Raw genomic sequence first — 72,089 nt, forward strand, 5'->3', positions numbered from 1 at the left:
TATATATATATATATATATATATATATATATATATATATATATATATATATATACATACACATATACAAAAAAAGGCATGCTCTGAATGGAGAATGTACAGGATGTTTAATAAGATGAACTGTAGTTTTAATGCAATTACAAGCTAAATAGATCAGACTGGATTCATCGATGCTGAAGTTCCTTTAAAATTAAAACTTGAAGCGATTTCTCACTTTAGAAAAGGCAATACAAATCACAACGGAGGTGGAATTAGTAAAACAGTAAAATGCTAATTTAAATATGGAAGATAATGTATATGAGATAACTCAAAGACAATAACAAGTTTAAAAAGAGATATAATCCTGGTTAAATCAACCAAATGCACAACAAACAGAATGAATACAATTTTACAAATGCACGAGGTATAATTATTACTATGCCAAGTCAGACAATGTGTGGCAGTAGGTAGAATATGCAAGTAAGAGATTTAAAAGCTGGGACATTTTACTGTTGTTTGTAAATAACAGTTAGATACTTTGCCTCTGAAAATAGTTTTCAGAAAACATTTTCCTGGGTTCAGTTTCTACTATGTCTGATATTAAAGCATCCACAGTTGTACAAGTCTGAGCCAGAAATGTATAGCACTGCAGCCAAATTCAAGTGCATTAGTAGATTTGTAGCTATGCCTTAGTGGAAGGTGTCTGAGTTCTGGGTTTATATGCTGGGTGGTCCATACAAAATACAAACATAATCTGCTTGGCACAGCTGTGACATGTGAGATTGCCTTAACTGTTAGAATAAGAAAAAAATTACAGAAATCCTGTGTTAGTCCATTAATATAAAACCCAAAGACACTGGAATATAGCCATGATGTAATATCTTGTATAGAACCAACACAAGTTTTGCAATTATTTGAGCTTTCCAGATGGCATAACCCTTCATCTAGAGTTAATAACATCATGCCTTTGTTCTTGTGTATTTTTGTTTTGTGTTGGCATACAAGAAGTCAATGTGAATGAGTCTGGTGAAATTGGTCTGTTTAATTGTAAACTAGTAAAGATTAAATTAAAAGTGAATGCTGTTCCATACGCCTTGACCAAACACAAGAGTGTCAGTGTTTATGCTGTCTAAAGTAGAGGCAAAACTTACAAGAATGCAAAGCACTGGTGTAATAAAAAGTGGAAAGTATGTAAGTTTTGTATACCAATTGCCCTAGTAATAAAGAAAAAAAAGTAGTGTATATGTGTTTATTCAAAAAGATGTAATGATACAGTAATGTGAGATATGTATACATGAACATCTATTTGATGTGTAAATGATGCTACCATAGAGTCTGTCCCTTTCTGCAGTATCTACACATGGTGGTAAAACATTGATATATAAGAGGTGAGAGACTGCCAACAGTACAAACATACTCAACACCTTCAAGCAGTTTCCCTACATCTGTCTTATGGAAAACGATTATGTAGCAATAACAGTGTGAATGTATCATGCTGCATCTGTGATGGCACAAACAAACAGTCATAAATCATAATGTTTACATAGCATTACATGCATCCAAAAACAGTCTCAACACACCTGGACACACTAACTCATCACTCTAACAGTCTCCTATTAGGCTTAAATGACAGACTTGCTTGAAATTTATTGAGTGGCAACCTGCCTACTTAGTACATGCAGCATATGGTGGCTGATGCTTTTGATACCGTCATGGACTGTCTGCTACTATCACCTCTCCCTCTTTCATTTTTTCAGACTTTTGCCAAAGAAGTTCATCATAATAATGGTGGCATTTTTGTTTATTAATTTTGTTAACCAGCAAAGCCCACTGGCTAAAGCTAGCCTTTTTTTCATGGACAGTATAGGAACGCTAACTGCTTAAGTGACTTGCTTAGAGCCACAGAATGGACAAATGCAGGCAGTGTGACCCAAACCCTGGATTACAGGAAGTAGTTCATTAACACCTCATAGCCTTAATCCTGTGCCAGATGGTGGGATGAATTGTGAACAATTTCCTCTTTGTTTAAGTGACTTACTCCAGTGTAATCCTGCTTTAAAGATGGCGGTAAACTAGATTAAGTCACTTACACTAAGAGGAAGTCTTTTGGAATCTGGCCATGTGTGCGCTAAATGACATGCATTGTTTAACAGGTTTTGCAGTGTCAAATTTCTCTGTCATCCTAGCTGCCAGCCCCCACCCCCCCGACATTTGTGTTTGTAAATTGTCCAACACAGCACTGTAGCAGCCTTTCCTTAAAATCTGTATCTGAACTGTAAAGGAGAATTAAGTGAAATTTCAACACTCCAATGTAGACAGATTTATTGCAATGTTATATTTCTCTGTACATTATCATCCATGTCTGGTTTAGTCTCTAAGAACTCTACCACAGCTTTCATAGGATGATAATAGGCTATTGGCCCAGAGGCCCTTATAAGCCTAGCCAAGAATTTTGCCCATGCTCCCACAAGGTAAGCACTTGTTTCTCCTGGACAGCAGGGACACAGGTGGGATCCCAGGGGTATATTTTCTTTTTCCCATCCAGTTTTCCAGGTTCCTCTTAAAGAGGGCTAGAGAGGTACTTTGCTTGACATGGAGAGGGAGTCTATTCTATAGATGGGGAAGTCACCAGGACACAAATTTATCTTGTCAACAAGTTCTATTAATTTAACAGACCAGGCTGAGGTCTTGCATGCTGGTTGCGTGAGTGGAGTTTGACTTATAGATATGCAGCAATTCCATCAAGGCTGGGTCAGAGATGGCCTTGTGTGCCAGACACAGGTCACCTCTGAGCAGTCTGCATGAGACTATTTTTCATTTTCATTCTTCTTTGCCACTGGTCATGAAATTACCACCATTTTTTCCCGTTCATCTCCCACATTATTTCACAATAATTTTTTTATTTTACATTTGTTGACCGGGCTAGTCTAGCTGGATCAAAGTCCATTTTCAGTAGAGGCCCGGGGAGAAAAGCTCCACAGATAAAAGCAAGGTAATAGAAAAACATGTACAATACATTTATGAGACAGGCAATGAGCAAAAATACAATGATATTAGTCCAGGTCTGGTTATACAAATCTAAGAAAAAATAAATAATACCAACTACGTAATAAGTACGGCATTGACTACTTTCAGTAGGGAGGGAGGGAGTATTATGTAGTTCAAATGTAATGCATACTTATAAAATCATTAATTGTAAAAAATTTTTTTTTTTTTTTTTTTTTTTTTTCATATTTGAGAATGGTAGTAACAATGTAATCATTAAGTCATTTGTGATCAGAGAGAAACATTGCAGAGTTGATTAAAGAAATATGAAAGTAGAAAGATGAGAGCAGGTTAGTCTGGATTGGTGCAAGAGCATAGCCAGAAATTGTTTAGATGTAAAAGAAGTTGTTTTTTAAAGAGAGGAAGAGTGGGTAGAGAGGAGATGTGTGAGGGGAGGTTATTCCATATTTTACCAACTGAGTTTGAGAAAAGGCAGTTTCCTGCAGAATTTGTAATTCTAGTAGTGTTGACTTGTAACTTTTCGGAGGAGAGTAGTTGTTTCAGGTTGTTGTAAGGAGTCAAGAGGTTGCTAAGAGCTGGTGTTTTTGATGGTTGATAAACAGTTTTATGTGCTATTAAAAGTTGTTGATAGATAAGCTTGTTAGGAAGTTCCAACCAGTGTAATTCTTTTAGGTTTAGACAGTGGTGGGTTCTATACTTAGATGCTGTGGCAAATCGAGCTATATTGTGGTAAGATGTAGTTAGTTTCCTAAGGTTACCTTTAGAGAGATTAGTGTAAATAGGGGAAGCATACAGAAGGGTAGAGATAAGATGGGATTGTGCTAAGGTGGTCCGTGCTTTGGGTGTAAGGAAGGGTTTGATTCTATACAGTGAGCCAATCTTGTTATTCACTGCTTTTATTGTGTTATTGATGTGATAATCAAAGTTAAGATTATTATCAATAGTAACACCTAGCAGTTTTGTAGTAGAGTCAGGGGAAATGTGGGAATTATCACTTGCAGTAATAGTGAAGTTTAGTTGAGTAGATTTGTGGGTAGGTGAGAATAGTAATAGTTTAGTTTTCTTGGGGTTCAGGAGAAGACATCTTTTTGAGAACCATTGTTCAACGGTTGAAAAGGTTGATTGGGTCAGAGACTGGAGTTCTATTTGAGAGGAAGCCGTACAAATTATGGTAGAATCGTCTGCATATTGTATGCAGGTAGTGTTTTGGATAGATGATTGGAGATCATTAATAAAGATAGAAAATAAAAGTGGGCCTAGTATAGATCCTTGAGGTACTCCTAGAGAGATAGGTAGTAGAGCGGCTAGAGAATTTTTCCAGAGTACTGCTTGTTGTCGGTTTTCAAGATAGGATGAAAACCAGGATGAAAACCAGGTTATAAAAATTGTCTCGACCTAGGTGACCTGGATTAGATGCACCAGTTTCTATAGCTCTTAATGTTAGTCATCACCCACAGTTTCATAGCCTCAAATTATCATGCTACACTCATTAAAGTGTACACATTAAAAGCTAAAGGGATTTTTTTCAATGAGTTAGTTTCTGAATAAATGTTTATGTGAAGAACAGAGAAGAATTAGACTGTGATGATACATTCTCGAACAAGTAATAGTACACAATAGTAATAAAGTGGCAATGCCTTTAAATATTTAGTCAAAGTATATACAGTCTCAAGCCACTCTCTTTGCTTACTATATCTCTGCCTTGTAAGGAAAGATAAACCTCTCTTTAGAATTATGAAGTATGGATGCACTCACAACTAACACATCCAGCACAGTAGACTGACCCTGTCAATGCAAATATATCTTCAACATGTAGAAATTAACCTGTCATGCAAAACCCTAATCTCCCAAAGAATTGCTTCACAATTTAACTCACTTTTTATAAATACAGTAACTTTCCTCCTACAAAACAGAGCTAGTACACATCTAGCTATCCTACCCAATCACTGATGCCACAAAACACTTTCACACTCACTCCATTCCCTACATCTACAATTAAAAAATACCTGCATTCTCTTAAGACAGCAACCTCTGCCCCTGACCAGTTTCCATCTGAATACCTCAAACTTTCTGCAGATATCCTTGCATGTTCTGCCTTAATTCTAATAAACCCATCTACCCAAGAAAATGATGTCCCCACCTTATGGAAAAAATCGTATTACCAGCCTCCCATAAAGGTGGCTCATCAGCGATAGATGTAATGCCATTCTCTCACTATTTTCTAAAATCTTGGAAAGATATATTCACTCTTAGCTTACTATATTACTTCTCATAACGTCTTAACACCATCACAGGATGATTTCAGACCAAAGTGCAACCACCGTCCTTCTCGCTTTCAAGCTATAATAAATCACAATAGAAATGTGGGTCTTCTAACCTCAGCCTTTTTCCTGGATCTATCCAAGGCATTCAACACAATCATCAAACTTGCTTAACTATACTATCTTCCTATGGGCTGTCACCCTCTTCACTTAATTGGTTTCTTAGTTTCCTCACTAATAGGTCCCGAGCAGTGAAATGCCAAGGTGATTTCTCTTCTTTTCTTCCCGTTTTTCACAAGGCTCCATAATACGGCCAATAATGTTTATCTTATTTATGAATAACCTAAACACAGCAGCCAAAGAGTCCACCATACTACAATACACAGACAAGTCCACTCTAATTGCACCAAGCACTGACACAGAAATCCTTCTACTCCATAAAGGCTTGGTTCAACAGCTCACAGCTCCACCTGAATAATAAAAAAAAAAAAAAATAAACTACTACTGTTCGCCTCTAACTCTCTATCCTCCCAAAAACTACCTTTAACTGTCATCCAACAAGAGCGATATAGAAGTGACACCCCACACCCAAGTCATTGGTGTGATTATAGACTACCACCTGAAAGTAGACACACCAAACGTTTGGTTGCCTCTATAGAGTAAAGCACTACCTTACTGAATCTGCTAGACAAAATGTAACCACTTCTTCTCTGCTCTATTATACGCTGCTCATAGCCTAACTAATCTCAACTCCTTCCTGTTGCCCAAACTAGAACAATGCCACAATAAAGCAGTTAAATTCTGAACCAACTAACAATATATATCACATCTCTGCACAGCCCTGAAAAATATCCTCACTCTGTCATTCAACCTTACAGTACCGAGAGACCTCTGTGCTTTACTAACAAATAATTACTCTTCATAGCTAGACCTAACAACACAGGTACCTGCCTGTATTTAGACTCCACTGCTAATATCTGGAATACCATTCCACTCCACTTAAAAACATTCCCCAACTGAAGGAACACATAATCGATAAATGGCTCTGTACCTTCACCTCCCTTGTCAAACTGGTACTAATGTAGCGATATGATTTTGTGTAATAATATGGTGCACAAAATGTACTATTATCACAACTATACCCTCCTCTATCTCTCATCTCATTTCCTTTATCTTCCTTGCACCTCCTCTCCTTCCTTTCGTTGATCTGTGCTAACTCTTTATCTTATCTTCCAATGTCCTCGATTTTGAACAAGTCTTTATAGTAACAAATAATCTTACATAAAAAAAAAATCTGACAATCTGTGCATACTAATATTTCTCTGCTCATACCTTCCTAAATTAAAAAATAAATCATATACTACCCATGTAACTGTTTTTTTTTAATCAAAACTGCTTGTAAATGATGTAACTGATGTCAAGCATATCTTAATAATGGAACTATTGCTCATGAATGAAACTGACCTTATGATAAAACAATGCTAATGATGTCCATGATTTCTGTAATGGAGCTTTTTTCTGAGGGCCTCCAGTGAAAAAGGGCACTTCTCAATCAGACTTTCCTGGTATATAAATGCCAATCAATAAATACATGAATGCTTTGATGTGGTTATCTAGAAAAATAGCAAAACTTGAGAGAAACATCACTAGCAGTACATGTTTAACAAGAAAGATTGCACAGTGACTTTGACTGTGTGACTCTTTTACAATCCATAAAATACAGCTGTACTTTGACATCGCACCCCCCACTCATAACTCTATCAGCTCATGAAGTGGAAATGTAAAGAGTGGAAGGAAAATGAATAGTCATATTCAGCATGAGATTAGAAACTACTCACATTTTATCTGACTATGGCATCATCTTCTGTTTACACCATGTAGGATATTGGTTCATCAGATATTTTGTACTGCAACATCTGTTATGCCCAGCTATACTTCTCTTCTAACTGTAAGCATATTTGAAAGATATATAGCAGTTGAACAGAATATAATTTATCATACAACTTTGTGTATGAAGCGTTAGCTCATTGTACGCTTGGAGTCATACGAAATAGTTTAGATACAAGTTTTGACTCTAACACTGGCACATTAGTTCTTTGTTGTCTTCTAAACAATGGGCTAATTCCTGTAGCACTATATGGGTTAACTCTGAAAAACAGAAGAGCACTGTGGCAATCAAATCGACTTAACATCTTTTTAACTGTTTGACCTGCCCTTTCAGCTTCAGCATTTGATTGAGAATGAGTAAAACCACAGTCATCAGCAAACAGTTGAATTTAGGTTGATATAAATTGTGTACCATTGTTTGTAACCAGTTCAGTGGGCATTCCATATCTTGTGAACATGGTATTAAACCTGGCTATTGTAGCTGGTACATGTATTATTACTATGCCATTAGAACAAAAGTCAATAACTGTGAGGCAGGTTTTTCCTTCAACCTCTCGAAAATCAGCAGCTGTCTTTTGCAAGAGATCATGTGCTAACAGTGTTAGTATTAATGGCTTCTCCCTATGAGATAGTTTATTTAAGATATGAAACTGGCACTTTATCACAAGATTTGCAGTGTTCTGGTTGATGCTTGTCCTCCATACTGCCATTTTAGCAATTTCCTTGCATTTCTTGAGACCTTGATGCATTTTGGGTATTTGACATAGTACTTCAGAACAGTGTGATGCAGGTGCTACTATACTGCCTTGATCTAGCAATAATCCTCTGATAGCTGTATTCAGATTGTGCAGTACTTGTACGGATTATGTTATGTTCATATCCAGTGATTTGGACATAATGAATAACAGTAACACATTTCATTTTTTTAGCATGTTTTAGCTTTTCTAGTCTCTTGTTAGCCACAGGTAAGTTTGTTGTTATTCTCTGCATATAGACGGTAACATGTCTTTTAGTATCTGACAGTCGGTGGTTATGTATAGGATTTGTGGATAATATGTCTGCTACAACTAACTGTTTTCCTACAACATGTGTCACTCTGGCATTAGACCTTCTCAGTTTCATCAACAGTCTTTGACATCTGGGTGGCACTTTGTCTAGATGATAAGAATTAATTAGCAGAACCAATAGTTCGTGGTCAGTCTGTTATTGGAAATCTTTGCACACTAACATATCTGGAGAATCTCTATAACAGATGCACACATGTAAGGTACTCTTTTTTTTTTTCATTCTGTGATGATCTGCCAACATTCTGAAGCAACACGATGTAACAATTTTTTTATCTGTTTGACGTAATCCTGTACATAGTCTTTGGCTACATGCATCAGTGATCCCGATTACTGGCTTAGTGCCATCATATCATGCTGAAATTGGAGCCGTTAACATTTCGTTCACTCAGCATAAAACTTGGGTTAGAGCATTTCTCTATGACCAGGGTGTGTATGTCTTCAACAGGTCAGTTAATGCATGTAATGCAGTTACGAGATCTGTTGTGAAATTGTCCTAGCAGTTAATTATGCCTGGGACTTGTTATAAAAGATGGATTGTGTACAATGGCTTTTGCTCTGACCTTGCTGGCATGTGTTCTGATTTCATTAGCACTTGTGATTGAATTGGACATTCCAAAACTGTATTTGTTCTCTTTAAATTTCAAGCCAAAATGTTTAATGTTTCGGGATGCTACCCTGAATCATGCATCTTTTCACATTTCAATCATTTTATACTGAATGATTTCAGGAGCTGAGGTTATACCACACTGTCTCTTTGCTAAAAAAAAAAAAAAAAAAAAAAATCACATTGGAGTAATGAAGGTTGTTTGCTTTCAGCTTTATCCATTTAAAGTTTCTAAAATGGAAAGCGCTTTAGAAGGCATAGCACCAAAACCAATAAATGCTAATGTAGGTAGAATGCCACTTTCTCCAACAACAGATTATATGTAGAAAGAGAGTGCTGTAGATATGTATATATGCTTTAGTGTGTATGGATGTACCTGTAGTTACCTAGTTACAGTATGGGGTGTTGAGGCTTGCTGACCACTTTGGAAGTGCAGGGAACTTATTATTTTCAAAAATGCATGTTAAAGTATTAGCAGGTGTGTCTTTTTATGTGAAATTATATTCGGTTAAACCTAGTTGATAATCAGATCCTCAAATGAATCTGCACTGATGAATCATAGAGGAAGCCAGTTTTCAAGTATAAAAATGCATCTTGTACTCACTTTGTGAGTAGAATAGTGCTGAATGTTTGGCACAGTGTGGGACCAAAAAGTGAGTTGTTAAAAAAAAAAGCATAAAGCTTCCGATTTAGAATGGAAACCTAAAGACAACTATGGAAAAAAATAAAAATGCTGTACATAGTACAAGTACTGTAGTAGCATTAGATGGCAAGTTGTTAAAATGACAGCATCCTTTAGTGAATTTCTTCTGTATGTATCAAGAAACTAATAGAAGGAGGAGCTGGTAACAGTTGTTTGCTAGGGATCACAAAATGCATACAGCCGTATGTGATGACCCCATTAACAACGTTTCAGTCTTACATACTGTGTCACTTATAATAGCAAGTGAATCTTTGGAGCTCTGCTTTCATGGTCCTGGTTGTCATGGAAATGCTCTGCAAGAACCCCACTGTTGTGTTTAAGTAGCTGTATTATATTTTATATATACTTTTACCTGTATATTGACTGTTTGCTGAATCAGAAGTCGATCCATAAGAAAGAAGCAGAGAGAAAAACTACAGCCTTACCAAACACATACTACTCCATCGCTGAGAACCAGAGCATTTGGATTGTGCATATTGACGAATTATTCAACATCTGTTTCATACTGTTTACCTGTTATTTTTAAACTAAATGATAACGTATTCTACTTCCATCTATTTTCTACATTTCTCTAAACTATTTGCAGTGTATTCCTTCCATTTAGATATCATTATGTTCTGTGCATACATTTTAATTTTAAATGGTATAAAGACTGCTGATATTAGCTTTATAAAGAAAGTGCCTTTAGTGTATACTACATGTATAATTCCTCAGTGTCCTTCAAGTCGAAAGAGTCCAGGTTGCACATATATATAATACAAAGAGCATTTTTTGTCTTCTTTCCCTGTTAGCCAAGTGATTGAAGAAGGAGGTCTTTCACCAGGTGTTGCCATTTCAGCATCAGTTAAAGAAATTCATACTTCTGACTCTATCATGACTGTCCTAACTTGCTAAATAGATGATCTTTTTTTTTAATTAATTCGTTTTGGTTTTTTTTTTAGAAACATACTGTCTCTAGATCTGTCCAGTGGTTTTGATGCTATGTAGCAATTTAGATATTGCAGACTTTTTATACTTTTAGTTTCTCCAGAGACAGCAGCATTCTTTATGATGAAGCTAATATATATAGTGACCTAGCGCTGAATGATGAAACATCCCAGATCTGTCTTATTTCAAGCTGAAAAATCAGTTGTTTTCTGAATTTATATCTCCCTACAAATATGCTTGTTTGTTGGGTTAGAAACAAACTTTCAGTCTGCATGCTGTTTCGAATAAACACACAAAAAAATAAAATGTGAATCCAAGGGTTCTCTTACAACATGCAGACAATGGAACAGCCTACAACAAAGCCATAAAAATATGCAAGAGAAGTTAATGTTCAAGAACGGAGTAAAGAGACATTTTCATGATTATCGGAATCACACATTCTTATTTTTTTCGAAATACAAATCAGATAACTACAGTTTTTAATCCTAAATTTTATTTCTTAAAGAAGCAAAGCATGTCTAAAATGTTAATACCTCTCAGATTTAATACAGTTTCTTGTGTGTATGTGTGTGTGTGTGTCTGCCTGTGTGCTTTTATCAATGTACTATGAATGTCTGCAGAGGTCACATGCTTGCTCTGTTATTTGTATAACTGGAACCTGATCATTATTATATAGTACATGTAAACTCATAATGTATATTGTTAAATGTGTTAAAATTCTTTTACTTTTTTTCTCTAAGTTCCATTTGGCCATCATGTTTGCCATTCTCATTTCCCCCTGGAGGTGAGAGCACTGTCTGTCTGTCTGTCTGTAGTGTATGCATTTTCAGACATACAAGATTAGTGTTGGGAGTGGTACAGGCAACCATTACTGGGAATTGGAGTTTTACCTTATGCCCTCACTATTCCCACTGTACAGGCCCATGATGTCACCAAGAGGTACTGTGCAATGGGTATAAATGATGAGCATGTCTCCTGCCTTCATGACAGGGATCCCAACAGTGGTCCTACCACAAGACCACATGCCTATGGAGACTGTCAGTCTACCCCAGAGATTCTACACCAGGTATTCCAGTCCCTCCATGCAGAGAAAAAGGTCAACAGGGTCCACATCATCATTTCCTCTGTCTCTCTCCTGGCCAACTCTTCCAGTACTTGAGCTGTTATATACACTTACATTGTTAAAGATGTAGTCCAGGTGTTTCCTTCTGCACCAACTGAGCTGGCTAATAATTGTATTACTGCTAATATGAACAGTAATTCTTCGCAGGTACCACTGAGTGTGTGTCTTCTCAATTGAGTGATTTCAGTTAAATATAAATAAAGCAATGAATTAATTAATAATGGTGATTTATGGCCAATAAATGGACTCCAGTAAACAGCAATATTTTAGAAATCAGTTTCTGCATATTGTGAAAATTCCAATCATTTGTATAAAAAGATAATTCATATTTCAGTGTTCATTAAGCAAAATTCTGTACATCATGTATACTAAAAAAACACATCTAAATAGATTAAACTGCAGTATTTTTCAAATGCAGATTTAGAGGGGGCGGCCACGGTGGTGCAGCGGTTAGCGTTGTCACCACATAGCAAGAGGTTCTCCGGTTTGATCCTCGGCTGAGCTGCCTTCTGTGCAGAATCTGCATGTCCTCCCTGTGGTTGCGTGGGTTTCCTCCGGGTGCTCTGGTTTCCTTCCACATCTCAAAGACATGCTGTAGGTGGACTGGACACTCCAAATTGGCCCTAGGTGTGACTGTCTGCCTTCAGTAGAAGGTTGGGTGTCGGGCTGGCAACTCGACACCATAAATCTCCACTGCCAATCATGAGCAGACATGTGATCCGCTGTGGCAACCCCTAACTGGGAAAAAGCTGAAGGAAGAAGAAGATTTAGATCCAAATAGCAGTGTATCAGCAAACTGCAAATGTTCATAACAGCAAGCACAAATAAAGTAACATTTTACACCAAGTGTAAAATGATTGAACTTCAAAAAAATGAAAACTATTTTTTTCAGGAGTGAAGCCCCTCTGCATCCAGCATATGGGGGACTGCCCCCCCCACTCCCTACTAACTCTGAGATCCATAAAAGTAAGGAAGGGGAAAACTCCGTTACCCCACTGCAATGTGATCCAGTACAAAAGGCTGCCAGTAGAAACTCAGTGTAACAGAATCTTCTCTCACATGAGCATTCACTGTTTTTTACAGTAGTACAAGGCATTTGCTCATTGTTTTTGTGTGTGTGTGTGTGTGTGTGTGTGTGTGTGTGTGTGTGTGTGTGTGTGTGTGTTTAAATAAATTCCTTGAACAATTTATATAGATGGGAAAAAGAAAATTTACTCCAGAACTACCCTGTATAGTATCAATAGGCATAGGCTGCTAGCCAGCTCCTAAATGCTTTATTGAATGCATGGGTCTCATCAAATCATCTGTGATATGATCCCAGTTATTCTTATTAAGGGTAATATAGAATTATCAGTCATGGAATGAGTAAGGCCATTCTATAAGTAAATGTGATAGCTTATTCTGGGCACAAAAAGGGAAAAATGTCTTAGATTAATATTGCCTGCAAGGGAAGCTAGCCTAGTACTTGAACCTAGAGATGTACATTTTTGTCAGATACATGACATAGTGTAGAATATTAGATCTGTGCAGCAGTGTTAAGTGAATGGGAAAGGAGAGTTTCATGCACTTATACATTTATTACCACTGCAAAAGGATGGTACACGAATTGGTCCTTTTTCCCCCGCTGTTGTTTGATCTTGGAGTTAGTGATATCATTGTGGTGATATGGGGGTACAGTGATGCTTGTCCACCCAAAAAAAAAAAAAGATATATTTGTTGTGAATTTGTCAGGTTCAGCAAATGGCATCCTTTGCACTAGTCCTCAGTGTTGTACTAAATCAGTGGGAGGAATGAGTGATGGAGGTTTAAAGATTAATTAATTCAGAAGACGTTATTGAAATTATTGATCGCCTTTTTCCTCTGATTATAAGAACTGTCTTATTCTATAATCCTGGAATGGAAAGTGCTGTGATGTATCTAACATCTCTGTTTTTCTGTAAAGTATTTTATTGGCCTTGTTTTAAGCTCTGTGCTTTTATAGTATGGCCAGATTAATCTTATTTTGTACTGATGAGCTAAGAAAAAGGGAGAAACAAGGCATGTCTACAGCAAGAGGGATTTGGCTTATTGGCCTGAATGCATCAATATAGACATGAAAATAAAAGGTATATGCATTCAGAAGCCACAAAGCAGAAACACTGGTATGGCTTTATGAGGACATTTTCATATATCCCATGGACCTCCAATACAGGAGGGGGTTTAAGGTATTATATTGTGAAGACTATAACTTTGCTATGTCTTTCTTGTAATTTTTGCTAAATTATTTGTTTATGATACCATTCTTTCCTTTGGTTTGGATTTTGTTTGGGATAATTTGCAAACTTTTAGGATGTGTGTTTCTATAAAGAATGGTCAAAATATCCACTTATTCAGTAAAAATGAACTCAGAAAAAGGGCAAAACATGTCATGTGGTTTAGGTTTATTGACCTGAATGTAACGGTAAAGGCTTAAAAAAGTTAAACTTAAAAGTCATGGCATTTAAAAGTCGGGTAGCTGAAACACTGCTTAGTTCTAAAGGGATTGTATGTTATTTCCCATAGGCCTCCACTACAGAATGTTTAAAGTATTACACCGTGAAGGCAGTAGTTTTCCTGGGTCTTTCTTGTATTTATTTTTAGTATTAGGTTCCACATTCTGGTGTTAGCTGTACCAGCAGTGTGTTACCATCATAGCTTTTAACATAGAATCACACAAGAAATGCCCTTATAGACCAGGAAAAGGTCACCTTTATGTAACCCTTAAGTAGCAAAAAATGACAACTTTGGGATCCTTTTAGAATACTTCATGTTTTCCAGGTCTGTTTTTTTCTAGAAAGAATTGATAGTACCGGTGATGCAGCACATCAGTTTATTACAGGTCAGATTAGTTAATAATTGGGTGCAATCATTTCTTTTGAGTGACTAGACTTTTCTTATTAAAAGGAAGTCCAGCAGCACTTAGGTTTAGAAAAACATGTCTGAACTCTGTTTCAGAGTGGGTTGTTAAGTTAAGGTAAAGATGAAAGAGTTATGACCCTTGTCTGTAAGAAAATGGTCATGTGAAAACTGACATTATTCCATCTGAAAAAGACTTCAGCAGATCATCAAGGGAAAAGAAAAATAACTAATCCAGATAACAAATAAGCAGGTTGTTACAAAAATGAGTATCATAGTGGACATTCCAAAGCATTATTTCTTTAAGTAATTAACTTATTTATTTTGTTAACCAGGTTAGTGAACTGGTCATCCACAACCAAGGCTAATTTGTAAAATACAATGCAACAGGACATTGCAATAGTGCATAAGCAATGTACACTACTTGTATAGATTCCCATTCATAGCTTGTTAAAAATATAACAGTATACAGTTGTGTACCCTACAGTTTAACTTGTGTACTAGCATATACAGGGAAACATGATATAATATATACTGACTGTCTTTAGGTGCTTACTGAAACAATGCTTTTCAGCAGGGATGCACCAGATAGTTACATGCTTCACACAGTATGACATGCAGACAGATCAAACTCAAACTGCATTGTGACTGCTATTTAACAAATGAAGAAGACTTCATTTAGCAGTGACTATCAGCTATAAGAAGTATTCACAAAGAGTTTTAGCTTGGCAGCAGACAACCAGAAGGTGAAGTAGGAGACGGTCTTTAAGATATACACTATGCTAATATAGTTTTAGGGCTGGTTTTTAAGAAAGCATTAAACTAATAGAGCTTTATAAAGAAAATTAAGTTCACAGGTAGGAAAGTATTACAATGAGCAGTCATATGAAATGAGTTAGAGGCTATCTCTCTCATTATTGTCAGTGGGCTCATAAGTAAACTGAAAACAAAACACACACACACCCACACACACAGTTGCCACCTTTCGTCATGGCTAAAACTGGAGTAAAGTCTCACCCCTCGCATCACCAGTAACCCTGCCTGCCCACCCCATCTCCCACCCACATTCCACCCATTTTGTGACATCACAGTGACATCACCCAGCAGGGAACGCCTTCTTTTTTCCATTCCTCCTGCCTGCTTTCGGCTGATTTACTATGCTTTTTTCTGTAAAAATGCATAGTAAATCAGTCTATTTACAAACTATCAGACTACTAACAACACTGATTGTATGAATCTATAGTGACATATTTTTAGCAGCTAAGAAATTAATAGCAGACTTTCAGTGTAATAATTTCTGTGCATAACTCTACCTCCAAATGTAGGATATATATCACAAAAAGGGCAACTGACTAGAGGGAAAAAGCTGCACTGTGATTTGGTTTTACAAGTCAGAAATATCTGTCTACTCTCAGGCTTGGGGGGATAGAAAATCTAAAGTTTTTCCTGTACATTCTCAGAACTCCTGCCTGGCTACACCCTTGCTGTGTAACCATATTTTATAAGTTTTCCTAAAACTATATTAGCATAATTACACACAGGTCTACAAGCAACATAATGATTTTAAATGAATATGTGGTGCTAACATCAACTACACAGAATCAGATAACCTACATGCCCACTCTTCAGGGGGCAAATGAAATACCCAACAAGGCTTTACCAATACTTTTTGCCAACAATTTAAGTCACTAATTTTGCTGCAGTGAGTAGTGACATTTACTTTAAGTATACATATGTTATGCATTTCCGTGGCATACAGTATTGGGAATAATGAGCTTTAAACGATAAATGCTCAACTGCCCTCTCGCCCCCAGCAAAACTATTAAAATGTGCACTATCCACATCTTCTATGGAAACAGATCTCTCCGTATCTGAAGGAAGCTTCTATGACCTTTGCAAATCAAGATGCACCCACTTATTTACAAGCACTTGAAGCAATCCATCCATGCTTAATGATTCTGCTCTCTACAAATCTAAAAGTTAAAAAAGCCAAAATCATACAAAACATTTCAACTGCGAAATGCTTTAAACAAATATGTGAAAAAGTCACATCCACTTCTATTCTTGCACTCAGAAATAAAGATAAAACATTTGTAAAGGAAATCTGACAATACTGCGACTTATCGAAATTACAAAAGAACCAAAAGCTCCACAGTAGGCGATACTCACCTTTCATACACAACACAAGGGAAAACTTTTCAACTTTCAAGCAGTTTGATTCCAGAATACAACATTAACAACACATGCGAAATACAGCATGTTAGAAAGTATCATGACATTTTTAAATAGTAGCTAAAGTTATAAAATCGACAGGTCCTACTACTTTACAGAAAAAAAAGTGTGCAACTACCTTATCAGTTGATAAAATAATGGACCCCTGTGTGCATTTTGTGATGAGGTGAAGGAAAAAAAAAAAGCCGGACCCCATTCTACTGTTCTATTGCCCAAAAAGGATGTCACTTTCAAGAATAATTTCCTTCATCGTAATTTATTCACATACTTTATGAGTGGCATAAAAATGCATAGATTCTCAGTCTGTGATTAAATGGTAAAACCAATGAATCTACAAATTAAGATGTGAATCTATCTTTTTCGTTCTCTTTACTACCTCCTACTGTATTTAATTTACCAAGCATCAGCAGAAAAAGTTTCTACAATGCATGGAGAAAAACATAAAATAAGAAGTGCTTACAGTAAAGAGATGCTTCATGAAATCCCATTAGGATTACAACATGCGATTTTGGAGATTCTGTATCCACAAAGTTACAGTGCAGCTGCAACTTCACTAGAAGGGATATATTTGTGTGTGTGTGTGTGTGTGTATATGTAGATGCTTGTTTTTCCTTGGGGGCATGTGACTGGTCAAAAGATACAATACAAACTTTCAAGCAAATGTAAAGATTCTATCTCTAGGATACCAGCACCTTTCTGAAATCAAAATGCTGAGCAGGAGGAAGGGGCACAGTTGCAGAATATTGAGAAATAATACAGAGGAAATCTGAAAAAAAAAACAATTATTTATATGGCAAGAAGGCATTAGCAAACTTTTTGAGGAGGCTGTTCTGTGAAGTAAGAGAAGAAATTAACAAAAAAATGCATGAGCCAGGTAAAAGTGAGACGATGCAATGGGAAGTCACGTTGTCCTAAGCAGTTCTATTCTTCTATTTTTTTCTGTTGTTACTATCAAATCACTTTTCTTTGTTGTCTTTTACAGGTAAAAGAAGTGTTTTGTTTGTTTTTAAGTGATTTGTTGCTATTATCTTCATATGTTTTTTTTGTTGTACTGCCTCCTTCTGTGGTTTCACCATAATAATTTCATGGTTTTTGATTGTCTTTCCTTTTTTCAGTCATTTATCATTGTGAAATACACCACTTCAGTGTAATTCTCTGTAGAACGTCCTCTAACATTTGATGTCAAATAAGAGATTCCACTAAGGCTGTCAGTGTGTGACAGTGATTTTGAGCGCTGAGGTGCTCCATCTAGAGATAGGAGTGATGGTCACGTTGTTGGTTTAACTTCTAATATTGGAGTTCTAAATTTAGGATGACCCTACTTGAATCCAGTAGGAAGTTCAGATGACAGTAATATTGATGTTAATGAGGCTAAGTTGTCTCCTCCACACAGTAGTGGAGGTGTTTGGGACATTACAAATAATACGTTTTTTACTAGAATATAATCAATTTCTTTTCTTGAAGATTACTAAATATTTTTTTTTTCCAACTGGTGAATGCATTGCTTTCATTTTGTCCTGATACTTACTGTTATCACTGTTGGTTCATAGCCGTTCACTGTTGTTTTTGTTAATGTTTTGAGTGGAACCAGCATGTGTGTGGTTCAAGTGTTTCTGTTTGTTTTGTTAGGGACACAAGTTAGTGAACAGTATGAATCCATTAGAAAATTAGCTAATAAGGTGGAATTAGGAATGGACACTAATGATCTTCATGAATTCGATGAAATGATAATTTAATGATGTGAATTGGAACCATATATACACACACGCACATACACACACACACACACACACACACACACACACACACACACACACACACACACATCTCCCTGACTGTGTTGTAAAGAAATAAAAATATGCAGTTATTAATACTGAGTGTCCCTATTCTGTAGCTGTTGGATTTCTGATTTTATATCTGCCAGTCACTCAGAATGTTAATTGTATTTCTAGGTTTTATCCATAAAGACCTAAGTCAAAATAATTAAATGTTAAATTGTCCGCAGGTTGGAGAGATAGGTTGACATATCTGGGACAGGCTTATCTAACATCATTAATACAGGAAGTGTGTTCAGAAGGAAATGTGACTTGATGCTGAGAAATAACAAGTAATGTAAGTATCTGAGAAAAAATAAATAGGTTTTGTCTGTACTGAGACAGTCTATGAAATACTGCATGCAGCTCTAATGTTACCAAATTGGAAACAAATTTTGTAGGTAGAACAGAAACAGAAAAACAATAGATCCAGCTGGGACAAACACTGAGAATATCCCTTAAATAAAACCAGCATTAGCATCTACAGTGTAGGTAGAAAAAACACTGAGAAATACATATATAATATTATGTGGGAATGTTATTCTTGCATGAAATCATCATGTGCCAGCCCTTGTTAATAAAATAAATTAAGTAAATATATAAATAAATTGCAGAGTCTCATATTTATAGCAAATACAACTCCAGCTTCTTTGCTAATGGTCTGTATTCAGGGTTGAGTAAGAACAACTGGGGCAAATGTTCTACATTCACAACACAAAGTTTGCATTGTCATGTTTATGAGATGGTTTGTGTGTCCTGCTGTGGATACAAATTAGTTTCTTATTGTGGTGCAGATCATATGCTGGTACTGTGCCATATTAGGAATATTGTAATATTGTTACAGTATCTCATAACAAAGTAGTTACTAAATGGTAACAAGCATGTGATACATAATTATAGTGGGGAAAGCAAGTGAGGATAAGAAAGGAACGTTTTTAGGGAAGCAGTGAGACAAGTGCATGAAATATGACAAACCTAAGGAAGCAAGTCGCTGCAGTATATACCAGTCAAATCAGTGAGACTGAGGACTGTGAAATTAAACGGACAGTGTGTGAAAATATAGGAAAGGAGAAGGAATGCAAACCATAGTTGCAGGAGATCAGAGACATAATGAAAGGTGACATAAGAACAGAGACAGGTCTGAGGTGGAAGTCTGAAAGCCGTAAAGAGAGGTATGTTTGACTGGGTCAGAGTAGAAATAAAGCAGGAGATTTAGTAGTATGAGGGACTTGTTTTTTATAAACTGGAAGGGAAAGGAATGAAAGTATGAGAAATTGTGATATTCTAGTGTTCAAAACGAGGAGAGAAGAATGCCCAACATTAGGAAGCAGGATAAAAACTGGACGGCAAATGGTGTCCCAAGGGAATTCGGGAGAAATGCAAGAAAAGGTAGCAATACTCTTTAAAGCATTAGGAAGTATAATATAAAGACATCCTTAGCAGGAATTAGAAAAAGTTGGGAAACAGATGACCAAGTATGGAAGGATGGAGGTGTGTGTAAAACAGTCAGGTGCTTTGGGAACCCCTCTAAAGCTGTAAAAAAAATAGAATGAAGTGTAAGCTAAATGCTGCAAATGTAGAGAAGAAAGGGTAGATTATTTCCCTGTGCTGTGAGGGGAATAGTAGAAAAAGGTCTCTGTTGGAACGGGATAAATAGCCGAGAAGTGTTTATGGAGATAAGATTACATTTTTATGAGACTTTTGTCTGTCTGTAGTAACTAGAGATGGAATACGATGGCCTAGCAGTACAGAGGTGTTCTTCATTACTAATGGAATGATGTTACAGCATTCTGGGAACATCCAAAGGATACAAAATCCAGCCCTAGTTAAAACATCAAAAGCAATGGTTTTTACATAGTAAATTTACCCGTTTCTGGTTTTGGATAGAATTGCTTCCTTGATTTGACACTAAGGTTTTTTCAGTTATGAGAGTTCTTGCTATTTTCACTAAATGTAGAAATCCTACAAGAGTGTAAGTCGTGTCACTGTGGATATGTAAATGATACTTTATTGTTTTTACTAATGAACTACAAGATGGGTAACACTGTATTTCTTCTTCCAAAATTTAATTTAGAAATTTAGAAAACCTGTGTCGTTTTTTAACACAGAAGCATACACGCTATAGCTTACAAGCCCTAAGACTTCTGCATTTGAAAGCATTTTCAGCTCCAGAATTAGAAAGCCCTGAGCCTCACCAACTGAGTTACTCACGCCCTGTTATCTGCTGGTAATAATCATGTTCACTTGAAGCACAAGCATCAACGGGCCTTTTCTAATATTATTTTTTATGACGCACACAGTCTCGGTACCAATGATTGTGTCTGTATAAGTCTCAGAAGTGACATCAACACAAGTGCCACTTCCAAATGGATGGAGAATGGCTCTGAGCTGTGTGTCACAGTACAGCAAGAATGCTACTCACAGTTCTGCTATCTGCTGTGGCCCTTCTTACGTGAATCATCACATTTTGTGATTTCCTCGGATAATGGCCACACTCATTAAATTAAATAAGGTATTTATGTTAATGTGCTTAATCCATTTGCTTCTTACATAACATTCATCTCTATAGTGATTATTAATTCTGACTGGTCATACTAGATTAGTTTTATTTGGAAGTGCATTGGAGTATATACACTACCAGTAAGTAGGATCGTATATGCCTTACTATAACTGTATTTTTGTTACATTGCTTATTTAATATTCTGATGCTGCAAAAGCTGGGAGTTGCAAAATTCATAGATTCTCAGATTGCTACTAGGCTAACAACTTGGGGGGGGGGGGCTTTCTAAGCCTAGTGAAGTTTCCCTGAGAGAATAATGGTGCCCTGTATCCAAATAGGACATTGAGGCCAGGAAATTTTAAACTACTTCTGTCCATAAGGGACATAGGTGGCAGGTCCAGTGTACATTTCCTATTCCCCATCTGTTGGCCTAGTCTGTGGTTAAACTGGATAATAGACAAATTCAGCATCACATGGCTGGGAAGCCAGTTCCATTAAACGGGTAGTCTCTAGGACACATGTATGTCTCTCCAGCATATTCTGTTCAAGTCACAGACTAAATTCAGGTCCCCAGACCTTGTATTTCTGGTACTGCTTGACTTACAAATATGCAGGAGATTCATGAGTATGGGGTTTATGAATGTATTGTAACCGAGACATAGTTTACCCCTCAGCAGTCTATAGGACACTGATTAGAGGGAAAGAGCTTTAAGGCACTCTGTGTCAGGAAGGGTTGTTACACCTTTTATCATTTTTGGAAAGAACCTCTGAGGTCACTCTAGTTGTTGCATATACCTGGTCAGGTAAATATTGAATGGAGTATTGCACTCTGTGATTGGTCTCATAAGAGCAGACTACAGTGGGATAATGACCTGGATTCCATGCCCTTACTTATAAGTTGTACAGCATTAAAGGATGTCCTCACCACTGTGAACACATGGTGGTCCAACGTAAGGCTATATTTTACATGCCTACCGAGATCCTTGACCCACTGGGTCAACTCTTAGGTATATATTATCAACACGGTTATTAGCTGGAATGGTTGACTTCCCAAAGGGTGCAATTATGCATTTCTTAGCATTGAGTTTGAGATCATGGTTTTGGCACCATTTGTTAGTCAGAAATGGGCCTTCTTAAAGAATGCTAGTGTCTGCAGGGGAGTTGATGATAACCCCCAGTTTGTAATCATCTATAAACATAGTCAGTCCTCAACCTTAAGTGTTTGCTTCTATGTCAGAGAAATAGATGCCAAAAAGGAGCAGACCCAGCACTGAGCCATAGGGAGTCCACTAGTGAGTGGCCTCACCTATTTTGACCTCCTGAGTCCTATCAGTGAACCAGCTGGCTATTCAATTGGTGATAAAAAGGATTAGACCTAATTCAGTAGGCTTGTCAATTAATGCCTAAATGGGGTATTGTATTAAAACCCTTGAAAAGGTTATGGTAAGCAATCTGCACAGTCTTGCCATCTTCCATTGTTTTGGTGACCCTTTCAAAGAAGTCCACCAGATTTAATAGACATGACTTGCCTTTAACAAAGCTAAACTGTGTTAGGTCCAGTGTTTGCAGCTTTCCTATGTCCTCATTTATCATGTCCATGATGATTTTTTCCATGGCCTTACATATGAGACTGGTCAGATGTATAGGCCTGTAGTTATCTGGAATGGTGGTTAGACCTTCTTAATGCAGGGGAATGACTGTAGCCATCTCCCATTCCTTGGGCACAAAACCTGGGTGTTATCCAGGCCCAGTGTTTTTGGTCCTGGAAAGTGCATTGCAGATCTGTTCCCTAGTAATAAGTGGAGGAATTTTGGTATGCTGTATTTCTTTGTACTATTTGGGGGAGTTGGGAGAGAAATTTGAGCTGAACCTTTCAGACAAAAGGTTAGCAGTAGCCTCTAGTTTAGTGTGGGTGATGCTATTTACAATAAGTTCTGTGCACTGTTATGTATTTACTTGAGGTTACTGACATAGCTTTAGAAAGCTTTGTGCTTGTCCTTTGCCTGAGATGTTATTTTTTTCTTCAAATTTAGCCTTTCAAGTATTAAATAACCCTCTTAGCTGCCTGTTTAGACTGGCCAGGATGTTTTTAGTATGTTGCAATTTGTTTCTCCTACACTTGGTGATTCCAATAGGGAGGGATTGTCTTCTGAGCTTATTTTATTCTTAATATGATTTGGCACAGTTCACTCTATACAGCTATGAATATGGCTGTACAGGGATTTTATAAATTTTTCAGCATATGCTGTGGTGTTTACTGGGTTTGGATGTACTTGAAATTTAGCCATGGTGTCACTTAGTATAGAGAGGTTAGCTTTGGAATAGTTCCTAAAGGTTTTTGGTTTCACTGGGGCCCTAGATTTAATTATTACTTCAAGCAATATTGCCTTATCGTCAGATCTGATGAGTTGAGGACGTGACACACCAACTCTGGCCAGTAATCAAGGAGTCTCAGTCCTCACCACTGGCACCAGTGGGGGATGTACAATTGGAGGATGATAGAGACACACACAGTATTTCCAGATGAAACTCACTGCAACAAGTGCAATTTCCCTTAAGAGCACACAGAGAACACAGTCTGGGGCTGATTTTTCCCTTTTTTTCCAGATCCCCCACTAAGACTCCCCAATGGTACAGCTGTAGAGTTGAGATTTCAGCTGAGTGGCCAAGAAAAGCTCTCCAGCACTCTCTCTGTCCAGTCAGTGCTTCATGTCCCTGCCCAAGTAGCTGACACACACACTCCAGGAAATTTGTTTTACACCACACACACACACACACACACACACACACACACACACACACACACACACACACACCTGGGAAAGACTGGCACAAGTTTACTAGCTATGCCCCCTTCTGCCCAGATTATAATGTTGTTATTACTGCTAGCAGCCACCTTTTTATGAGATACTTTAAGGCCCTTAATAAAGAGAGTCCAATCTTACTGTGTAATGTTAATATCAATACAAATGGTGGTTTGACCAAGAGAAAGGCTATTAGGAGTGGTCCACACAGTGTCACCAAACACATATGCAAGTACTCCAAGAACTTAAATATCTTTAGACAAATCAGCCACAGTGAAAGGTTTAAATATATTTAATAATAAATAATAAAAGAACAAGAAAATACTCAGTATGTACTTACAGTTACATCCGACTTCAAAATCACAGGAAATATTTAAAACAGCATTGCAGGACAGTCTCAAATAAATAAAAAAAAAACATCTAAGCCAAGCTTTGCTATATTCCTGACTGTATCTAAGAGAATTATTGTACCCTTATAAATTACTTCAAAGCAAACAAGGCAGATGTGGTGAGTGGATCTTGATGTTGTCAGGTCAAAGACAAAATACAGAATACAGTTTCTCACTAAGAGACTTCCCAAATTAATATCTCATGTATTACTTCTGGGATAGCTTGCAGAATGACATCATTTCTTCTCATCTGACTCTATCCCAGGTGAAACCCCCCACTGATGTAGCTGGTAGCATTTAGCATCTACCTGTGAAAATACATATGCACGGGCTTTTCGTAGATCTAAGGCAGATCCTGGAAGTCATAAAACAATAAAATACTTCCAAGACAATACAGAAAACTTCTTCTTGACATCGTGTCTGTTACTGCACTGAAACTGAAAGGCAACATCATTTTATTACATGGCCATAAGGTAATTTAGTTTCAGCTATTTTTCTGAAGTTAACCTCTTATGTTCCAGTTTCCATTGTTAAAAGATATATATCTAAACAGTTACAATAGTGCAGGTACATTTCTGTTCTAATCCAGTAGGCCATGCTGTGGTTACATCTTTAAACAGCACTTTGTAAAATACCTGTTCAACACATGTCTGTACAAACCATCTTATATGACATACAGTTCTAATACATTTGTAACACAAGTATATGAATCATGTTGATATTCGCAAATGACACTACATTGGCTGAGGAGCATCACATCCATATGTTTATTAGTGCAAGGTCATGGAAGTTTGTACTCCTGGTATGAGAATTGACCAACTATTGCAGAATGTTGGTATTAACAAAGTTTAGGAATTGCTGGGCTTGTACATTTAGAAGTGGTGTAGGATTCCCAGTCTATAGAGTGGTAGTTGAGATCCTTCATGAAGATCCTATTTGGCTGAATGGTGAGGGACTGTATTACATAGAGACAGGTGTATGAGTTACCTGGGAAATGGAGGGGGACCTATAGGTTGTGAGGATATGGTATGTGACTCTGTTTATAGTGAGTTACGTATGTATGAGTTTCAGTGGGTCATACATTTTAACTAGAGTGCATGTGATGTTTTAATAAAGATTGAGTCTACTTTACCTTTAGTTCCCTCTTGTGCAGTTGCTGGTCTAAATGTGTGAAAGGCATTATAACCATGCACTGCTAGGGTACTTTTTATGACTTTAAACCATGTCTCCATTACTACACAGATATCTAGAATCTCCAGGGAGATGAAAGATTGCAGGGAGTGGAGTTTCTTGTTAAAACTTCTAGCATTGAGCAACACCACCTTCAAATATTCTTTACTAGGTCCAGTTAATCAGGAGATTTATCAGTTTGGCATTGCCTAAAAAAGGCACTATGGGAGGGGAAAACATTTTGCTAATATCCACAAGCCTTGAAGTGATAATTGCAGACAATTCCTGGCAAGGTAGCATGTGCCCTCAGGCCAGCAAATATTGTATGCTCTTGGTTTGACATGAGAAGCTAAGGCAGTTGTAAAAATCAATCATTTTCTGTTGATAACATGGCATCATCCTTGGAGAAGGTAGTATGCTGCTGAGTGCTAGGTTCATACCTGCCTAACACAGATATTTAGTGAGCTCAATCATGTCTCACTTCATATTTCAATGAATTTTGAATCACTTTCATCCACTGCCAACCCTCCGCATGCGCATCTATGCTAGCCTGAATAGGAAAAATACATCGGGTCCCAGGTTCCAACAAGCAACCTCCTGTCTGCAACTCTAAGACCAAGTGACCACTCAGGCTACCAATTTTAAACAAATAAAAGAGCCTGAATAGGAAAAATACATTGGATCCCAAGTTCCAACAAGCAACCTCCTGTCTGCAACTCTAAGAACAAGCGACCACTCAGGCTACTAATTTTAAACAAATAAAAGGTTAATTTTCCTCTTACCTATTGTTAGCACTCCACTGGGGTTGGCAGTGAGAAAGTGTATTCTATTGAAGAGCCCCATCCACTCCCTACCATCTATCCATATTAGCCCAGAACCCTTACTGTAGCCCTCTCAGCTGCTCGCTCTTTATCTGCCCTCCCTACCTTTGAATTTTTTACCTTGGAAAGTTATTAGGTTTCTGGCAAGACTATACTTCCCATTTTCTAAGCACCATCCTATCTTTTTTCCCTTCATTTCTCACATTAACTTTATAGATTGTCTCTGTAGACACTTACCTGCATGGCTTGTTGCAGTCACGCCCCTTTCACCTTCATTAGCACTAGGGCTCACTTTGCTCCCCTACCCTGCCCCCATTTCCCACATGTCCCCACTACTCGTAGATTTATCCTTACCCCTCATCACCTGACTCACCTAACACACCCACCACCAATACACATGCACACAATTCTTTAATAGCCACACCTACACACCACTAGCTTACCATTCCCCTCATCTCAACCCACCCATTTCTAAGTACATCCTACTACTCCTCTAAGCAAACAGTAGACACACCCAGCCCCCTAAACCCATTCCCCTGCCACACATACACCACACTGACACTATGAGTAAACCCCCCCACTCCCATTACCATGCCATGCCCATACGTCTGCTCTCCTTATCCATCTGTATCTACTTATTCTCCATCAGTAGCTCTTATCATCACCCACTCATCAATCTACAATACAACAAATCCCCCACTTTACCCTATGCCTCATGTAAGCACTCCACACATATTAACATACACCCAGTCTCCCATCATCCTTTCTCCATTCAGCTCACCTCTCTTCACTACATCTCACAATCCAAAAAACACCCCATCCTCAGATTCTACTTCCTAACAACATTCTACCTTAAAGCCATTACCAACATAGCAGCTCAATTATTATTAGGAGGGGACATCTACCCTAATCCAGACCCAACTACTATCTCCAATGACCCACCCACCCCCAACCTCCCATTTAAGCATAAACCCACTGACATACTTGTACTGAACCTCAACATTTGTATTATCTATAACAAAATAGAACAGTTGCATTCAGCTATTTCTATATACAACCCAGATATAATGATCATTACTGAAACATGGCTTAAGCCCCATATTAAAAACAACTCTATAACCCCACCTGGCTATAACATACTAAGAGCAGAAAGAGCACACAGAAGAGGTGGAGACATTGCCCTTCTCCATAAATCAAACTTATCCAACTCCTACAAAAAGAAACCTCAAATGTCAACAATGCTGAAAATATTTGCCAAACTCCTTCTTAACCAGCACAAACAACTAAACTTATTTGGCATCTATATACCACCAGGCAAAAACCTTAACACCCTAGAATCAATACTTCACTGGGCTTCCCACTCCCACCCCCAAGAACAATGTCAACATCAACTGGAACAGTATGCACTCGCCAACAGCCAACAGCCACCAACCACATAAATCTATATAATTACACACAATTCATACACTCAGCCACAAATATAGACAAGTCCACCAAAGGAGAATCCACCTTGGACTCGATCCTCACTAACCAGCCGAATACTGCCCACCAATGTGGATCACCACCCAGCTCTCTCAGTGACCACAATCCAACTTTTCTTTGGCACAAACTTAAATCTACCAACCCACCCTCCCTGCTACAAACCCATTGCTGAAAAGACTTCCCCTCAGATAGATTCTCAAAAACCCTAAAATCCTGTAACTGGGCTCCCTTCAAAACACTCCCTATGGATAAAGCAGTAGAGTACTTTAACTCCACATTCCTAGAGATTCAAAACCAATTAGCCCCACTCAAAACAATCAGGATATGCAGTAACCCTGCCCTCTGGCTACAAAAAACACAAAAACCTTTTTAAAAGATAGGGATAAAGCCTGTAAAATCTGGTGACAGTGCAAAACATCAGTAACCGGGCAAGCCTTTTCTGAAGTTAGAAACAAAGCAAAAAAAAAAAAAAAAAACAGTTCAAGATGGATAAACAAAATCACTATATTTCCTTACAAAGAAAACACAGTAACAACCCACAGAAATTCTGGACTGCAGTGAACATCCTCCAGCCCGGAAAAGCCACTACACCACCACCAAACATCGAAGGAACAGAACATTACATAGCCTTAAACTTCAAAAGTATTTTACCTCTTAAATACTTAACTCATAAATGATATAACACACACAGCCCACAAAATGCCAAACTAACTCTACCCCCTTTTCACTCAAACCAGTACCAACATCAACCATTCAAAAATTCTTAGCAAAACTCAAACCAATCACTCCTTCAGCTGACAGTCTACCAGCTGAATATCTCCAAACTGCATCTAAGGCCATTGCCTACCCCATCTCCCTGCTAATTAATAGATCTATTACTAAACACACCATTTCGTCCTTGTGGAAGACCTCATATATTATTTCCCTCCGCAAGGGCAGCCCCTCTACTGACCTCTCCAACTGCTGTCCCATTGTGATCCTATCACCCCTATCAAAGATTCTCGATAGATGTATCCACCACCAACTCCTCACACACCTACTATCTAATAACCTACCATCTAAAACCCTGCATGCATTAAGATCATCCCACAGCACCACCACTCCTATAATTAACTTCTCCAACACCATAAACTTGTACAGGAACCAAGGGGAACTTGTCTCTGCCACCTTCCTAGACTTATTCAAGGCATTTGACACATTTCTCACAACAAACTCTTAGCCTGCCTCTCTGAACTCAACCTCAATAATCCCATCTTGCATTGGTTCAACAGTTACCAACACATCTGCTCACAGTCTGATAAATGGGTCAGCTCCCTACCCCCCCCCCACTACCCGTCACATACGGCATATCCCAAGGCTCAGTCCTAGGTCCATTTCTCTTTAACATATTTACAAATGCTGACATTGTCCAATATGCTGATGATACCACCCTAATCTGCTTGGCACCCAACATCCATCTTCTACAAAGTAAAGGCCAAGAGTCCTTCACTGAGATAGAGAACTGGCTAAACAATCACCAGCTGATATTAAATCCAAAGAAAACACAACTAATGCTATTCCACCCAACTAAGCCCAGTGACCCCACCTTCTCCATTCTCTCAGTCAACAATACCCCCATCACCCCAGTACCAGAGGCCAACCTATTAGGTGTCACAATTGACCAACAACTTAAATACAATAAACACCTATACCAAACTATCTCTAAAGTCCATAAAAAGCTAGGATGCCTTTATCGCAGCAAACAGTTCCTCACCTCTACATCTAAAACTGCCATAGCCAGAACTCACCTCTCATCAACATTACTTTATACCTCCCCAGTTCTAATTAACATTAATAAAACTGACTTGAACAAACTCTCCACATGCTAAAACAAGATAGCTAGTTTCGCAGCCAATGCTAAATCGCACTCCCACCACTGCCAGTTCCTAGCTAAACTACTCTGGCTAGAATTTGCAAACTTACTAAGCTACTACCAACTCAACATAGCTCATCAAACTCTATACCATCCTGAGAAACCCCCTGCCCTAACTGGCATATTAAAGTTTTACAACTCCAGCAGGGAACTATGATCCAGTAACAAATCCCTGATTGAAGTCAATCCATGCTAGAATAGCTCTGGAGAAGCCCTATTCCCCCATGAGGTTGCAAAAGCATGGAATACCCTCCCTTCTGACCTCAGGTTGCAAAATCACACATCCACATTTAAAGATTTCTCAGATCATACCTTTTCACTAACCCCATTTGCTACTGCAATGACCCCCCCCCGAATACTCCCCCCACTTTAGGCAGATTACCCCCTGAGGCCTCTGATGCATACCTGTCACTGTCATCTTGGTCCACCCATGTGCACTGTATATTTTGTAAATATGTACTGACTATCAGTACCTTATGAGCACATATTGTAGTAGTACTGCAAGATTTCTGATCACATAACTGTACTATCAGCGTGAATGCATATAACTGTTTTTGTCTTTTATTTGTTAGCATTCTACCACTTGTTATCCTGATACTATTATTGTATTATCTGTCTTGCCTTCTGAACATGTCAGCATCCTACTAATTGTTAACGGCCATGTATTCGCACTGTAACTTCTTGGAGCTCTTCTCCCCAGGATTCAGCTGAAAATGGAAGCTAGCTATCTAGTTGGATTATCCTGGTAAAACAAACGTTAAATAAATGGAGTCAAGGGAGGTGCCTCAAGTCATTAAAGCCTACATGAGCTATGACAAAGTCATAGTGATAGCTGTGGTTTAGTGACCTGAGTGCCTGTGTGATTTGATGGATCCTAGACACAGAAAGGCAGCTGACCATGACTCTGTCCTTAGTCTGATGAGAAGAACATCTGAGTGCCTCATATATAATCACTAATGCCCAGGAAATTTGTCTGTGTTGGTTTGGCTAAAGGGCTTAGCAGTAGGGGCACTGGATACAGTGTCACTATGTGTAGCTGTGAGTGGTATATTAACCGAGTGCTTACGTAATAGCTAATGACCCTTTTTTTATTGTGCCATGGAGGAGGTCTTAGCTTTTTAGTAGTTGAGTGGTTAGTGTTGCTGTTTCACAGTGTTTGGTTTTCTAATTTCCTCTTGGCTGGGGTACCTTCCATGTAAAGTCTGCATGCCCTACCAGGTCTAATTAAGGTGAGTTTTTGACTACTTTTCAAGTTGTCTCCCAAACCTCATGGGCATTCCATGGGTGAATTTTTGATGCCTGTAAGTATGCTGTGCATGTATGTGTGTGTCCCTTAACAGTCTAGTATCATATATAAAAATAGTTTTATTGCCAAGGTAGGCCTTACCTATCCTATGACCCTACATTGAATAAAAGTGGGTAAGTGCAAAATGAGTAAATGTCCAAGTTAGCTAACATTTTTGATACAAGTACCTTAGTCAGGAAAATGCATGCTGCTGAATTATGAGAGGATGGTCATTAAAATCAGTTTTTATGTCATTATAATGAATGCATTTTAGGATATAATGCATTTGTGCTTTTTTCCTTAATGGCTTAAAGCTGATGCAGAAAAACAGTGGCATTTTTTTGCATGGAATTAACCACAAATGATGATTTAGTAGTATAGACAAAAGACTTGTTAGAACCGTAGACAGGATACTAACTATTTATTATTTATTACTGGACTATAGTGTAGTATCCTGACACTAATAGTGCTATGTCCAAATATTTTTACAACTACCATGTGTACCTCTCAACCTGCATACTTTGAAAATAGAAAGAAAGCCATGAAAAGTAGGAATATTCAGCTACAAACCTGGAACATCTTGTGATGCCCCAGCACTGGCACAATAATCAAGGAGCCTCAATCCTCACCACCGGCAACAATGGGAGATGTACATACTGGGAGGATGACAAGTACACACACAGTAAAATGCAATTACCTTAAGAGCATACAGAGACCACAGTCATTCTGGAGGTGGTTTCTCCCTCTTTTTCCACATCCCCAATAAGACTCCTCACTGGCACAGCTATAGGGTTGAGATCTCAGCTGATTGGCCAAACCAAGACCTCCAGCACCCTCTCTGTCATACCAATGCTTCTTGTCCCTGCCCAAGTAGCTGACACACACACACTTTGAGGTCTGATTTGTACACACACACAGGCACACACACACACACACACACACACACACACACACACACACACACACACACACACACACACACACACCTGGGAAAGGCTGGCACAAGTTTACTAGCTATGCCCCCTTCTGCTCAGACTTTAAGGTAGTTCTGACTGCCACCAGTCACTTCTTATCAGCTACTTTTAGGCCCTTAGCAAAGAGTGTACAATATCTGGGTCTATATTAGATCAGCGAACGCTTAAAAAAGCGAACGCTGATTGATCAACCTTATGTAAGTGAAAGCTTACAATCTCGAACTGTGAGATCAGTGATTTTTTTCCAAGGGAAAAAAATCGCTGATCTAAAACACATACACACAACACCAGCACACCAAACAAACAGAAATCCACACACATACATCTAAAATCTGACACCTAAGCCTACACTAAACTATGCACACACCACTAACTATCCACTTACCTTAACCCAAACCCTAACCCTAAGTTCCGTCACTATCACACACTCACCTCACCTGTTTCCTAACCCTAACTCACTTAAATCCACCCTAACCCTCATGTCCACACAATCGCACACATACCTAACCCGAGCCCTAACCCTAACTCACCTAACCCACCCTAACACTCACATCCACACAATTGCACACTTACCTGAAAATGACTTGTAACTTTCCACCACAGCACTGAAAATACTGAAGCAACAGAAAAGGACAACCAAATTCTTTCCCTAGGAAAAAATTAGAGTTTCTGTTGCTTCGATATTTCTAATTTTCGCTAAAATAAGGTCGATCATTCAGCGTTCGCTTGTTTAAGCATTCACTGATCTAATACAGACCCATAATATCATTCTGTCATACTTATATATAAATCATATTAATAATATTCACAAATGAAGTATAATTATTTACAAAATTCCAGTTAGCTAGGCTGGCAATATTTCCTTTTGTGACACATCTAATTAACAAAAAAATTCAATACTGAATAGCTCATAACTGTACCTTCTTCCAGTAGGTATGGAGATACTACTTAGAAACACATTTAAAAACAGAGTGACAAAATGATGGAACAGTGGGCTGCCAAGGTGGTGCATTGGTTATTGTTTTCACCTCATAGCAAGAGGTTCTCCAATTCGATTCTTGGCTGGGGTGCCTTTTCTGTGGAGTCTGCATGTCCTCCCTGTTGTTGCATGAATTTCCTCTGGGTTCTCCAGTTTCCTCCTACATTCCAAAAATATACAGTAGGTGGACTGGACACTCTAAACTGTCCGTAGGTGTGAATGCGTGTGCAAGTGAGTTGTATGGATGAACTACTGTGGCAGGGCTAGCCCACCTTGCGGTGTGAACCTTGGCTTGCGGTATTTATCACTTCCACAGAACATTACTCCAACATAGGCACAGTGGAGAGGTCTGTTACCAGGTAATGATACATAAACAAACATGGCCCTGAGTTGCAAGGGAAACAGGTCAAAGTTGAGAGACACAGTTTTATAGACAGGAGTTGGTAGGAATACCTAGAAGTTGGATATTGTCACTACACAATCATTTCTTCTGTATTATTGCCCTGTATGATGCAACTACAGGAAGGACAAGAACTACTGAGCAGATTCTATCCTCAAGTCCACCGATCTCAGCACGTTTCTTTGCAGTTCTGACATTCCAAGTGAGAGAGTGGGTTCAAGGGGAATTCAGTCTGCCTTATGTTGTCTTCACCAGTGAACTCTATACGAGTACAAATAGAAGTCTTCCTCCAATATCAGCCCCGAGTTCCCTGCCTCTTTTATCTTTGGCTTAGTTATGCTGTCCCTCATACTTGTCAGTGTTTACAGCTGTATGCGATTATTAGTCCAATCTTCTGTTTTATTTCTGTATTTATCGATTGATTGATTGCCCTGCAGCCAGCTGCTATGCTATGATCACACCAATCCTTATTACCTTTGTAATTTCCAAAATGTTGATTCCTGTACTAGAACTCATAGATGAGGCCCAGTAAGGGCAGCTCTGCTAAGCTACACATAGGTGAGCTGTGCAGGTAGAACACCTGCACACATATCTGTGAACTAGCACTTCACTTCTCTGTGACATCAGTACTGTGGATGGGTACAATCACGCATTGCAGCCAAGTCACAGGTTTGTCACACACATGATCTGTTATACCAAGTCACCAGGCATAGCCACACTAATGGACATGGAGATGTTTCTAGTGTTTATCTCTTTGCCTGTGATGTAAAACATTCTTTAGGTGGGTCAATATCCAGCATTTACTTCATCAGTCTATAATTCTGTCCTTTCCACTTCTGTGACTGTGGTGTGTGGGTCTAGTGCTAATACAGTAATAAAATGGCCTGGCCTGCTTAATTCTTCAATATTTTACTGTACGGCATGTCACAGTCTATGACTTGCTTGCAGGATGTGGTAGGGAGTACTGCAAAGCCTTCCCAGTCTTATACATGTGGCATAACTATGGTTTCAGTAGGCCAAATACCTGTTCCATGATATTCCATGCATCTTCACGTGTTGCTTTGTGTCAGATTTTGGTGATGGTCTGTGGATTGTATACAAGTTTCCTAAGGTAAGCTGAAGGGGGGGGGGGGTGCAGAATCATGTGCAACACACATAGACTGACATTTGCAAGGAATTACTCTATATGCACACACTTTATATAGCTGTATATGTTTACTCTATTCTATGCACAGTGTCTGCATTTACAACTGATTGGCTGGACGCAGTGATGCATATTGACATGTATACCACAGAAGAAATCATGGGATCTGCCTGGTTGTTGTGCAGACATGTTGTAATGATCCACTGTGTATTGTAAAGAACGTGGCCATTCATGGAAGGGTAGACTTTCCTGTGGACATACTTCATTATATGTATGCTAAACAGAGGTACTTTTATTACCACATGCCTGCGGCCTGTGACATTCAGTACTAAGGGAAGCACGTGATGCCACAGAAGCTGCTCATAAGGACACAAGTTTCCAGAACCAAAGCTATATTATCTAGCATCTCTTGGCCAGTCCTCAGACTAGCAACCTCAAAAAAAAGCTTGTAGCAAACTGCTTACTGCTTCCTACAATTCCTACTACACACTGAGCATTTCAACCCTAACCACATATAGCATATCAACATTCATTTATGAAGCTGCTGTATCCTCATATATCCCTAGATCATTGTAAACCTTGCAATCGAATGCCACATCCACTTGCCAGACATGCTTCCTAACAGCTTGAGCTTAGGGTATCTGCCCACTTTGCCCTGTCCCAGTTATGGCTCTGATTGTCTCTTAGTTGTTATAGGGCTACAGATATGCTCACCCACATACATAATCACAACTTGGAGTATACTTAACATCTCCACTACATCTCTGAAAGGTCCTAATAACTTGGACAGTAAATGCTCTGTCTCCATAAAGATAGGAAGATCATGCATTCCTATGTATTGTGCATGTGGGATATACACATCTGCGAGACTCCTTACAATATCCTGATAGACAAAATAAAGGTAAATGCAGTTAGCCAAACTGTAGTAGGACACTTGCTGCCAATAGAATTTCACTACCTTCATTTGCTACACACAGATAAGTGTTCTAGCATTTTGTAGTCAAGCAAATGGATATGCAGGCTCTTCCTCTTATGAATATGAATTTAAGATATCATTTGGCTATGCTCATTAATTTGCATGTCATTAGCTATCATCTACATGCATAATATAATATGTATTACTGTTCACTGCACTACTGTGCAATATTTTTCTGTGAACTGCCACCATCCTGAGTGTAACTATTAACCCCTAAAGTACTAACTGCATACTATGCAACTTGACTATGAATTCCAGGCATTTTATCTACTTACTTGAGTAATTATTTTTCTCACATCCAGAATTCATGCTGTCAGTCATACCCCACAAATTGGGTTTATATTAGAAGATCGAATGTTTAGGTGATCGAACACCTAAACATTGATCTTTTAATATCGAAAGCAAAAAAACAGTGAACGGCCAATTAGTAAATATTTCCCTTGGCCATTTGCCAGATTTTGCCATTTCCTATACTGCAGAGCAATCTCAGAGTTGGTAAATTTACTTAGGGGGGTTGTGGGGGGCAAAGCCCTCCCCAATTACTTTGGATGTAAAGTTTTGCTTTGTTTTAGTGGCCAAAGGATGTGTTTCCCTGGGACATTCGCTGTTTTCAGATTTAATATTAGAAAATCGATGTTTAGGTATTCGATCACCTAAACATTCGATCTTCTAATATAGACCCCACAAATTACCATTTCCAGTGATTACTCCTCCAACATAATATCTGGTGATCATACCTCTCAAGTGTCCAGGTTTTCATCTCGTATTTTTGGTCTATTCCTCATAAAATGTGTGGTTTTCTATCAAATCACTGAGGATTGAATTCACTAAATAATACTAAATAATGACAGGCATTTGAGTTTCAGACTTCATATTCTACAGAAAATACATAATAATTAAAAACCTGTGATGCTAGCAACTTCCTAAGTTTATAAGAGCAATATTTAAAGACTGCCCCAATTTTTGGGCCTTTGTCCCCCTATTATTTCTGGCTTTGTCCAGATGTCCTACACTGAGGGGTATGCCAGTGATCTAATTTCTTGTTCCCACATACATGCCACTGTTGAATAACTTCACCTTGAATACACTTTATTCCTTTACCTGACTAATTTTTCCATACCATTTTATTTAACCTTATTTCTGACCATTCCGTCTCCTTCCTATTTGGTATTTCTTATGTTGCGACTGTCTGCTAGCCACATCTGTAAATCAAATAGTCGCTGCACCACAGAGGTGCCATCTCTCTCTGTATGACTGCATTCATTCTTCTTAGACTTTCCTGTTGATATTCAATGTAACAAATGTAGACTCACGCTCATGTACTTGTACCTTTCCTCAACAAATATTAAAAGAAACAGTAATAGTTTGTCATTGCTTTGTTCTAGTCATTAAGAACAGAACAAAACAGTATGCCTGATCGCCTCATTATTTACTTTTAACTCACTGCAGGCCTTTATTTTATGTATCTGTCTTCCTTTATTTGTGTTTTTGTGTGTTAACCAAGAAGGTGGACTGATCTAAGGCTCATTTTTTAGCCATGATCCAGGCCAGAATGTGCACTCAGAAATTCCTTGTGCAAACCAATTTTATCATGTGATAATAAACAAGGCATAGAAAGAGAAGAAATGCAGCAAAACAACTAGTGTTAGGATAGTTGTATATAAATATAGTCTGACCTAAGGAAAACATTAGGCAGACTACAACTAATCTTTGGTAGAAGAGGTTAGACAAGGAACAGAAAGAAGCATTCTGAATGAAATAACTAACTGGAGAACAATTAATCAACATCTCTAAAGTATTTTCAGCACGAGTAGCTTAAATAAAAAAAGTTAGTAGCATGCTCAGATATTAATCAACTCAGTGTAATGGACTTGTATGACATCTGTCTAAAGTCCTGCTGCTCACTGTATTTAAATCGTTTTAGTAGTATTGTTGCTTATTAATAAGATGTCACATAAAAGGATACAAGAAATGCTGCTTCAGTTGGTGTAAGACCCAGTAACTGTCCAAGGCTGATAGAAATGAATATCTCCCTTGGATGCTGCTCTAACAAAGAAATGGAGCCCATGTTGTGCCTCAGCTGACGTTGACTGGAATACATAATCTGATGGAGGGCCTGCATAGGGTTGGGAATGAGCAGCCGATACCTTAGTATTCACTCTGGGGTAAAAGACTGTCTGGCATCTTCCTGCTTTAACTCCACCTGGGGCATTGCCAGATGGACACATTTGATTGACAACTGTGAACCAAGTGTGGCCTACAAGGAATTCATGCACCCAAATCAGGGGAGAGGGTGAGCAGGGCATTCCATCTACTGCTGCCAGCTGAGGAGGGGAACATGGTAGGCCTACATAAGCAAGACCGAGTCAGATGTGGATCAATGCTCACAGCCTATGACTTGTGCTCTCATTACATGCTGAGAAAATGGAAGGAAGAAGGAGTCAGAAGAAGGACCAAGACTGGATACAACAAGAGGAAAAAATGCATAAATGTATTTGTATAATAAAACCTTAACTCTACTGCAGTAAAGACTGAAGAAAAGTTATTTCAGCTTGCTATACCCCAGCATTTCTTAAGTGCTGGCTTGAATGTCTGTCATTGCACTAAACAAGCCAAAACCCTTTACCATTATTTGATAAAAGGACTCACTCAGATGGGAACTCTTAGCTTATGTGACCTTGGAGTTGGTACATCTATAGTTCAGGAGTACAAGGGGCCTTGTCCCTCTGTAAAAAGTTTTTCAGTCTTCATAGTTTCACTGTCAACTTCCAAAGCCTTTACAAGAATTGGAGATAAATAATTGTGTGCTGATTAAATGAGATGAGATTATTCATTGTGTACCCAACCCAGTTTGTCAGCAAATTTGCTTGATGTAGTATTCATTCAAGAAATCATGCTGTTCTTGACTGAGCTAAGCAGACAGAATATGAGGGGTCATTTTTTTCAGGTCTGCTCGGCCCTGTGACTACTTCCACTAAAGACATCAGGGGCACTGATATCATTCAATTACCTATGTCTTCATTAATATAAACCTGTTGAAGCTGAAGAAATCTCAGGAACAATTTGAGTCTTTAAAAATGTTTTATTGATTTCTGAGACAGAAGAGTGCTGCTGCAAATTTAATGGTTAATTAAGTATGCTTTGTTAGCTTATATGACTTAGAATAGAGGTGTTCCCTAGGTTCGTCTCTTCCTGGGCATGGCATCCCCTGGGAGGGGGTGGAGTTGAGGCCCTCTCGAGGGGCTGGCCATGGGAGGTGCTCCCCTCACAAAGCTTAACCTTTTTGTGACTATCACTCCTTCAGTTTCCACATCTGATCTATTACAGTGCAAAGCAGTCAGTTGCCATCAATATTAAAGCCATATGTTTAACAAAAGTAAATGTCGGTGTTGCTTCTTTATTTTCTTGTAGTACTGTGACCAGTAATTCAGATAGTATCCAGAGTTATATCCTTATCTTGATCAACCGTTATTTTAGGTTAGAGATTTTTGGGGGCTTTTTGCCAATACTTCTTCAGATAAGTCTCATTTTTTTTTTTCAGTTCATGGCTAGTGATGGATTAGAGGTGAGGTTTTCCGATTTTGATTGGATAATACATGTATTGCCATGGTGTTTTTTGCCAGCTACACTATGGGCAATATGGATCATGTGTTAAGCTTTTTGCTCCCAGTGGATAAATTGGTCAGTGGGTTCAAAGTAAAATGGCAAATTATAACTAGGGAAATGGAAGACAGTATTGTTGTTCATTTGGGTACCAGCTAGAAGCTTTTGAATAAAGCTTTGCTAGTAAGAATTTTAAGCTTAAAGGTTTTTATTCAGTTTTTAGTGGATAAACATTAGAAAATACATATAGGATGCTTGCCATATGCTGCTGAATGTTCATGCATGTATGCCTTAGACCACATGGTAAGTGTGTGAATCAAGGAAATTCAATGAGGTGACTGACTGGTCTGTAGGTTCCTAATCAAGGATTATTAATAAGAACATTACAAATTAAAAATCCGTACATACTGACAGTAATTCTGGTTAAGTGAAACCCATGGGTTTCTCTAAATTAAAAATTGTAAAGTTCCTTTATGCAGGGATCATCTAAAGAGACCAAGGGTTTAGCTTAAATTCTTTAGCTACGCCAGGAGCTATTCTTCAAAGTGTGACTTAGTTTGCTTTAAGGGACCTATGGCTAGGTGTTTACTTTGGGAACATAAACTTCTGAATATGGGTTTAACCTTTATAAAAATGTGGTTTTAATTAGCTACTTAATAAGTGGACTTTTTATGGGCACACTAATGCACTGGCATTTTTTGAAAGGTACGTTATGGACTATGAGGATCTTGCATTTAACTTTAAGCATCAATGAGGCAAAAGTAATACATGCTGGTTGGGTGTACTATATTTAGGATGAGTAAAGTTGGAAGAAGGTAAACTGCCTGATCATGGAGTAAACAAGAAGGTGGTTTCACCTGAGCTTGATACTTAGGGCTATACATTCTGGTGTTATTTATAGGGACCAAGCTCCATCTATTCTTGACAGGTAATGTGGCTAAGAGACCATGTTGTGTAGTTACCTGTGTTGTAATTGGTCATATTAACATCTCTTTCAAACTCTTAGCAAACTGTCAAGCAGTCACTAATTTAGTGTTTAATGTTTTCAGAGATTGCAAATGTGGGTGGACATGTATATTATAAGGGATGAAATGGTGATTACTAATAAAAAAATAATATTCATAGGTAGGCTGTACTTGGGTTTAAAAACATACCATTCATGTTTAGCTATTAAAGCTTATCCATTGGGGGGTTAAACCAGATCATATTTGTGTCATGGATCCTGATAGTCATTGTGGCAAAGCAAAGCCTGTGGGTAAAAGATCCTTTGTGAAGCAACCAGTTATGGGGACCATGGGTCTAGCTTAAGTTATGTGGCTCTAGCAAGAACTAATATTATAAAAAAGTATGAAGCAGTGTGATATGAGAGACCTAGAGTTTGTTGCATGCCAAATTTAATCTAGGGATCTCACAGGTCACTGGGTTACACAATATAAAAGGAATACTCGTTGACTGGATAGAAATAATCCTTTGCCTAAATAACATAGAGACACAATTATACAACAACCTTTATGTATATAAAACCAGAGTAGAAAAAATGGTTACCTTGCCAAGTAAAAACGTTTGATGAATCAAAAGGTCCTTTAAAAAAGTTCAATAAAAAGTGGTGGTGGTCCAGTTTTCTAAGATTGAGGATACATTTGACTGAGAAATTTGTGTTTAGACCCAGTGCCTTTCTTGCTTTTAGTCAGATTTCCACTCTAGTTCTTTCTTTTCCAGTCGGTTGTTCTTGTTGCCATCTATTTGCACATATTCCACTCTGTCAATGTGTGACATTTTTAGGTGTGATGTCCTGGTTTAAACTTAGTGTTTAGCCATTGGATTTGTTCTAGATCTCTGTTGAATGTTGGTGCCGTGTTGGGCAATTTTGTTCTTGAGTTGGTTTATGGTTTTGCCAATGTAAAATGCTTGGCAGTATATACATTGGGCCCTGTACACTACCATGTCATTGTTGCAGTAGCACAAACATGTGTATTTTTTTTACTTCTCCTTGCTGTTGGGACAAATTAAACTAGTTCAGCAGACCACAAGAAACTGGGATTAAGGTTCCACTCTGAATAAGAGCACCACCAGGAAAATAGGAAGAAGCTAACCTGGAAAACAGAACCACACCTATGGCAACTAGACACCATTCATGGTCCCAGAAAGGCCACAGATTTTCTTAGTTTATTGCTCTTATTCTCACCCCCTAACCCACTAGAAGATAAGTGTGATCTACTGCCGGGAACACCAGGAACTAGGAGACACTTTTGGACTAATGTTCATTAACTTGAACTTTGTAGCACAGATTGTTCAAATGCAGTTTTGCATTTATTCAAAAATATCTTGGGCCCCCATCATTAAGCACATTTCATCAAAAGTACCTACCAGATGAGAAGTAGCCAGCTAGCTGATTAACTGCACTAGTGAAAATATTACTAAGAGATCATGACAGCTTCTGTGGGGCAATTCAAATCCTCTAGTGTCAGAAAGCTTAATTCCTGTAACTGCATGCAGGAACTGAATGTATAAAACTGGTAAAATCATTTAAAATCACATACTTTATATATTAACAAGTGTAGTTTTCAATAATGATTACCTGCCTTGAAAATTATTTTATCCATCCGCCTATCTATCTACCTGTGTAGCTACTAATGTATCTATATTTTCTGAACACTAAATATCCACCTGAACAGATCTCATATTCAGCTGTGTCCTTAGGAGAAAAACTGAAGTAAAAATAAACAAAAAAAGAATTATGACAGACTGCCAAACTTCTGAATGTAAACTGACCTGTGATTAGTACGTAGAGCTAAGCGCACTTAGAAAATGGTAATAACCTACATAATAGTAATAGTATTTACCTGTGTAGTTGTGAGAAGAAAATGATCTGTCGTATATGCCACACATCTGAAAATGAACACATCAATAAAAAGTTCAAAAATAAACTTCAACTCAGAAAACTACTTTAAGTACATACTCAACCTAAAGAACTCTGAGATAAGAGCAGCAGTGCATCCTAAGTCCGATGCTCGATTCCCGAGTTACAAAGTGACATTGATCAGACCATACACGCTCCCCAATAATCTATGCTTACATAGGACAAGCAGATCAAATGCATTGACCTGTATATTGATGTTTCTAGCTGTGCCCACCCACTTGTTGTTTCTTTCCATTGTCAAAGCCCTATTGACAGCTCCATTCTGTTTTTTTTTTTTTTTGTTATTATTCAGAAACATGCTATGCTGTTCATTGACGTCTGCCATTATTAATCTCTTTCATCTGTGACACATCATCTTTGACTTTTTTCATGTTTGTGTTCTACGCAGACTTAAAACCTAGGATTCAAAATGTAGAAACACTAGTATTACCAAATGAATTTATGAAATCTGGTATGCAGATATTCACGTAACACAGCAATTAGATGACCATTGTATGACCAGATGTATGAGAAACATATTTTAAACAATTTGAACCTAATTCTTTAGTGTACCAACATAGACAAAATAAAAAACTTCTACAAGGGGATTTCTGGATTTTGGGCCAGAAAACAGATTTGCAAACAATGATCTATGGTTCTGCTGAGAGTTGTACGTATTACTGGCACCTTGTAATGCAGATCTGTTTTTGGTGTATATGATTTTCAGGACAAATTATAGCAAAATGAGTGACAGGTGATGCACAAATTCTGGCAAACTAAGGAACACAGTGAAACACAGTATTGAGTTCTTAAATTCTGGTCATCATCAAATCTTTTTTAAATAAAAATCTAAATTTTCTCCCAATTTAACAATACTGAACCACCAAACAAACAAAATACAGTATTTTTAAATAACAAGAATTAAACAGATCATTTTTTTCCTGTATAATGTGTGACTTGTACTCTAAAAGGTGACATAGTTATTAACCTATAGTGTCATGAGTATCTTCGTCAAGAAACAGCAACATTTCCATTGACACTGCAGTTTTTGAATAACATAGTTTATGACCAGGGAATATTGTTTAGAACATGATCAACTTCAGTTTTTTTAAGTTTCCAGTATCAGATAGCTTTTGAAAAACTGTTCTAGTCTTGATAGATATTGCAGAGCTGTCTAGCTAGCCCTTGGTCACATAAATATGTCCTAGGCTAAAAGCATAGGTGTTATAACATAACTTTCCTGATTTATATTATGTCATGGAATATTTAAGATGCAGATGGGCACCTTCCAGTCACAGGTAAGTATCATGAGTTTCTTTAAAGATTTTTGGAAGATGTAACCAGATTTTTCTTCATTTTCAGAGCAACTCCATAAAATATGAAATAAATCAACCACTTCAAAGTGAAATTTGCAAGTAGGTAATAAATGGAATCATTACCGAAGTTAATATATGAGGAGTGTAATACTTTTTTTGGAGAAACAACAAGTGCTACTGATAAAAAACTAGTAAATGGAAATATCTGAATACAACCTTCAGAATAAAGAGGTGCGCAGCCAGATTATTAACACCTACACAGTTTGTTTACACCATGTGCGCATTCATGGTAGATACTGTTTTAGATGCAGTAAGCTGTTCTACATGGTATATGGAGCTGCTCAAACAAGGAAAACACCATGGAATGCTAATTACAGCATAAGCAGATGAATTATATGCTAATCATCTAGTCAAAGTTGGATGAGCTATTCAACAAACTATAAAGCTATCATGTAAACTCAGTGCTGGTTTTAATTCCAAAACCTATTGGAATACAGCCATGGAAAGCAGTCTACACAGAAAGAATGTTAGGAGCTGCTGTAGCTTTAATTCATGTGTATGTGTAACAGGCTGAAGTCTTTGCTGCTGCTGTGGCTAACAGACCAAGGCAAAGAAGAAGAAGAAGAGTTTTCAGACTCCACTTAACTTATCACAATCTACATAACGTGGACATTGTAAAGTTCTACAGGGTGGATAGAAACACACTACAGGAACTCTGCAACATCTGTCATCCTTAACTCATAGCCAGGGCAAACAGTGGAGATAAAGGTTTATGTACCACTTAAAATTTTAGATGAAGGACCTTTCAGAGACCAACAGGGGACATATTGGGGGTGTCACAAGCATCAGTATCAAGGATCCTTCATCAATTTCTAAATGCTATGCTACAACATGCCAGTAACCATATATATTTTCCCTGTACTCTTGAGGACAGGGCCACAAATATGCAGGAGTTTTACCCTTTAGCACACTATATTGAAGTATTGGGTGCCATAGATTGCACACATAAATAAATTAAGGCACCAAATGGTGAACAGGGAAGACTCTACATAAATAGAAATGGCTTCCACTCTATTAACTGCTAAGTCATGTGTAATGCAAAAGGAAGCATATTGAAAGTGTGAGCTGGAAACCCAGGCAGTTACCATGACCCACATATCTGGCACACCTCCCAATTGTATCAGATGTTCACTAGGGGGGATATCTCACAGGGTCATTTACTGGGGGATGCAGGTTATGCACTGGAACCATGGCTGATTACAACCATCAGAAATATGCACACACACACCCTGAAGAACACCATAATGAGGCACACACTCAAACAGAAATATCATAGAGTATCTGACATACCAGGAACCAACACAGGACTAAACCAAAAAAATGGTACAGAGTAGGAAAACAACCTCACTGCAGACTGCAAACTGTCATTAAAATTTTATTGAAATGTTATTGTAATCATAGAGCATGTGTTTGTGCTGCTGAAGTATTGGTTCCGGCGCCTATAAAGCATTCATGTAGACTCAGTGCTGGATTTTCCTGTGAATTCCAAAACCTACTGTAGTAAAGCCATGTAAGCAAGTCTACACAGAAAGAATGTCAGGGGCTGCTTTTGCTTTAATTCATGTGTATGTGCAACAGGCACAGCATGCACATGGTAGCCTACTGTTTTAGATTCAGTAAGCTGCTTTACATGGTGCCTTTTTCTGATACTTCTGGAGGAGCCCTGCAGTACAATCCATGTACATGTACTGAAATATTTATTGAATGTGCTATGCTACATAACATTATCCTGAGAAAACAGCTTCAAGGGGAAGGGACACACATCCCACCATCAGTGAGGAGATCACCACAACCACATGCAGGTGAGGAGTCAGAGGGGAAACCAGCAGCTTTAGTGGGTGTAGGCAGACATAGGCATGCTCAAAATGCCCACGGATTGGCTAAGAGGCAAAGCATAGCACACTCACTCACCAGCTAAGGGGCTAAAGATTATTTGCTCTAACTTCAAATGTCATGAAATGCTTTGAGGGGCTAGGCTAACAGATCCACTGCGAATGCTATTTCAATGGCACTCCATCTCTAACTTGATCTCACTTGATCATCTGGAGGGAAGAAACAACTGTTATTTATTTACTTCAGCTCAACACTCAATACAGGGGTTCCAATGCAGCTTATTGACAAGCTTGTACATCTTCGAGTCAGCAAGCTCATGTGCAACTGGATCCTCAACTTCTTGATGAACAGACTACAGAAAATGTGTGCGGGCAACAGCAGCTCAGGATGCATAATGCGCAACACCAGAGTTCCTCATGTTGTTGACCATCCTCACCCATGACTGTTCTGCGAAATACACCGCCAGTTACATCATTAAGTTTGCAGATGATACTACGGTCGTGGGCCTTATCAAAGGGGAGGATGAAAGAGATTACAGAGATGAGGTCTACTCATTGACTGAATGGTGTGCTAAGAATAACCTTGACCTGAATGTCAATAAAACAAAAGAAATCATTAGAGATTTCAGGAAAAGGTCAACAACACACTGACTGCTCATGATAAATGGTGAAGAGGTGGAAAGGGTCAAATCTACAAAGTTTTTGAGGGTGCATATTTCAGAGGATCTCTCTTGGACTGTGAACACTGAACAGTTGGTCAAAAAAGCACACCAACATCTCCACTTTCTCAAAAGGCTCAAAAAAGCAAAGCTCTCACCTATTGTTCTCACCATATTCAACAGAGGAACAGTTGAGAACATTCTCACTAGTAGTTTCACAGTTTGGTTTGGGAACAGTGCAATAGCAGAAAGAAAGAAGCTACAGAGATTGGTGCGAGTTGCCAAAACAGTCATGGGCACCAACTTACCATCAATCCAGGATATCTTCACAGCAAGAAGCATTAAGTGTGCATCCAAAATAATCAGTGACCCTCTCACCCTGCACACAGCTGGTTTACACAACTGTCTTCAGGCAAGAAATATCGGAGTATCCACTGCAAGACATCAGACACTTAAACAGCTTCTACCTAAAAGTGTTGAGACTTATAAACTCTGATAACTAGCTACCGATTATTTAGTCAGTAATCATTTGCAATATGTAGCTCAGCTGAAAAGTGTGTATCTTTTTTTATTCTTTGATGTAACAATATATTTTCTTATTCGTGTGCAATTGCCTGCTGTTTGTCTGATGCAGATGAACAAAGGAAGACAATCTTAACATGTGCAATGCTACACCGTCATCCTGCTATGTACAGTATTTTTCTTATGACTGTCTCGGGGGGAGGGGCTTGTATGTTTTTGCTTTTATTATTGATTTATTTTAATCCTTCTGTGGGTCTTGTATTGAATATCTTTTTTTAAAACTGAAATGTTATACTGTTGTTCTTGTCATCCTTGCTTCCTATGTACTCTCTGGTGAGTTGATACTCGGAATTTCATTTATGAAAATAAAGTTTACTTTTGACTTTAAAACCTTCCTACTGCACACATACATATAGTAACATTGATGCCACGCAACGCTCACAATCTTTACCTGCCCATGTAATGGCTGTGTACTCCTAGCATCAGACAGAGTCAGCCCTGATTTAAAACTGTTGCTGGATTTACAAGGTATGTTTACTAAACATGGAGCAGGGTAGCCAGATTTCCAGCCCCCCAGGTAGGGACAAAAAAAAAAAAGGTCTTTAATGCGGAACACAGTTCCACATTAAAGAACAGTAGCTCAGTGGCTCTGCACTAAACAAGGAGCTTCTCATGTTTAATGCATTGCAGTTCCGCATTCAACACAAGTAGCTCTGTGTTTAGCGATTTTTGATTGGCCCGTATACCGGCATATGGGCCAATCAAAAATCGCTAAACATGGAGCTTCTCATGTTTAATGTGGAACACAAGAAGCTCTGTGTTTAGCAATTTTTGATTGGCCCATATGCCAGGTATACGGGACAATCAAAAAAAAAAAAAACAAACAAACAAAACGGAGGCTGGCCGGGATTTCAGCCGGCAGGGCGGGACTCGGGATCAGGCTGCTGATCTCGGGACAGTCCCGCCCAAATAGGGACGTCTGGCAACCCTGACATGGAGTGTATTGTTTAATAATACAAATGAATGGCATAGTCTTGCATGTTGTCAGTTGGTAGTGTAAGCAAATAAAAGGTAGCTGATTTGTACAGAAATGAGTTTAATATGTGACAGCAGAGACTTATGTGACTTATATGCATCCATTATCGAGCAGTAGGCCTCAAGCATAAAAGATTAATTCAGTCATACCTCTCAAAAGTAGTGATGGTCACCGAATGTCCTTAGTTTTTCTTTATACTTTCTACTATAAAATCATTAAAGAGAGAAGTTAGAAAGTAATGAGACACCTTTCAGTTTTAGACTTCACAACCTTCACAAGATCATTAACAGTACTGATGTCAAAAATGTTTGATTCTGTCAACTGTCTAATGTTCTAAGACCAATATAAGTCAAAGGTACAATTACTAAATCACCATCACAAATGGAGGTATACTAAGCAGTAAATCAGCTATGCACCCTGAGCATCAGATGCAAATGTTATGTATCCCTGAATCCAAGGGATATGGCACAGTTGTCACTTGCACAGGGTGGTGTGTGTGTGTGTGTGTGTGTGTGTGTGTGTGTGTGTGTGTGCGTGTGTTGGGGGGGGGTCAGTAAGCCTAGGCTGATAGAAAAGGTCAGTGAGTGTGTGTGAGTAAGAAACAGAAGCAGGCAGACTTTTGGATAAAGCAACAAATAGCCAGTGTGACAAAATGAGCTTTAAGCTTCATGGCTGAACCATGTAACTGTTGTGTGTCTGTATGGGTCCTCCAAGAGAAACTGGTAGGCAAGTGTCTGCAGGAACACAGTCAAGCTGTGTGCCAGCTGTACGTCTAGGTAGGTTGAACAGGTATGAGCTGTGCATGGTTGAGGTGGCAGTTCATTGTTGTTGTACCTGACCATGACAACTGGCTCTGTCAGGAGTTACAGCGACACATCCATGCCCACTGCTGCTACTTGAATGTAACTGATGTCTGCTGGATGAGCTCCCCTCACAAGAATGCCCAGGACCATGACCCCATGGCCTGCCATGTCTGGATGTGGACACATCAACCACTGACAGCAGTGGAAGTAGTGTCACTATGGGACCGTGATCTGACATGGCCATATTGGCTAACAGTAGATGATGTGGTTGACCTATGGCCATGAGGATGTTGTACCCTTCCCAGCTGATGTTCCATTACAGACACCTCCTATTCTAACATGTCATTCATCCGATCCATTGAATTGGCTTACCTGTGAAATGCCCTGAGAGGTGGAGGCAGTCACGCATGTCAGCCAGTGCCACATTTGCAACCCTAAACATTTCTCTGGAGGACTTATGGGAATGTGCCTATGCCTGCATAATGGCCCTAAACATACATCAAGTGGCATGGGAAGACACACCTGGATCAAGTGGAGGATGGAGACCAGGCTTCCTCCAAGTACCTCTAACAACCATCCTGTGTTGCACCTCATCCACACTTTGGCTACGGCCAGAGTCAACAGGCACGGAAGCCACACTAACCACACTTCTCTGATTGATTGTCTCAAACTCCACCTTTCCAATATCTGATGGCTCACTGGAATGGGTTAGCATAGTCCTACTGGCTGTGTCTGATGGAATTAAAGGGGATGGCTGAATGTCAAAAAATGTCAGATTCAACTTCTGCACTCCCCAACTGTGCCTCTGTTTGGCCACTATCATCATCAGAGTCTGCCAATACTCTGACAGGTGGTAAGAGTCCTACACTTCCATTGTCAGGATCACCTGTGATAATAAGCAACAAACATACGGAAAAAAAATAATAGCTAAACTACTATAGTCAAATATATGCTAGCAAAGGAACAGTAGTGCCACTACTGCAGGCAGTACAGCACTACACACAACAGTCCTGACATCCACATCACACAGATGGATAAAAGTTATATATTTCTTAGAACTGCTCATAACCAGTGACAAAGAAGATATTTGGTTTACCATGTGCAGTTGATGCTTTGCTTCCCATGGACAATGGTCATGGAAGAAGTTAGGCAAAAGCTGAGGAAAACAATTAACAGTAACACATAGGGGGTTAAAACTTTTTGCCGTTATGTTCATTAATTATACTTTCAGCAAGAACTTGGATGACAAGTCCCACCTAAGCCCATGTGTAATCAATCAGAATGTATTGTTAAATGTAGCAATCTACAATTGCCTCTCCCCAAACCAATTTATTGTTAAACAAAACTAACTTATTGCTTTAATTATTTTACTATGCAAGAGTATTTAACAGTTAAGATACATAAGCATACCTGGAAGCTTCCCCTGGAACATATTTGCTTTCCCTGAAACAGTAGCACCAGTGTCAAGAGCATGCTGTTTTGCAATTTCCTGGGAGGTGTCTGGATCCATGATAATGGACAGGAACTCTTCATTTGCTGTGAGTGGTGGCTCAATAGTAGGCCCTCTGGTACCCATCCAATCACAGGCCACTGCAGCTGTTCTTCTCTGTGCAGATGAGATCATGTCAGTGGCCCTATGGCATACCTGAACATACATTCTGCTGTGGCTGGCTACTGCATTCACATCAGCAGCTATCTCTTGCCAAATTTCCCTTCTGACTGACACGTCTCCACATCTCCTCTCAAGCAGGAAAGGCACCATGTTGCCTAAAAGCTTCCACAATGACCTGATTCTGAGGATCACTGAAGGAGGTTTTCAGGGATTGAGATGACTGAGTGCCATAGTCCTAGGTACCCTAAAACACAACAGAAGGATAATACACATAAGTATCTGTAACTAAAAAATTCTTGTTTCTAGTTAAAAAAGAAATGGTAACATTTCACTATTACCCACTGGAGAAACAAAACAGTCACGATACTGAAACATGAAAAACAGGAATTGTTTAGCTGAAACATATTACATTCACACATAAAGCAAGGCTGGATGCAAAACAAGGAGAGTAACAATAGCAACGTATGTTTGTTTGTGCCAAAACAGAAATGCAGCTTTACTCCCCCCCAAGAAGAGGCAAATAACATATTTTGCTAACAAACCAACAGTGAAATGCTAAAAGTGTTATCAAATTAATTGTCCCTGAAACATGCCTACATATATAACAAAAAACATTCCATTTCAGCTGTTGCCAGTCATGTATACCTGTGAAATGCCCTAACAAACATGCCCATGCCATCAGTACACTTCTAAGTAATGCATACAGATAAAAGTAGCATTTGCTAATTCATATATCTGTCTAGCTATATATATATATATATATATATATATATATATATATATATATATATATATATACACACACACACACACACACCTACACTATATTAAGCAGATTTTTATTAATGACATTTCAGCATATGCAGTATGTAGCTGAAAAATGCAAGCATCCCTTCTCAAGGTCAGTAGTCTTCTGTGTAGATCAGGGTGTCCAACCTTTTGGCTTGCTGGGGCCACACTGAGTGAACAGAAATGCTCTTGGGGCCGCATATAAAATATATCATACAGTTAACTCTTTCGTTGCTCCGGAAGACCACAGTCGACCTCCTAGCTGTACTGTAGGTGCATTTAAACAATGAATAAATGTAATAAATGCCTAATACTTGCCTTAAAATTCTAATTCTCATTCTCATTCTAATTCTCTAATCTAACAGTTAACTCTAACATCTTAGTTTATATATATATATATATATATATATATATATATATATATTTTTTTTTTTTTACAAATAAACAGATATTTACTACAACACTAGCATTTCTCACTGGGAAAACCATTCCAGCAGTCCAACTATGTAAAATGTCAACATCAGCAGTCCTACAATACTATAATCCACAAAAATAACCCAACAAATTTGCAATAAAGTAAATAATTCACATTACTGACTTAATAAAACAATTCTGAATAAGCTACAAGGAGGTCTCACCCAAACAAATAACTGGTGCCAGAAATATGGCCTCAAGCTAAATGCCAAAAAATGCATCATCATCATCCTCTTTGAGGAGAGTGATGTCCCCACAAATTACCACATTAATAACAATGTTGTAAGCCCGAATAAGTCGTACGGTACTTGGGTACCCAGGTTAATATAAACCTGACTTTTGACCACCACGTTGTCTCAGTTGTAAGGATAGCTTTTTACATGGCCCACTTCATTAGTAAGGGTATCTCATCCAGGGACAAGGAGGTCATAACAGCCCTGTATTCTTCCTTTACAAGAGCCATTATTGAGTGCAGTGCCCCTTTTGGCATGTGTCTCAGAAAAACACCCTGCCAAAAGAAAGACTACAACCATTTCTGACAAAAAAGGTCAAAGGACTAAGTTCACTTAGTTATCCAAACAGACCAAAAAGCTTTTTGCTTTCCTCTGTCTCTCACTGGCCCCTATAAATTTCATCATTGGCTTGCTTTCCAGGCTAAGAAAGATCCTGCCTTAAGAGACTTCCTCTACCTCAGAAATGCTGGTTATACTTAAAACGCTCACTACAAAGACCACAGCCTTCACTGCAACATAAACAAGCCACTTTATATGGACAGGTTCTTGACACGAAAACCTTCAACTTCTGTAAAAAGCTCCTCTCATTATCAAACAATGTAGTTCAGCAACACGATGGCTGGATGGCTAGCCATAAATGTAGTCCTTGAGTAAGTAGCATAGCCTTCATCAAACCAGATGGAAAATCTGCTTACTAACCTTTCCCAGCTGGATGGCTAAGATCTAACATTGGTTACTCAAGTCTAGTTGCCCAAGAAGAGGGGCATGTTTAACTAAGAATTCCATTTGCAAAATTATATTCAGTATACATATTAAATCTCTCTCTCTTACACACACACACACACACACACACACACACACACAAAAAAAGCCCCTACTTGTAAAATGTGCAACCTCAGTAATCACATGACACCCACTCACCGAATGAAATTGTCTGGAAGTCAAAATATCTGAAAAAAAATCATAATAGAGATGAATTCATCCATGTAATTTCCCACCACTAAAAGGACCATCAATAAATCAACAAATAACTGCTCGACAAAAAGTAAAATCGATAAGAAAACCATAAACTATAATGCTACATACTGGTGTAAACATATAACTTGTGTCAATCCCCAAGTTAATCCATACCAAAAGATTGTTTCAGAGCTTCAGCTATGTACAAACAGCTTTCTCCTAAAAACTTAAATCATTGATATTTGCCTTGCTGTAATTATAACTGTAAAAAAAAAATGTTTTTAAGTTTATTCTGTACCTCAATGATTCTCACTGTTACGAGATGTAATCTCTGTCATATTGTATGAGTACTACATCCATAATTTGCTGTCTCTCTCTCTCATGTATTGTATTATATTGTTTTGTGTTATTTTTGGAGCTTTTCTCCCCGGGCCTCTGCTGAAAATGGACCTGTGTCTAGTCAGACTTTCCCGGTAAACAAATGTAAAATAAAATAAATAAAAATAAACTTCCCTCCAATCTAAAGCCATTTGACATTCAGACATTTTAATTTGTGCAGAAGTTACTCACAGACTGACAGTTTACTGAACTGTAATACTGACCTTCGCTTTTGAAAAAAAAAAAATTCCCAGACTTTGTCAAGAGCTCAAAGAGTAGAGAGGATTATTTATTTTTATATATTTATTTATTTTTGGAAAACATCTTTAAAACTGTTAAATTGATTACACACACAGAAACACAGAAAAGTTATTATGGTTATGTAAACCACAGAGTGCTTGCTGCAAGAAATCAAAGTCACATAAGCACTCTATGCTTATGTCAGAACAGATGAATCATACCTGTCAATTCCAAAAGAAGTAAAGTAGCTTAATAAGAAGGTTATTTGCAAGGTTACATGGCAGTTTATATTGGAAATAAGCAGAGATATTAAAAAGGCTCTGTTTTTCATAATTATGCCGAAAAGTCTTCCAAGGTAAATACAACTTCTGATTTAGTATGGAACCATACCTCTCAACCTTAGAGCAAGAAATCTGGACAAAGTGAAAAATAAAAGTGGGACACAGGCCCAAAAATAGTTATGCATCACAGACACCATTGAAACAACTGTAGCTGCAAACATTATACATCACTTATAATCTTTCTATCCCATTATTGTCAGTTAAACATTATATGGCTCATTCAGTCCTGCCTTCTTTTGCATCAAAGAAAAACATGCTTTGAAATGACAAATGCATTAAAAATAATAAATAAAACACATTGCATCGACATCCTGCAACTTCCTACCTGCAAGCAACCACAGAGCTTTCAATGAAACTAGGGCTGCTTGTTTCCCCAGAATGACAGCTCTCCCTAATTAAGTCTAATGGTATACAATCTACCAGTATCTGGACTACCTGAAATAAATTAAATTATGGCCTATAAATTGAAAGTACCTTTGTTTAATTAAACTATATTTCTAAGCCCACTTACTATAACTTTTCAGTAACATCCCAATATCCATTTCCAGGTCACTTTACAAGACATTGGCAGTGGTAGACTTGGCATCCTTCAGAACCCCACAGGCCCACGATAATGCATTGTCTATTAAATGTAAATATCCATCCACTGTAAATGGCAAGAAGCTATGTCTTAAAAAATCTACTTCTGGCATGCATACCCAAGTGTTAGGTTTTGAAACAAAGAAACATATTCTCCACAGTTCATAAGTCTCTGTCTTTAATAATCATCTACTTTTGCAGCACTCCCAACACATAAGCACACACATACACACTAAAATCCCCAACATTTAAAAAACGACATTGTACCCACTTGATTTGCCGGTATTGATGATCCGCCAAAGCTATGCTTACTGTTGTCCAATCTACCACTGCTTAGAACCCACCAATGAAAAAACAGTACTAGGTGCTTTTTTGTTTGTCTGAAAAAACAATACAACTTTATATGCTACAGTCCCACATAGTCAGTCCACTACTGACCTATTAACCCTAGGCTGCTGTCTCATTCTTACTCCCTGGAACTGCATTACATTGGATGACTACTTTTATTTCCTAAGCAAAAGAGACAAATTGGAAGATGAGGCAAAAATCCAGACATTCTTTGAAAATCCATACAGTTAAGAGGTATGAGTTCATGTTCAATACAACAGTCTCCCTTGTTAGGAAAGCTGCAATTTAATGAAAGTGTACTTTTAATGTACGATATATTTGTGAGCTAACTTGTTTGTGTTCAGTCGGTAGACTGATCATTGTTAGCCTCTTTGTGCATGCATCTCTCTCTGCCATGCACACATATACACACACAAACTCTTCTACTTTCACGCACAAAATTCTGCTTTCATGCATGCACTCACTCACTCCATACTTACTTGTTAACACGGGTAATTGCTGTCCCTTTCAAAGGCAACAGCGGCAAATCCATACATGAGTCCCTTTTCAGCGAGAACACACACACACACTGATTGTTCGGTGCAAAATAATGGCATAAACACACTGACCCTTTTTTGGCTCAAAAACAAAACTAGAAGGGTGCTTTGGCACATGCGCACACAGACATTAGCGTTACAACAAAAAAAAAAGTGTTTAGTGGCATGCGTACATCGATGTTGCAGTTAGAGGTTGAGAGCCGCATGAAAGAGCTCTGAGAGCCGCATGCGGCCTGCGGGCCGCAGGTTGGACACATCCATATTTTTCAAAGTAATAGTTTCTTCTGTGTTCGTGATATAGATTCAGGGCTGTGAGCACAGTGAAGACGCAAATGGGGTGTGAACTCTAGAGTACTTGTCACTGTGTAGCAAATGTAAATATAGTGCAGACATTGCCTCAGTGTTTGTTGCTATTGGATTGTAACTGTGAATGATTACTGGTAGTGAGAAGTAAACACAACAGCAATGCAGACTGCCCTACTTCCAGTGGATGTGTCGGGTAAGACTTGCAACATCTAGAAGTAAATTTGTCAATGTTGGAAATGTAAGAAAGCAGCACACAATTCATGGGTTCTGTTCATTAACATCCATCCTCCCCTTTATTTGTTGACAACTGTATATTATTTCCATTTAATACCTCACACATTTTAAGGTCAATGATTTAGAATGCTTTCTTGATTGCATGTCTCAGATTACTGGTCAGATAAGATACGAATGGGCAACAAACACAGAGAGGTATGACAGAGGTGCATTTTTGCAAGCAATAGTCGTAAATGGTTGTGTGATCACTCAGTGCACTACATCAGAAATTAATACATGTACAAATAACTGTCATATGGTCTGTTAGTACTATGGACAGCAGCAGACAAAACACCTGCAGACAGATCATCTGTAAAAGTGTAAAGGTCAGAAAGGATACATTTTTGCAATTTTTACTTTCCATTGCACAATGTCGCTATGCAGTGTTGTGTGTCGGTCGGCAAGGTCCCCTAACACCTGCAGCCATTGAACACCAGCAGATAGGATGCAGACAGTCAATAACTGAAAACAGATATATTTAATTAATTATTTTGTGCACTGCACAAACACACTAAGTGGTGTTGTGTAACAATTAACACAGAGAACTTAAGAATGAGTGGGAAACCAAGGAACTGTCATGTAACTAGTCCTGTGGCAGCAGGTATAAGTGTAGTGCCAGAATACAGATGGTCCTAGGCTCTAGTACAGGGTTTGCAACCTATTTTTACTGTTTTGATAGTGCAGTTTATAGCAAGTATCTAAAAATATACACGTGTTATTTTAACATTCTTGTGGCAACAGGTGCAAGTGTAGTGCTGCCATACACATGACCCATGGTTCTACTACAGGATATTCCTGACATTTTACTGTTCTAGTTCTCATTATATTCTCTTTCACTTATAAGACTTTAGCTATTGGAGCTAATATGAATTATATGTATTAGGGATAAGACACCCTTACTGTGTTTTCAGATGTATGACTGAGGGTATACTGTAATGTTTCTGTAAGTATTATTCTGCTACCTGGACTTGGATGGCCTTCCTAATTAAATAAAACATATACAACTGGATCTATGTACAAGAACTTTGTCAGATTACACAAACTGCCACCGTTATTTATGTGTGAGCAGCACTTCTTTTGTGGCAAAGATGGAAAATCACCACTGTTGAAGAACATGTTTTGTCCATTATGCCTAGATTTGAATTCCACACTTTAAAAATCAATTTTACCAGTGGATAAAGCCACACGCAAACAGGGAAAGTAATAGAAATGTATATCCTGCATGCATGAACACTTTGCTAACTGTCGTGAAAACATGCTGCTCACAGCTGCACTATGCAAAGTCACTATTAGCATCTACTAGTGATATTCACTGTCAATTTACTCTTCATGCCATGAAACTACATGTGGAAACCTGACAAACTGAAGGCCCTATCTAATAATATGTCACATATTTACAAGGCAGCCTTGAGTTGCCTTTCCCATGCACTGCAGCCTTGGTCTCTCAGTACTTGTTCACAAATATATCGGCTACATTGCATAAATTAATAACAAATATGTGATATGCAATGCACAACAATCAGGTAACATGCAGAACTAGAACAATCTTCACAGCTGAACATGCCTACACATCCAACTGACCCTGGGAACTATCAACCCATAAGACTAGCCAGCTTTATCTGCAAAGCTATGGAAAGAATCATCATGGACATTATCCTCAAGGACACAGATGATCTTCAGTCTCTTGACACAACTCCTTTGGTTTTGTCAAGGGTAGATCTTGCTTATTTAACTTAGTGGACTTTGTTGAGAATGTAACCAAAGCCCTGGATGAGGAGAAAAGTACATACTCCCTATCTTCATTTATCCAAGGACTTTGACACAATCCCCCATTCAGGTATCATAGAGAGAATCTCCCATCTGAGGACTAACCCATGCATTACTAGATGGGTAGCCAACTGGCTCACCAACAGAATGCACACTGTCAAAGTTGGGCAGTCCACCTCCAGCAGTAGACCGTTATTAGTGGAGTACCACAAGGATCTGTACTGCACCCTCTACTGTTTGGAAACTATTTCTCTGAAGTCCAGGTGAAGGCAGATGGCCTGTGGCTTACCAAGTTTGCTGATGACTGTAAACTGGGCACAATCATATAGAGTCCCCCAATGATGTTAACACATTACAGAAAGAGCTGACACAGACAAATGATTAGTGCCAAACTAATAGACTGAAACGTAATACAAAACATGCATCACTGTCCCCTTTGGCAAATATGTAGCCCAAGCTAATTATCATATAAATAGTACCTCTCTAAGCTCAAACTCAGTAGTGAGAGACATGCAAACACAAGTTGATAGCAATCTAAACTTCAATCACCATCTGTTCATAGTGGTAAGAAAAGCATTCTATATTGCGCACATCATAAATAAGGGCATTGCATTCAAGACCAAGAGGTCATAGCTCCGCTGTACTCTACCCTTATCAGACCACTAATCAAGTATAATGCTCCCTTCTCACCATCTCCCCAACCCCACTGTAGTTAGGATCAGATATAAAAACTTCTCCAATCTGATTACAACCTCCTGGGGGAATGGTATAAACAGCTTCACAGCCCCCTCCCTCTCTGTAAGAACTGGCACCAATATCCAAAACTACACGAAAGCACTATAAGAGCATTTATATAGATTCATCGAATCAGGAATACCAGACAAGACTAAATCATCCTCTGCAAGAAAGAGTAAACCTGTCTGGTGGACATCTGTGATAAATAAACTCTATAACAAAAGGAATAAATTGCTGTCCAAGACCAAGAAGGAGCAGGTGTCCAGTTGGAAGCAATGTCTCCTTAGCCTGAACAAGCAAATAAAAGCACTTATGAAATCCTCCAAAGGAACCTTCGAGTCCAAACTAGCCACATCTGCTAGAGACAGTCATAATGCCTTCATCACATATGTCTGCAACCTCAAAGGAAGCAGTCAGATCTGTTCAGAACTGGTCGTCAAGGACACCACATATACAAATGCCATAGATATAGCAAACTTGCCGGCTGACAGATTCAGTGAAAATTTTACCCATCTGACATCTCCAGTAACCTGCCCCCTTCCCCTTATATCCAGGGAACAGGTCATCACTGTTCTCTCAAAGGCAAAAAATACAACCTCCATGGGACCCGATAACATACCAGGCTGCGTTTTACATGAACTCAGGCAGGAACATGCAACACCATTATTCTCCCTATTCAACCAAAGCCTGAGTACTGGCTTCATCTCAGCTGAGTGGAGGACAGTCACTGTCATCCCTTTACACAAAGGTGGAGCATCCACAGATCCAGGAAATTATAGACCCATCAGCCTAACTAGACTAATCTGCAAGGGTATGGAATGGATTATTATGGACCTGATTAACAAGGACATTGGCAACCTCCAAACACTTGATCCCACACAGTTTGGTTTCATCAAGGGGAGGTCATGTCTGCTAAATTTGGTCGACTTCTCTGAGACAGTCACCAAAACCATGAATGAGGGGAAGACTGTGCACACCGCCTACCTTGACCTAACCAAAGCTTTGACACTATTCCACACTCAGGCACAATAAATAAACTCTCTCAACTAGGCGTCAATCCTTATGTTACCAAATTGGTAGCAAACTGATTCACTGATAGAACCCACGTAGTCAAATAGGGGAAGCCAGCTCAAGCAGTAAACATGTGGGCCTCTGTTATTTGGGTATACTTTTCTGAGGTGCAGGCCAAAACCAGTGGGTTATGGTTGACTAAGTTTGCAGATGACTGCAAGCTGGGTGCTGTTATCAATTCCCCTAGTGATGTGGACATCCTCCAAGAGGGTCTCACTCAGACAAATGAATGGTGCCATAAACATGGGCTGAAGCTGAATACCAAAATATACATCATCATCCCCTTTGGGGGAGTGACATCTCCACCAATTATCACACTAATAACAACATCCTAAGCACTCAAGCAGTCATGAGGGATTCGGGCACCCAGGTTGATAACCTGATTTTGACCATCATGCTGCTTCCATTGTATGGAAAGCCTTCTACATGGCCCACCTCATAAGTAAGGGTATCTCATCCAGAGATAAGGAGGTCATAACATCCCTGTATTCAACCCTTATAAGGCCCATTATTGACTACAGCACCCCCATTCGGCATGTACCTCACAAAGCACATGCAACAGCTGGAGAGACGACAGAGTTTCCTCACCAGGAGAATCCAGGGCCTCAAACATCTACCCTACACAGATAGGCTAAAAGCCTTATCCCTCTACTCAGTTTCATGCAGACTCCTCAGAGGTGACCTTTGTCTGGCATACAAGGTGATCATGGACCTCACCTTGATAGGACTGCTGCATATCCTGAAGTCACATACCACTCGAGTAACTCGCATGAGCGGCTTCAACCTGGTCATCAACAAGACTTGTTGGCAGGACAAATTTGTGTCCCAGAGACTCCCCCATCTATGGAATAGACTCCCTCTCCACATCAAGCAGAGTACCTCTTTACCCCTTTTTAAGCACAACCTGGATAACTGGATGGGAAACTGAAAATATACCCCTTGGATTCCACCCATGTCCCTGCTGGACAGGGGCATTGGGTGCTGATTTGTCTAAACATGAGCTAAACTCTTGGCTAGGCTTATAAGGGCCTCAGGGCCAATAGCTTAGTAACCTCCTATGATTCTCTATCTACTTCACCAGACACCTACAGCAACTGAAGAGGCTACAGAGGTTTCTGACCAAGAGAATCCAAGGACTCCAAAACATGGCATACATGGAAAGACTGAAAGCTCTGTCACTCTATTCAGTATCATACAGGCTGCTGAGTGGTGACCTGTGCCTGACCTACAGAGCAGTCTCAGATCCTGCCCTAATGGTAATGCTGGACACCCGCAAATCAAATGTGACAAGAATAACTTGCCCTAGGGATCTCAACCTAACCTGGAATAGGCTCCCACTCTATGTGAAACAGAGCTCCTCAGTGGCCCTATTCAAGCACAACCTTGATGTCTGGATAGGTGACTGTAAATTCACCCTGGGGTGGCACCTCATGGACAGAGGCAGTTAGTGTTAATCAAAAAATTGATCTGCTAACAATATCTATATAATTATGGTAAATAAGGGTACTCAGGCTTTTACACAACTAGGCTTATAAAGGACCTAGGGCCATTAGCCTGGTAACCTCCTATGAACCTATGCAGGCATCCCAATATCTTTATTCCAACATTCACTGCTGATGTCATCCACTATAAGTTATCTTGCAGCCTTGTAAAAGTCAGACTTGTGCCGTGACATTTGCGAAAAGTACTGAGCTCTGTAGTCTGTGTACTTAGGTAGGGGGTTCTGTTTTCGTTCTGTTTTCACTGCAGTTAACTGTGTGTGTGTGTGTGTGTGTGTGTGTGTGTGTGTGTGTGTGTGTGTGTGTGTGTGTGTGTGTGTGCGTGCGTGCGTGTGTGTCTGTCTGTCTGTCTAGTCAGAACAGCATAAGTGTGTGTCCTACAGTTACCACCCCAATGCCATGGATTGACAGTATTTTGAGACTTGCACATACCTACAGATCAAATTCATTTAGGCCTCCCAGGATCTATTCTCCAACATCCACTGCTGATGTCATCCACAATAAGTTGTCCTGTAGCCTTATAAATGTCAGACAGACTTATGCCATATCACTTGAGTAAAGTACTGAGTTCTGAAGTCTGTGTACTTAGGTAGGTAGGGTTTCTGTTACTGCAGTCAAGGGGGAGAGGGTGTTTGTACACTTGCTTGACAGTAGAGAGAGCATTTTACACAAGCATGTGGGGCACTGCTGTTATCATATTCTCTTCACCAGACACTGCTGATGTCATCACCTATATCTGACTTGTGGATGTGCACTATTCCCACCAGGGCAGGGACAGACACTGGTCTGGAGGCCAGGCAGAAGACATCTCATCCTATATGATACATATTACAGTGACATGGCTTTCAGTCTGTTCACATACATCATGGCTTGGTTTGTAGGCCCTGTGTTTTTTTTATGAGAAACCCCTGTTGTCTCTCCAGTTATTGCATGTGTTAGGTGAAGTGCATGCAAAAGGAAGCATTATAGTCTTTTAGCGTTCTTATGAGGTTTGAGTACAGTGTTGTTTAATAATCCTCAGATCTGAAAACGAAGGCATGACTTATAATGTGCACAGCAAAGCCTTGTTGGTCAAATTTCAGATTACTATCTACGTGTGTTCACAGGTTTTGCATCACTGGGTTTCAGCATAGCTTGAGTGTTGTTACTCCTGTAATTAGCAGGGAATTCCACTTTGCAGAAGGACAAAATAGACACATTTTTGCATTTATTTATAGACCATGTGGCTTTGCCAACAATCAATTGTCTGTGTTAGGCCTTCCTGTAGTATGTTTTCTTCACTGATGGATTCAATGATTGCACTTGATATGCAACAATTAGCAAACACAGCAAGCAAAAGGCTGTATACTTTAGCATTTACTGTCAAGAAATAGATTTCAAACAGTAAAGGGCCAAACACAGATTCCCCTGGGGACACCACTGGTGACAGCTTACTGGTACAGGTTGATTCACCAACTTTCACAGTATGTATTCTGTCGGTGAGCCAACTGGTTACCCATCTACTGACAAAGGGCTAATCCCCAGCTGGGAGAGTATTTTAATGATACCTGCATGGGGGATAGTATCAAAACCCTATCTTAACTTCATCCAGGCCTATCGCACAGAATCAATAGGTTGTGAAAACATCACAAATTGTCTATACCGTGACTCAGCACATATACCTTCCTGACACAGTTGAATACATACTTCAACATGCCATCTACTCAGTCTATGTTAATGTAGAAGGGTGTACCATCAACATACATGCATCTGAGGGGGGGACAGCACCAGATCCATGCATGTATAGACACATCCTGACTCTCCTCTCTCTGCTTTGAGCAAAAGACCTGTGTGACTTGTTAATGCTACATCATGCCTGTTACATCTCTTAGATGTCCTCAAAGAGGTCATTGAGGGCATGCATGATGACAACACTATCATCTTTTTGAACTTGACAAGCCCAAGGCATTTGACACCAATCTGCACTGAGGTATTCACTCAGCACTGTCAAATGTGGCCATAAGCATCTATATCGCCAAGTGGGTAGACCTTTGGATCACATAGATGGCATCTAAATATGTTGAAATGTGTGAAGTGATCTGTATCTCAGGTATATTGTTCAGGTCTGTCGATCAGGGCTGTCTGCTAGGCCCTGTACTGTCCATTATGTAAGTCATAGATGTCGCAAATGACATATACATCCTGTGTCCAAACAGCTGTCTGAAGGACTACAGATTGTAGGCAATCATTGAGCCCAACTGTGATAGTAGTATAACACAGACAGTATCAACACACACCAAAGATTGCTGCCACAACTGTGACAACACCTGCAATGAAAAAAAGTCATGGGGTGAATTTTATATCTCATGAAAACAAATGCAGAACCCAAGCTTAATGTAGACAGCATACACTTTAATCAGGCCAGTAGGTATGTGACCTGTGTCCTAAGGTAGATGGTAAGTGGAACGTCCACCAGCATGTGGCCACAGTGCTGACAACTCCCTTGTTATATGCAACACAACTACTGAGTATGTGAAGGACATCCATATCACAGGCCATAATACCATCATAGTTCACAGCCTTCATCACACCAATAACTGAGTATGATATACCCTTCTTCATATACCTCCCTACACATCTTCTAGTGATGTGTAACTGAAGTGTACCACCTTTACCATTGTGACCACTGTGAGCTGTCGCACATCTTATTGGCCATACTTAGGTATTTTTTGGTTGCATAAACATTACTGCCCGATGGTGTGGAACCTCCATTAAGTTGTTACATGAGATGCATGTGTGCTACCTGTTGTGGTGATGCACACAGTACATACATTTCTGTTTGACCACATTGATGGCACGGGTTATATTCGTGATAGTGTGGATTATGCCATGCATGCACACATACACACACACACACATTATATATATAGATAGATCTACTTCAGTAGGCCAAAAGTTCACTTGCCCAACTTTCAGTTAGCTGAGATGAAAAGACTGACACCTGCAGAAACTGACTTCCTACTCCAGGTAAGTAACAGCTTGGCCAACCTGAGAAAAATAGTAAAACCAAAGGAAAGTAAACCGAGCCATGTGGGGGGCCTCTCTCGCCCCACACCCCCCAATGTGGGGGGATGCACCCCCGCACACACCCCTAACTAAATGTACCAACTCCGAGATCGCACTACCACAGGGGTAAGGGGCAAAGTTCAACAGGGTGGCCAAGCAGTTACTTACCTGGAGTGGGAAGTCAGTGTTCTAGGATGTTGGTTTTCTGTGGTTGTCGGCCTTTTCATCTCGGCTAACTGAAATCGGGAAAGTGAACTTTCAGTCTACTGAAGCAGACCCACATATATATATATATACACACACACACACACACACACACACACACACACACACACACACACACACACACACACACACACACACACCAGTCAACTAGACTGTATTGATCATAATGTCACATACAGGTACATGAGTGTCCCTGCTAACATGTCCAGCAGATGCTAGAGTGTCAGGATAGTGTGTGTGATTACCCTCATAGAGTGCTGACATGTCATAATAGTTGTACAAGTGTGTTTGTGCAGAACCATCTCTGATGACTTAGAATCTCATATTTTGTGTCAGAAACATGGGATCACTGGTGGTGGTATTCTGAGTTTGTCCATGATTGTGCATGCTTATTTTACTGTTGTCCATGAGCCTTTACCTGTGTCCCACTAGTTGAAAACCTCTGCTGAGATTACCCTCATATTCAGGCAAATCAGTTTGCACAGCTTCACAATATGCACCCTACCTCAGTTATATACAACATCCCTGATAGATGTTCTTCTGCATTGTTCATGTAAGGATACTTACCTCATAAAGACATCTTCCCCATTGTTATGCCACCTTGTGTGACAGTCATGTAATGTACATTTTCACTGTGCAGTCCATACTGTACCATATTGATATGTGACTGTTTGACATGCCCTCATCTGCTGTACATTAGGTTGTTTTACCTGCCCTTTTTCCCTCTGTTCATTCCTACAATTCATCTTTGTGTCCCTACAGAATGCCTGGAATGGGATTTCTCAATACTTTGCATTGTATACACAGCAGTGTATTGTGTTTGGACCATATACATAACTATATGTTAAGCCCTGGTAATCATTGTGGCATTCCATGCAATCCCACTAACCTACTGTGCTCTGATGTAAGCAGGTTTGCTATCCATGTTACTTTGCATAGTTTCCTGACCAGCATCACTGTTACCAGCCTCAAAACCATGCTTGTTTATGTTTAAACACAGTGGGCAACATGAATATTTAATTAACACTGCTGCTCACCTCGCATAATTGCACACACACACACACACACACACACACACACACACACACACACACACACACACACACACACACACACACACACACACACACACACACACACACACACACACACTCCGTGTGGGCTTCATGTGAAGCCTACATGGAATTTACTGAATACCAAGGACAGATTATATCACTACAGGCAATGGTGAATAGTAGTGTTACTTCCATGTCCCTTCCTTTCCAGGAGCTGTTGTCACTCATATGTGATCTGGCAAGCTTCATATACTTTAGTGACAGTTCTGACATGTCAGAAAGAGCGTGAAGGAGGGTGCATTAGTATTTGATGGGCTACAAGTTTTTAATATTATAACAGTCTGCTGTTTTGCTACATTCTTTGTCTGCCTGGAGCTGTACAGCTGCTCTGAATATTATAAAATAGGTCCTGGAAGAAAAAGAAGTAGAAGTCCTGTTGCAGATGGCATATAAGATGCCTGTTACTTACACTACTGCTGCTGTATTTCACAGGAATGAGAAAGCTCCACAACGTCTTTATTTTTATCATGACTGATATAAGACTTAAAATAAATTCTGGAAAAAGAAATAAAAGCAGGAAAACACGATTATGTTAATATGGCAGGCCCTATGATGGACACTTCTGTGGGAAAAGATATTAAAATTCTACACAAAGCACTTGCAGTCCTTTTGTATGTACTAAAATACTTCAGAAAACAAAGCTCCAATAAAAATACACATTTCCAGAGTACTAACATATGGAGTATTTTTCAAACTTTTAGCCAGACAGCTAGAATTATAAGGCTCATTTATTTCATTATTTCTGTTGCCTCCATCAATGTGGACACATGCAATTCATATATCTTCTTTCTGTCCTGATATAGTTTGCATCATCTATGAGGTCCTGTGGCTGCTACCTGACCGACCTCCTGCCCCCTACAAAAATTCCAATTAATTATTAAGTAGAAATAGAAATGTTATCAATAAAGATCTACTGCAGTACATTGAGTCTACTGGTATTTTATAATAGCTGGACTGAGCACTACACACTTCACAAAAGTTATGGATGAGTGTTAAGCTTGATGTAGGTGGCCTATGTGCATACGATTACTGATTTTTGACATATTAAGATGTTCTCTGTCTTACTGTTGATATCTACATTATAGTTGATTTAATGCCCAAAAGGATCAGTTCACTTACTGAACAAATAAAAAAGCAAACAAAGGTGCAAAATGGGATATAACTTACATAGTACAAGATCCCAAAGGGTCAGTCATTACATAAACAATAAACATTTCAGCACAGATATTTAACTGGGTACTCTATAGCATCTCAAATTGGACAGAAAAGAAGAAAACAGGTCCATGAAGGTTGGCAGTCTAGAATTTGAAGAAAATGGATATCAATAGCATGACTGATGTCATTATTTTTTTTTATTTTGCAAACATCTGTACTTATAGCTTTCATCTAATGTGATAACAATATTGTCAGTAGCCTGATTTTTCTGTTTTTTGTATAGTAAAATATTTCAAAGCACATATTTAATCTAGGTATCTCTGTCCACTTCAAAGGTTCATAGGTTGGCACTAGGCTATCGGCCTTAGGCCCTATGCAATCCTAGCCATAACAATTCCCTGGATATTTCTTCCCACAATATTTACTTCCCTGGACCCCTGTCTTGTAGGGTGACTGACATGATCCCTGGGGTGAATTTCCTATCTCCCATCCAATCGTCAAGGTTCCTTTTGAAGAGGGCCAAGGAGGCACTCTTCTTGTCATGTATGGACAGTCTGTTCCAGAGAAGGGGAGTTTCTGGGTCAGGAATCTATCCCTCCAGCATGTTTTGTTCATTGTGATGACAAGGTTTAGATCCCTGGAGCATGTGGCTCTGAGGGATTGGCATTTCTTTAAGTGGAGCATGTCCAACAGCTCAGGATTTGACATGGCCTTGTATGTTAAGCAGAGATCATCTCTGAGTAGATGATATGCCACAGAGTATAGCTGGAGTTTTTTTAGATGATCAGCATAGGGCATCTGCTTTAGGCCTGTGATTCTTTTAGTGAGGTATTTCTGTGGCCTTTCCAGCTATTGCAGATGTCTTGTGAGGTACATATCAAATGGGGCATTGTACTCTATAATGAGTCCAATGAGGGATGAGTACAGTGGGACAATGACGGTTTTGTGGATGAAAAGCCCTTAGTGATGAGGTGTGCCACATAGAAGGATTTCCTGACTGTTGTGGTGATGTGGTTATCGAAGGTGAGACCACTGTCTACCTGTGTCCCTAAGTCTCATCAGACTTTCAGTGTTTACTGTACTGCCACCTATGTGGTAATTCATGGGTACATGTTTTTTCCCAAAGGGGATAACTATACAATTCTTGGCATTAAGCTTGAGCCCATGGCTCTGGCACCAAGCATCTGTTTCTGTAAGGCCCTTTGGTAGAATATCCACATCATTTGGGGATTTAATAATAGCTCCCAGTTTGCAGTCATCTGCAAACTTTGTTAGCCATAGTCCCTTAGTGTTGGCCTGTTCTTCAGAGAAGTAGATGCCAAACAAGAGCAATACCAGGACTGAACCCTGAGGTTCTCCACTTGTCACTTGTCTGGAGCTAGATTTGGAGTCGGCTACTTTTACAGTCTGGGTTCTGTCAGTAAGCCAGTTGGCAACCCATCGAGTGTCGTAGGGGATTTATGCCCAGCTTAATAAGTTTATCTATGATTCCAGAGTGGTGTATGGTGTCAAAAGCCTTGGCGAGGTCCAGATAGGCTGCGTGGACTGCCTTACCCTCATCTTCAGCTCTAGAGACTGATTTGAAGAGGTCAATCAGGTTCAGGAGACAAGATCAGCCCTTCACAAACCCAAACTGTGTGGGGTCCAGTGTTTGAAGGTTGCCAATGTCTTTGTTAATATGTTCCATGATAATGCGTTCCATGCCCTTGCAGATCAGGCTCATCAGACTGATGGGACGGTAGTTCCCAGGATCCAAGGTGGATTCCCCCTTGTGGAGTGGGGTAAATGTAGCTGTACACCACTTGGTAGACACAAAGCCTGAGGTAAGGCTAAGATTAAACATGAAACTTAGGTGAGGTGGCAGCTCATTTTATAGTTCATGTAGTACACAACCCGGGATGTCATCTGGTCCCATGGATGTTGTATTCTTAACTTTGGAGAGTGCAGTTTCTACCTGTGTGGCCGTGATTACCGGAATTTGGCAATCTTTTGGTATTGAGATGGGCCTTTTAGGGGGTGAGAGGGGAGTGAAGTTGGCACTAAATTGATCTGCCAGGATATTGGCAATATCCTTAGGATCAGTATATTTAATGCCATTCTGTTGTAACTCAGGACAATAAGACATTTGGAAGATGTGTGTCACGGTTCTGATACATTGCTAGGGGCTAAACATACTGCAGTGCTTCAGATCCATGGAATTCACACCTACGTAATAGATATCCAATGTACAGCACACTTAAAAAACATTCACTGCTGGTAAAATGTAAGTATTTTTCATTTCTGAATGTGGTCTTAAGCAGTATATATAAGAACTATGTTTTATTTAAACTGTTAACATAATTTATGGACAAAAGTCCAATGTTCAAATTAGTTGCATGTACTTTTTTGACATGGAATCCCCAGAATACTTGGAAATGTTTTATGTCACAGAGAGAAATCCCTGTTCATGGGTGAGCAGAAGTAATTAATGCACATATATATATAGATGCTTTCTCTGTTTGAAAAGAAAACCAGCACCAGTAATTTGTTATTCTGTCCACATATATCCTTAGCTTTTGTGAGGAATTTCTGTTGAGGATTATAGCAGTGATACAAAGTAATTCCTGTCAGTTAAAGACATGTATTTTCTTTCAGTTCACTTAATCATAGTTGGTAGTGCTGTAGTTCACAGTGCATAACATACTTTTTAGCAATTTCTGACAAAATAAGAACAGACACAAACCTGTAACTGCAAGATATTTGGAATCCAGGGAAAAAAGTGGACCCCATAAATAGGAGAATATATGTCAGTCTTGCTTCATTTGTGTTTGCTATCCATTGAGTCATTTCTTTCAATTTCATACAACACCTAGCTCATTCTCCCATCTTAATCACCCAAATGCAGTTTACAATTCATTGCATTCTATTAGTACTGAAAGTAGCAGGCATGAGAGTTTATGGCTGAATAGTGATATTTTTATGAAGCTAGAATAAAACGTTTTTTTGCCTATAAATGTCAGACTTGATTTGAAAGTACAGCTTTGTGGCTTTAGGCAATTGTGCTTATATCCCCTCTGTGCCTGTATGAAATGACATACCTTTACTGTCTTCAATCATTGCTAAGTAAACATGGGCATGTCCTGAGTCGATGTGTTTTACTAGTAGAGAAGTGCAAAGCCATTGTCGGTACTTTTTCTATTATTGCTTATATACAGAAAGAAGCAGTGCTTGCAATGTCATCAATGAAACAAAAATTACATTTTGCTTGCAAAGCTCTTTTTAGAATATTTAGTTTATGATGGGAACATTGCTACCCTACTGTCTTTGCCTGATTAATTTAATTGTCTAATGTAATATTTAAACTTTTTTTTTTTTTTTTTTTTAGTAGTTATGGGTAATGAAAAAGTAAATCTCATTTATGCCAAATAATCCAAATTTGAACCAAAAGAAGTCATACATTGAAATGATTATAAGGAAAGACTGACAGTTGCATGCCCATTCTCAACTGTCCCAAGGGTATATTTATATATCGGTCTTGTGCATACTGTAGATTTTTAAATGGCGGTCCTGTCCTTTCCTCTCCTCTAGCCAAGCCAACATGTGGATTTTGTTATATTGGGAAAGATGGTTAGAAAACTGTGATCCTGTTTCTATGGACAGGTAACGAATGACAGAGATGAAGCATTTAAACATACTTTGCCATGTGCTTATTATAAAATGTTTTCGTTCTAGGAAATGACAGTGTTTGTCCCAGAGGTGGTGGTTCTATGGTGCCATTTTAGAAAAAAAGAGTTTAAAATGGCAATGGAGGTTTAACATTGTCACTATCCTGGGCTCAGTGAGAACACTGGTATTAAATGTTTAAAAATTAAGGCCTCTTCAGATATTTGCTAATTTCTGTTGGTTAATTGTAGATCATTTAAATGATGATCAGGTCACTTGTTCCTAGATTATTTAAATTATGTACATTAGTAATTCTGAAGAAGCCTCTGTGGCACAATTTAGTTTGAAAGCAGTTATTAGGTAATATATTTCTTGTGCCATTTTTCACTTTCAAGCATTCCTTGTTTGTTTTCCATTTTATTAAAACCATGACACATAGTGTCAAAAGCCAAAGATAATTTGAACAAGATTAGGAACAGGAACAGAAGAGCATGTAGGTTAAACTGTTATTTTACCATATGCTGTTTAATTGAACAGGACTGCTTAAGATTCCATTTTGTATTGGAGCTGCATTTGTGATGTTTGTGAGGCATTGTTATTGAGTATGACTTTATTGCCATATTTTTTTTACTACTTTTGTTGCATTATTTCTCTGCAAATTTGCAACATTTCCTCATGGCTAATTTGATATGTGTGTGCATGCTGCTTTTATACTTGGTGCTACTGTAACAGACTGCTACAGATGCTGTGGGAGATAGCTGTGTCTTCAAGCTGCATATTTGCTCTTTCTTTGAGGTTGTACAACTGGAGTTAAAATATGTAACACTGAGGGTTTATTGGAAAAGAAACAGTTGCAAAAAAATCTTTTTCCATAATTAGTTAGTTACTAGGCACAGTGTCAGGGAGAGCACTGAAGGCCCGCTATCTGGTTAAGTGTCTTCTAGGACCCACATGGTATACAAATTGAGGCTGAAAGATTAGAATTGTGCACTACAGGAATCAGTCTGTCAGCAGCTGATAGCCTTAACCTTCTGTGCTGTCAGACTGTTATATTATTATTTATTTTTTTTTTTTTTGTGGAGTTCATAAGTATACAGGCTGATTAAATTACCCTCCTAGATATCTAGCCTTCAGTTTGAGGGTTCATCTCATCAGACCACTGCTAGCATCTTTGCCATCTGTACGCTATAATACACTCTGTGGTCTTATTTCTTTTCTTTGCAGTTTGTGACTGCCATGTAAAAATCTGAAACTAAGTAATGTGAGGTAAATGCTTTTTACATTTGTTTTGAGAAGTTGAAACCTTTTCCCATGTTTGTTCCATCTAGTTGAAGCTTCATCATCCTCATCTGTCAGGGAGATATAGTGGAAGTCTTAGATTACTGTAGTTTCTGTTAAATTATTTGAATCCCTAGGAAAAAATAACTCCCTTGGGCTTTCACCCAGTAAGAATCTGTAGTAACACATATTAAAATGTGTGACCTTTCTCTCACAGGCAAATCCATGCTGTCTTAAATGTAATGAGTGCCATCCACATGTCATTGCCAAGACTCGTGGTTGTATAAGGCTATACTAAGAAGTTAGAAATGAGTTGTAAAATAAGATAAGAACCCTTTTGCCATTGCTATTCTACTTCTGACATAAAGCACTTTAGAGGTTAACAGATTCAGTGTGACTGATATATGTGTTCATTAAGGAAATAGCAAAGACTCCAACAAATCTAAAATACTGCATGTTTTAAGAGGTTGCCTGAACTGCTTAATATAATGCAGTAAAGTGAAATTTTGCAAGTCTTTCTGGAGTACCAGCCATGTCACTGTTTTGTAGCACCTGATTTTGAAGTATCTTTGCAAAAAAGGGCCAGTAACTGCTGAAAACCATCATAGGTTCATAGGTAGATACTAGGCTATCTGCCCTAGTGCATTTATAAGCCTAGCCAGAGTGTATTTGGCTTCTGCCTCCCTATTAGATTAGCCTACTGTGCCGCTGTAAAGTAGGTCACAGAAGGTACCCTTTTAAGATTAGTTAACTGTGCCTCTGTCTAGCAGGGACACAGGAGAGATCCCAGGGGTGAATTTGCGATTTCCCATCCACGCATCCAAATTTCGCTTGAAGAGGGTCAACGAGGGGCTATGTCTAACATGAATTGGGATTCTATTCCAGAGTGAGGGGAGCCTCTGGGAAATGAATCTGTCCCTCCAGCATGTCCTATTTATTTTTGTGCTGAGGTTTAGGTCCCTGTAGTGTGTAGCTCTAAGGGACTTGGATTTCCTGAGGTGGAGCATGTCCATTAATTCTGGGTTTGACATGGCTTTGTACATCAGGCATAGATTGCCTCTGAGTAGGCGGTAAGCAACTGAGTAGAGCTGGAGTTTCTTTAGTCGAGCTGCATAGGACATCTGTTTGTAGCCCATGATCCTTTTGGTGAGGTACTTTTGGGGTCTCTCCAGTTGCTGCAGGTGCCGGGTAAGGTACATCCCAAAAGGGGCATTGTATTCAATTATTGGACTGATGAGCGATGAGTAGAGGGGCACAATGACCTCTCTTGATCTAGATGCGAACCCTTTTGTGATAAGGTGAACTATATAGAAGGTCTTTCTAACCACTTTGGCAATGTGATTATCAAAGGAGAGATTACTATCTACGTTGGTCCCCAAATCTCTAATTACTTCTTCCGTACTTAATGGATTATCACCCATGTGGTAATTTGTGGGCACCTTAATTTTC

Source organism: Protopterus annectens, chromosome 8.part0 (genome assembly GCF_019279795.1).
Source record: "Protopterus annectens isolate FY-2018-M chromosome 8.part0, PAN1.0, whole genome shotgun sequence".
NCBI classification, from domain to species: domain Eukaryota; kingdom Metazoa; phylum Chordata; order Ceratodontiformes; family Protopteridae; genus Protopterus; species Protopterus annectens.